The sequence below is a fragment of the Melanotaenia boesemani genome, chromosome 6 (assembly GCF_017639745.1).
Source record: "Melanotaenia boesemani isolate fMelBoe1 chromosome 6, fMelBoe1.pri, whole genome shotgun sequence".
Taxonomy (NCBI): Eukaryota; Metazoa; Chordata; class Actinopteri; order Atheriniformes; family Melanotaeniidae; genus Melanotaenia; species Melanotaenia boesemani.
The window spans coordinates 9,825,176-9,897,264 of NC_055687.1; the positions used below are offsets into that span (position 1 = coordinate 9,825,176).

The 72,089-nt window shown below is 37.7% G+C and overlaps 4 protein-coding genes across 6 annotated transcripts; 2 read left to right on the forward strand and 2 right to left on the reverse strand.

Annotated features, from left to right (window-relative positions):
* Positions 1-6,112: 6,112 nt before the first annotated feature.
* Positions 6,113-12,109, forward strand: tnfaip8l2b (tumor necrosis factor, alpha-induced protein 8-like 2b). Its single transcript, XM_041987664.1, has 3 exons — positions 6,113-6,531; positions 10,483-10,806; positions 11,342-12,109. The coding sequence occupies exons 2-3, from the start codon at positions 10,489-10,491 to the stop codon at positions 11,582-11,584; spliced, it is 561 nt and encodes a 186-aa protein (XP_041843598.1). The 5' UTR covers positions 6,113-6,531; positions 10,483-10,488; the 3' UTR covers positions 11,585-12,109.
* Positions 12,110-12,182: 73 nt separating this feature from the next.
* Positions 12,183-16,017, reverse strand: lysmd1 (LysM, putative peptidoglycan-binding, domain containing 1). Its single transcript, XM_041987662.1, has 3 exons — positions 15,213-16,017; positions 14,331-14,647; positions 12,183-13,055 (listed from the first exon to the last, which is right to left on the reverse strand). Exons 1-3 carry the CDS (start codon positions 15,390-15,392, stop codon positions 12,872-12,874), a joined length of 681 nt encoding a protein of 226 aa, XP_041843596.1. The 5' UTR covers positions 15,393-16,017; the 3' UTR covers positions 12,183-12,871.
* Positions 16,018-16,128: 111 nt separating this feature from the next.
* scnm1 (sodium channel modifier 1) lies at positions 16,129-20,091 on the forward strand. 2 transcript variants are annotated; one of them, XM_041987660.1, is made up of 8 exons: positions 16,129-16,310; positions 16,485-16,555; positions 16,649-16,737; positions 17,107-17,201; positions 17,535-17,635; positions 17,727-17,863; positions 17,970-18,084; positions 18,207-20,091. In XM_041987660.1, exons 1-8 carry the CDS (start codon positions 16,260-16,262, stop codon positions 18,319-18,321), a joined length of 774 nt encoding a protein of 257 aa, XP_041843594.1. In that variant the 5' UTR covers positions 16,129-16,259; the 3' UTR covers positions 18,322-20,091. The 2 variants fall into 2 exon arrangements, with proteins under 2 accessions (XP_041843594.1, XP_041843595.1); XM_041987661.1 differs by having other exon boundaries at positions 18,000-18,084; positions 18,207-20,090.
* Positions 20,092-20,996: 905 nt separating this feature from the next.
* tmod4 (tropomodulin 4 (muscle)) lies at positions 20,997-37,218 on the reverse strand. 2 transcript variants are annotated; one of them, XM_041987658.1, is made up of 10 exons: positions 37,025-37,218; positions 30,358-30,529; positions 29,462-29,618; positions 28,630-28,749; positions 22,746-22,838; positions 22,505-22,635; positions 22,216-22,323; positions 21,676-21,819; positions 21,429-21,573; positions 20,997-21,272 (listed from the first exon to the last, which is right to left on the reverse strand). In XM_041987658.1, exons 2-10 carry the CDS (start codon positions 30,457-30,459, stop codon positions 21,250-21,252), a joined length of 1,023 nt encoding a protein of 340 aa, XP_041843592.1. In that variant the 5' UTR covers positions 30,460-30,529; positions 37,025-37,218; the 3' UTR covers positions 20,997-21,249. The 2 variants fall into 2 exon arrangements, with proteins under 2 accessions (XP_041843592.1, XP_041843593.1); XM_041987659.1 differs by lacking the exon at positions 37,025-37,218 and adding an exon at positions 30,627-30,651.
* Positions 37,219-72,089: the final 34,871 nt, after the last annotated feature.

The window sequence follows — 72,089 nt, forward strand, 5'->3', positions numbered from 1 at the left end:
ACCATGACTACAGGAACAGACCTGAGGTCCACACTACCATCACCGGGCTGCAGTGCAGGACCCCACAACCACCCAGACAATGGCCATCCCCATGGCAGACCAAGCAGACAAAGCTCCCTGTGTTGGGGATCCCCATGAGGACAAAACTGAAGTTAAAAATGTTAAAAGTGGTCTAGTAGTAGTAGTCCAGTGCAGCTACTCAATTTACTCCTTCAATGGCCAAAGTCCTGCAGGTATTCAATGTTTCCCTGTTCACCTGAGTCAAATTAATTTGTGCAGAACTTCATGGGTTGTTACCTTTTGATTTGAGTGCGGTGTGTTGGAGCAGGGAAACATTGAAAACCTGCAGCACTGCAGCCCTCATAGGACCAAAATGAGTAGCCCTGGTCTAGTATGTAGGTGCTGTTTTAAACAGTCTGTGTTTGTGAACATATCTTTGCCACGCCAACCAGCATTTCCAAATGGTGACCAGTATTCATGAACACAGCTGCAAGCTGCATTTATACATGCTGTTTTGAGTTGGATCCATGCAATCGAAGGGGTGATATCAAATCACTTGATAATATTTATCAACATAGCTACAAACACTGTTTATCAGTTAAAGTGAAAAATGTGGTTATGAATGCAGCAGCATTCATAAGCACAACTGGCACATGAAAACATTCAACAGAAGGAAAACAAGCCAAACTATGAGTTTATATGGCTACATAACTGCTTCAACTTCACATTCATATTTTTTTTTTCTTCTTCTTCTTCTTCCTTGAAACCAAACCAGACACTTTACTGGATGTGTCTATTTTAAAACATGATGGCCACAACATCTTTGGTGGAAATCAGCCTTGAAAACCTGAGAGGGCCTAGTTGGTTGTGTCCAACAGAAAAGCAGTAGCAGAGTGTTTGTTGCAATGAGTTGCATAAACACAACCCTTTACGCAATAGCATGAGAAACAACGTCAGACAACAGTATGCCAAGCTGCCTGCCAGTCTTCCCATTTCTAGCTTTGTGTGCACCACTAAAACTGCAAATGTGCAGATTTCACAACACTCTCTCTTCATTTGTCAGCCGTTTAAAAAGAAATTATAATGTCCTTTTTCTTATACTATCCGTGCATTATTTAAAAACTCATAGCATTCATGCAGTTGTGCTATACGTATACAGGAGTCATATTTTAAAAAGGGCACTGACACTGCCCTGTTACAGATAGAATCTAGAAACTGACAACATGAGAGGCTGTATTTTACCCCAGGAGAACTAGATGTCTGCACATTCAGTAGACACTTGGCAAGCAAAACACTCCTCAAAAGACGTCTGCTTCTGTCTGGAGCTACATTTATATCCTATTTTGCTTGTTTATGTAAAACTATATTTGCACCCACTAAAGTTTATCTTTTAAACAGATAGTCGTAGTTTCATAAAAGACGGAACAGCAGTTCTTGGTTTCATCCTTTTTAACTATTAAAAAGAGCTGCCATATTTTACACAGGTGAGGTATAATAACTATTTGTATTCTTTTTTTTTTTTTAGTTTAATTGGCGAGAAAACTCTACAGAATGTGGTGAGCTGTCTTTCAACAGTTTATACTTTTACATATCAGCTGACCTGCACTCAGAAACAGTAACTGGACGATTTTCCAGCACTGCATTTATCTAAAGCAGAGCAAGTAGAAACTATGACTCTTTCATTTAATTTACTGGTGTAAGAATTATTTTCAACTTAATAGGATGAGGACTAGTTTTCTGAAATTACTTAGCCATAAAAAGTAGCACAATTGAAAAATACAGAACTACAAAGAGGATGTAAACAACTCTGCTCTCATTTGAAGACACTGACATGGTGAACAGCTCATGGGAGGTGATACACCGACCACAAGTATCACAGGCTGTATTATTCTTTTCAGGTTTTTCCTGAACTTGCTGTATGCTAATAGGTTTCTGTGTATGTGAAATCTCTGCAGATTTGCAGCAGAAAGTCACACCAGAAAGTTCCTGAAATGCCAGAATGCTTTATTTGTTGTCAACACTTCCTTTAACATCAGCATGAAAAACATTTGAACAATGCCTGCCTAGAGGCCAGTTAAGCATACTTCAAACAATGAGAGACCATCACAATTTTAAAGCAATCAGCCCTTCAGGTAGAGTGCTTTAAAGAAAGAGGAGGGGTTCAAATGAAGAACTTTAGGGCCAAACAGGACCAGACGTGAATGGACATGTTGGAGTGCTACAAAACTTCTTTTTCCCAAGGCAAGACACTTAAAATGCAAATGTCTTTTATCACTAACGAGGGCTCTACATGAACACTTTCTCCAGAGCAACTTAAGTCTGTGATTTGAAAAATAAAAAGTTTGATTGGGCAAGTGATAATAAACGTGATACTTGCGTTGATTTCTGCAAATTAATAACTGCATTTTGTTGTCAGTGGCTTTTTCAGTTACAGGCTGCTGTTTTCGTGTAGTAACAAACTTCCTGTGTCTGCAACGAAATCATCATCATCATCATCATCATCATCATCATCATCATCTTTATTTGTCAGACTCAAGGTCCATAAAAAAAAAACTTCAAAACAAACACAACAACAACAACAGTTATAAAAGACACTTATACCAGTGTTTCCACAGAGAAGAAATGAATACTAAGTTTTGATTTGGGATTAAGATATTTTTTCCACCGTTTCTAACTTTGGCCCATTTTAGTCAAAGAAGAACTGGAACACACACATTAAAGATATCCCTACAGAAATGATCTGAAAAGTTTCCACATGTTATTTGACTTAAAAGGAATTCCCCCAAAAAGACAGACGTATGTCTAAAAATGATTCTGGTGCTTATCACATGAATGAGGATTGCAGAATTGACATTGTGGTAGCATGCCAGGTTTAAAAAAAGATAAAAGGGGATCACCACGCTCAGCTTAAACCTTTATAAAAATGGATGCTGCTCCTAAATCAGTCAGCACTCAGTGATATTAGTCACTAATTTAATATTGCACAGTTTCTTTTCACTTCTTGCCATTAAATCATAGGTTGCTTCAAGACTTATGAGTGCTGATAGGTATATTTAATAGCATGGCAGCATTAGTATAATGTTACAACTGTTTAAATGGTCTCACTTCAAGAAGTTTCAGTTGGGAGACCATGATCATATCAAGCTATGCTAATCTAACAAACACTGTGTGAATAAAAATACACATTAATCGTATTATTACATCGTCCTGGACTTTCCACCTGGTCGACACACTGCTGCTTAATGATTCATGCCTTTTTCTCCACAGTTGCTCTAATTGTTATGAGTAATAAACAAGATTTGGCAAAACTGGTTTCATCTGCAGAGTTGGGACAGATGAGGATGATTGCATGTAAAAAGATGACACACTCTGGGCGGAGTTTAGAAGTAAATGATGCAGGGGCATAAAGGGATGTAGCATGGGTGGGACTCATAAATGGAACTACGTGCTGTAACATGGAAACAGGGACATTAATGCTCATATGCATTATTAGAAATGCCATATATTATATATATGTATGTAAATATACATATACATATATAATATATATATATATATATATATATATATACACACACAACATATTAAACAATGCTTTTGTGAGATTGTTTCCCATTTTATTTAGTAAGCTGAAGTACAGGGCAAGTAACAAACATACAGCATCAGTGACTTGCCTAAATGGAAAGAAAGATTAAAAGAGCTAAAAACTTTGTCATGACCTGCTATTGTTCCTTACATTCCCAACGGGAAAACAAATAAATAAGTAGTAGGAGATGATAGTGGAAAGGTTAAAAGGTTTCCGTTGTTGCAGACCGATCATATTTGAATATTTGGTACCCTCTACTCCAGGATCTGTTCATCTCAATATGTGCTCACCGACACGGAAAGTGAGGCACTGAAAGCCCTATCCTCCATCTGATTCAAGATCTAAATCTCTAGGCACAATTCTCTGACCTCAGAAGTTGATTATTCCTGTCTTAGTCATCCTGTGACTGCACACTGCCATTATGTGACTGAGGTTGGATGCTGGAAGGTTTCTGTGATCTTTTAATGAAGGATAAGTGACATTATTTAAGATCCTCGCATTATCTCTTAACCAAAATAGGCAAGTGTGTAAGCTGTGTACTGCGGTAAGTGAGACAGGTAAGAGCTCATTTTGCGGAGTGTGCATGCCTTCACACTTGCTCTCACACACTTGCACAAACACATGTGCTCACGTGTGTTCGCTCGCATGCACACACATTCAGCGGAGTTTTCTTTGCTGATGTTTCCTTGTGAGATGTCATTATACGATAAAGAGGAAGTCGTCAGGAAACCGCTTAAGCACTACTTCCTGTCTGTTGCCAAGGAGACCACCTCGTTCTGCAGTTGCAAGTTTTACCACGACTTTACTAGAGTTAATTTCTTGCAGATGGGCTGAGTGGGAGGCAAAACAAAAAGGCAGGTGTGTTTTGGTATCCATCACAGTGTGGTGGGTCGATTCCTGTCCCTGCACTCCTGTCCAGCTGGGACTCAGTTTGCCCTTCAACCTAAACATCTGACAGCAATTAACTTTTGTGAGTGCTTAGCGGACATGTCTTTTTGTGAATGGCCTGAGCCTCAGCCAACAGTTGTTCAAGCACAGCTGGTTGTCATTCAGACAAAAAATACAGAAAAACACAGATCCGGAAGCAGAGGACACTTCCTGATTCAAACTGAATTGTTGAATTCACAGCTTGAGAGTGGTAGACATGTTTGCTGTAGTTCCTAAGAGTAGCTGCTTTGTTGTTAAAAACACCAGACTCCATATTGGTCACTCTGGATCCTGTTCTGTATTATCCTTATGTATATTTACATTTCTCTAATTTAGATAACACCTGAAACCAAAGCCTCATTCATAAGAGCAACACTGAACTTTAGAACTTTAGATTTTATTACTTTATGATGTGACAATAACAATGAAACACACCTCTGAGGGAGATTAATCTATTGTGCCATGAAAATTATTAATGGCTAACAAATTACATGAAATGGTGATGAAACAGGTGTCAGCCTGCAGATTAATCCAGTTCACATTATTTGTCTACTGAGCTTCAAAATGATGCAAAACAAACAGGAAAAGTGTGTACAGTAAGTTTAGTAAGTTAGAGTTAACACAACTATAAATAGAAAGATCTTCTTTTTGAGTAGCTTTGATTAAAAAAAATGCAGACTAGATAATGATCTTATCTTAAATATGGACAAGACAAAGGTCCTCATAAAATAAACTGTTTTATCCATCCTGGAAGAGGAGGTGGTAACTCTACATGGTTACATGCACAGGTTAAAACTATGGTTACAGCTTAACCTGGCATTTTAAGCCGAACATCGTGCCTCAGTACACTGCGCATTCAAGGAAAATCAGGTCAATAACAGAAGTACTGTACATGCAATGAACTGACACTGTTGATGAGAAATGTTTAGGCATTCTGTTTCCTTTTTACTTGCTTTGTGGTAGTTCATTACACATGTAAAAATAACCGAATTTACTCCATGGACTGTGGTTTGACAAATATGAAATGACAATATAATATGACAAGTACACGCTCATGCTTTACCTTAACTTTGGTTATATTGGTGTTTTAATCAAGCTTTGAGAGCATCACAATTGGTCCAGCAAGTATGGTTTAGGCATATCTGCTATATGTCTGTGGTGGAGAGCCTGATCTGCATTGAAGCAATATGTTGAGACATTAACATGTGAACAAAGAGGCTGGTTCAGTCAGAACCTTCCTCATCTCCACTGAAGAAATAGTAGTACAAGAGGTCAAAATTTTAAGCAGCAAAAACATATTCTTATTATAGAATAAATAAAGTTTTATTCTATTAAATCATATAGGTTGTGTTAAACTTGCATTAAACAGGTTGTGCTGTCGAAGTACAGTATGACACACTTCTGGCTAGTCATTGTTTTGATTTTTGCCTTGAATAGGAGATGCAAAGGGAGGGACATGGTGCTCAACAACACTGACAGGAGCCGCATTCCTGCATAGGTGAGCACAAAAAAAGGGGTTAAGCCGCTCCCCTTTCAGCTGGCGGTATCACTGGATCATTGGTAAATTCTTTCTGGGCTGTTCACTTGTCAGAACAAGCAGAGGCACAACGTCAGCAATACAGAGAAAAGCGGGGAGACAAACCGTTTCAGAAAGTACCACAGTGTGGTGAGGGCAAGAGAGAAATACAGGACTTTAAGAATCTGAATTTGAATTTCAAACAGAAACACAAGATAGGGTGGAGAGAGAAAGAGAGGGAGAAAGAGAGACATGCACACACGCTGAGGGGTGTGTCATAACAATTTAGTTCCTCAAGGAAGTAAAACTCAACGTTATCTTAAGACAGGGTGGTGAGAACTGACAGAGGCGCTGCAGGAGGGCTGCTTTTATGGGTTTTCCTTTTGTTCTTGGTGAAAATGAAGGGATCTTGTTAAATTAAATAGCCTGTGTTGTCAACCTGAAGACAGACAGAGAGAGAGAGACACACACGAGGAGGGAGGGGGACTCAGCAAACACTCAGGTAAGACACTTCTGCTACATTCATGTGCTGTGCTAGTAAAAAAAAAATAATGGACAAGGTGCAATTTGTTGTTCTATATTTTCAGTTTGTACAAATTAATCATTGTTGGCGCCAAGCAGAGACAGTATGAGTCGAGGGATGATTGGAAACTGAATGACTTCTCTCCACTTCCCCATCTTACACACGAGATGAGACTTACGAACACTCATGGTCATGCTGCAACAAGTACAGTGACAGGCACAGATGTAGAGCTCACATTTTTGTTTGCACAGGCTGGGAGTTGCTCAAGTCAACTTTCGAAGCAGTGGACTTTCCCTTCTTCACTGGCCCGATATGATTTGTAGCAGACTAAGACAATGCCAAAGATAGTTGCAAAGTTACTCACTTTGTGGTATAGAAACAAGGGACACATACTAATTTTGAGTCTCTGCTAATGAATCCTCACCAGCAGGCAAACTGCTGTATTTCACTTCCCTTTTCAGCCAGATGTGTGACAGGCTGGAACGACTTGCTCTAAGGGTTGAGCAATGTTGAAAAAGAAACTGCAATATGTGCTTTTAAAGGATTTCAAAATGCTTCCCTGTCTGCTAATTTATGAGGATAGTTTCTAGTCAAACCATGTATATTTAAAGGTTGTGATCATTACTCCAAGACCCAAAGTCATGACAATTCAATTTTTTACAAAACTTAAATGGATAATTCAAAATGCATGCGAAGTACAATAACTTCAGAGTGAGTTGCACAAGAGTTAAAATAAAAAGAAAGAAATCTCATACTAGTACAGCCCTTCTGCTAAACAATTCAACGGAAGTGATGTTTCATCCTGGTTACATACTCATCTTTCACAAATGGTTGCTGAGTAACAGCAAAGACCTGCAAATATCTTTATCGTTATTGCTTAATCTTCTCTTGCTGAGGTTTATTTATTTATTTATAGTTTGTTTTGTGTGTGTGTGTTTTTATTATGGCAATGCTAATCCTAGCTCAGTAATGAACCTTCCAAAGATAATCTGCTTCTTTCTATCTGACTGAACAGCATGGACTGTGTGCTTTTCCTAAAATATTCTCATTGTTCAGTCAATTCAAAGGCTGTGAGCAACTAAAAGTGACTGCTATTGCAGTCTCACAAGCTTCAGTCCAAGCCACCCAACCACAGGCCAACCTAACAAGGCCCTGCTGCACTGTTGACAACAGTACAAAACACATTTTATTGGCTCAATCAAAAGGTTCTCTGATCCGGGTGAGAAGAGCTGCCTTCATAAACACAAACTGCTGGAATGACATAAGCACATTATGAACACAAAACATGTTTTTCTTTTATTTACAAATACCTGCATGTAAAAACAACCATAAACAATGGTTAAATATTTGCGTCCTCATGTACACACGTTCATACATGCAGGCGAGCACTGTTAACTCAATGGTGGAGAGATCTGAGGAATCCTAAATATTTACTCCTACTGCTGATGGCTCCACCAGCCAGGACTCTCTCTTTGACTGTACATTAACCCAGCCTTCAAAGATTCCTCACTGACCAGCTGTTACAGTAACCCTCTCTGTGTGTGATGCTTCTAGCTTTGCTTTATGTTGTTTTCCCTGCAGCACTAAACACAGTTGCTCATCAATTCCGGCAGGCATTTGGGAGGGAAACAAACACTTGAACAAGTAATGCATTCACTCCCTGGTGGATGTCAACAGCAAACTGACAAATGCTCAGAGGCCCTCTTCCATCCAATTGTACCGACAAATTGCAGCTCAACATTGAGCAACTAAACGATGTCCATTACAGAAAAGAGTTTAATGGCAATTGGCTGCTGTAACATAGAAATGTTTCAATATTCACTAAACAGCCTCGACCCCCTCGTCCCTACAGAGCTGCTTTAAAAATAAAAATAGAAAAAAAAAAGTGTTGGTACAGAAAAGGAGAGCAATGCTACGTCTCCTGCTGGGGGAATTTCACTGTGTGGAATACTGGCTGATGACTGCACTCTGTCCTCAAATCCCTATAGTCTTTTAGCAAATAAACGAGACTGATGCATGAATATGAAATAGCTATCACACTGCTCCACTTCCATTATCACTGTTAGGGGAAATTAATCTAATGAACGTTCTTTAATTCCCTACAGGGAACCCGAAGCTTTTTGTAACAAATGTCAGCTGTAAGGAAAGTGACACTTGTTCAAAATATATGGCTGTGCATGTAAAATGGAATCTACTGAGACTTTCTATAATAGTGACCGTTTTCTTATAATGAATGTTACGACAGGCAAGTGGAGAGTCATAAGGAGTGAGGTCCATCTGTGTGTAATTATCATTTAAATAAATTTTTAATATAACTGTCTCACTTCCTCATGTATCACTGAAAGGTTCAGTCATCTGCACACACTGCTGACTAGCAATGACAACATCATCTCTTAAATAACACCATCTCATATGCACAAACAGAAACAAGAGAAATACGTTACAACAGAGCATGGACGATAAGATTTTGATACAAAGCATCATAATAACTAAAGCTGATGAGAAGCTAATGTTTGACTTAAAAGAAAGACTCAAGCACCGTAACTAAGGTAGCTACTGGGTATAGGGTGCTCACATTTTTGCCCTTGCCCTGATGCAATGTGGTAACAGCACGCATGGGCCTGCCTCAGCTATGCAGCTTACATGCTACCCGTAAATACGTGTCTGCACAGGTCAGAAGTGGGATTCAGTAGAGAACTTTGCACTCAGAGATGTTCAGACGGTCTTCAAAACTTCAAGCCTGTAAATTTCTACACACGTGAGAATAAAAGACCAAATGGCACAGGAAGAGGGCGAGGAGACAGCTATCTCAGTGGCACGGATGTTTGCTAAAGATACTGCTGTATTTCTTTGTTGATTCTGTCTCACGAATCACACACTCTTTGGATTAAGGTGAAGTAGAAGCTAAGCATTATGACTTAGATTTAAGCTGTTGCATCTCAGGAACAGGAGATATACCTAAGACTTATCTGTTTAGCATAAGTACCCTACAAAGACTTACTTTCTTCAACTAAAAGGCATAATGCTCTAATTCTTCACATCTTCATACGCACATGACACAGTAATTTCTTGTTTAGTCTTTTAAGCTTCTCCAATAAATATATCAGATTATGAAAATATTGTTTTCTTTTCCGAGTGCCTTATTTCAAATTTGGTTTCTTCCATGTTAGAGATTATGGGTCAATTATATGTCATTTAAGAGATTAATTCAAAAGGTATCGACAATTGCAGCTAAAGAGCTGATTTTGCAGTTCTCTCATACTTCAGTGTGTTTTCTGATAACCTCCCAGAGGGCTCTCTTTGATAAATGCTAGGTGTGGTTAAATCTCAGTGGAGAAATTAAAAACCTCTGTTGACTCTTCTCTGTGGTGCTTTTCCCGTTTGGCATCATGTGTGCATGTCAGATACAAAAACAAACACTGTAAGTAACATGATTCATAATGAGCTTCAGGTTTTTAAAGAAAACACCACGTGCTCAGTGCACATTTATCACTGTAAGGATATCAGTTTATGGTTATTTTTAAATATAGGTTATGAGTATCAAATAGATAAATATATAACCCTGAATTGTTTATCATGGTGATACTGAGATGGACTTGTATGTAAGAAGTGCCAGGCAGGAACTGGGGGGACCATTTGTAAGTTACAAGATCATGACTACAAAAATTTGGATAAGAGAGCTAAACAAGCACAAGTTAGAAATCACACCTCCAAATGTTTGACTGGAACTGCTGGTTTTCCAGCAGTAACAGTGTGGATAATCACAACCAAGTCTGGGGAAATGAAGTTGTTCTTCTTTTCAGACCAGTCTTTAAGACTCTGCCGTTTATGTATTTATGTGAATGTTTAATGTTAAACAATGATATGGTTGTATAATTAGCAAGACTGTCATTAAAACAAAAAAAATACTTTTTATATTTTATAAACCAGGCAACCATGGATGCATTCAGCTCCAAGGACATGGCCTTGAGGGCACAGAAGAAGATCCTCAGCACCATGGCCACTAAAAGCTCTGTGCAAATGTTCATTGACGACACCACCAGTGAGATTCTGGATGAACTGTACCGGGTCTCCAAAGAGTACACAGGGAATAAAAGCGAGGCTCAGAAAGTCATCAAGGACCTAGTCAAGATTGCAGTCAAGATTGGTGTGCTGTTCAGGAACAACCGCTTCAACACAGAGGAACTGGGAATGGCCCAAGACTTCAAGAAAAAGCTCCATCAAGGGGCCATGACGGCCATCAGCTTCTATGAGGTATGTTATCACAAATGAATAACTTAATGTGCATAGTGTATGTAGGCTTTAGAAATCCATGCAGTCATGCATCCATTGTCTATAACCGGTTATTCCAGTGCAGGGTCATGGGCAGATGGAGCCTGTCCCTGCTACTATTAGGCAAGAGGTGGGGTACTCCCTGTACAGATCTCCTGTCTATCACAGGGTTGCTTTAGAAATCCAGATGTTAAAAAAATAAATAAATAAGGGTTGCATAAGAATTTTATTTATTCTAAACTAAAAGGTTTTATGTAAAGTAGGTCCTTCAGTGCTACATCTTCTCTTTAACAAAAAAATGAATTAGATAAATAAAAACAAGGAATTCAGTAATGAACGCAAAACAGTTTTAACAACTTTTTTTTTTAGCCATTTGCAAAAATGCTGATAAAGAACTGTAAGAATAAAGAATGTTTGGATTTGTTATTACGTGAACAGGCAGTCACAAATTGCATACTAATAATGACATAAGGTTATCCCCCTTTTCTAACATAAATATACCTTCTCACTGACACAGGTGGACTTTACCTTCGACAAGGCGGTGATGGCAGAGCTCTTGTCCAGCTGCAGGGACCTGCTGCTAAAGCTGGTCAACACCCACCTCACCCCAAAATCTCACGGCCGCATCAACCATGTCTTTAACCATTACTCCGACCCTCAGCTGCTGACCCAATTGTACGACCCCAGCAGCCCCTTCAGACCCAATCTCACCAAGATCTGTAAAGGACTCAACAAACTGGTGGAAGACGGGACAATATGACAGAAAGTCAGTCTACGCAGCAAACACTGGGAGATCCACCAGGAGCCTCACCTGAGACTCCAAACTGTTGGAAAATTTTTGTCTTACTTCTGCCGAGGACTGGCTGCGTGAGACAAGTGACTTGAGAACAAATCTGCTGCCCCAGTTTAGAAAGAACGTGGGAAGAGAATAAAGTTGGTGCGGTCATTCCTTAAATTTACAGTGTGCAAAGGAGACACATTTAGATGTGTTTGTCTATTCAGACAAAGATATTTCAAATCAAACTTGAACATCAACAGATTTGTATTTTATCAGCTGTTTTACAAGCATATGAAATATTGTCCATTGTTTAATATTTGAAACCTTTACATGTTTTAAGATAAACTACTGATAGTGTGCATTGAGGTTGAGGCGCAGAGAATATAGAGGGGAAAGGCCACTGCAAAACAGCACTGCCATCTGGTGGTCAGGAGGTAATACTTCAGCTGAAGTGCATTATTTTCACTGAGTTGTGAAATTGATTATACAATAAAGGAAACAAACATACTCCTGTTTTCTCACCATTGCTTTGCACTGTTCAAACACATTGTTATATCAACAAAATAATTATCCTCTACAGCTGAAACGATTAGCTTGACTGTTTATCATATGATTCAGCCAGATACAGCCATTAAATATTATTGGGTAAGGGGGAAAAAATCAGGTCTTTCACTATATATCAGAAAAATTATTTAATGTAGCATTTACAACTTTTCTTTTTTGTTAGCAATAAATTAGAGAAATTTCCTAAAACCTTTGAATTTTAAAACTATGCAAAATTTATGTGAAATAACAGACATATCATTCACTTAAACTCTATAAACTCCAAAAAATCTGACAAAATATTCTACAAATAACCCCATATCTCTGGTCAATTTTTCAGCAGTGATAAAGAAAAAACTTTATGAGCAGTTTTGTTGCATTATCTTTACAGTGAATACAATTTATGTTTTTAAATTTTCTGATCAAAAGATCGAGTCAGAAAAGTTAAGGATAAGATGGAAACCATGTGTTGAGGTGACTATGGTACCCTCCATGTGTTTATTAATCTACTGAATGTGGCCTTAAATGAACAGAGCTACGACGACGTGAAACAATCATTTAAAAATGTTTCTGTATTTATTGGCTGTGATACAGCAGCAGCACAACAACCTGGTTTCTTTTTTCATTTTTTTTTATCTATAATACTTTTGTTCTGGAGTCAAATCCCTGCAATATGGCTTTCTGTGAAAATTTGATTAATCAGAGTGAGACAAAGAAAACCAGACATCACAGTTCAAAGATCTCATCCTCTTTGTCTCTCAGTTTCTTGGTGAGTTTGGTGACAGTGAGGGGTACTGCCACATGTGTTCCCTGCTCATGAATTGTGGAGGATGAAATAACACTCTGCGACCTTGTGATTGGTCGCCAATCTGATGTTCTGCTGGAGCAAGCGGCTTCTAGGGCTGCAACCCTGTCAAGAAAAGAAAAATCTGTATTCAGCTTGGGTTACATTCACAAATATACCAAAGTCTGTGTGTAATGCTCAAAGCTCAGACTAAAGAAAACATAAGAAAGAAGAAAGATAAGAAAGATTTTAATAGCAACAGTAAGAATTTAGGAGAGAAATTTGTATTAAAAAAGATGCCAAGATAAAAGAATTGTGCCACTGCATTTCACTAGAACCATTTTAATGGACTTTAATGTGGATTCAGTCACTGGAACTCTGCTAAAGGGGTGGAAACACAATCTGCAAGTCATTTGACATTTTGACAGATGTCCAGCTGGGTTCAAATTTTAATTTCTATTATTTAGGCATTTCTTTGATGGTACATTTAACTCCTCATGATTTAGCCATCTTTAGCTATTGCATTATTAAGTTAGCTAGCCTCCACAAAATTTCAAAACTTTGGAGTTGCCTTAGTTTCCTCTATAGTAAGTCACGTCATGTGGCTGGCATTAACTACTATGTAAAAAAAAAGGACTAATGCAGTGGATCAGGATGGAAAGCAAGGAACGCTTAAGTAATTTCTCTGTAGGATTAATATAGTTTTATCTTATCTTATCTGCCAGAATCTGCACAAATTATGGTGTAAACAAATTACAGCTCGAAAGCCAAGAGTGATTAGAGGGATCTGTGAAAGAAGAAGTTCCTGTGGCTGAGAAAAGGAGACGTTAAAACGTCCAGTAAGATCTGTAGAAAAGCTAACACAAGTAAAGGATTTGTATGAGGGGCAATTTAGAAATGATCACTGAATAACTACAAGCATATAGCTGAGGTCTCATTGAAGATTTAGTGATGGTCAACCAGAGCATGCCAATTAAAAAAAGGAAAAAAGAAGTTACTTTTACAAACCACCACTGAAATGATAAACAGGGAGAAAGTCTAGGGAAATCTGCAAACTCACACAGCATAACAGAGCCTTCAGGTCAACTCACTGTCAGTTTTTGTCACTTTTAGGGTCATACCAAAAGTCGGCAGCAAAGCATCATATGATCGTAACAATTACTTCTTATTCCTCACTGCATGGACCAACCTGATAATACAGCATTTGTGAAAGTCAATACACATTTACAAATACAATGTTAAATTTGAACCTGAAAAAAAAATGGAATCTGGGTGAAATAAAATGTCTTTATGAAAGTGTTTCACTAAAGCAAGCTGAGGGGGGAAAGAGAAAACTATAAGACTAGTCATGGAACAGACATGGAAACAACCATGTCTGAACAATCAGTCATGCAGCAGTACCTTTGCTCACCATCCTGGCATCCTCTGACTGCAGCCTGCTTGGACTGGCTTATCAAGTCATCCAACCTCTTCAAAAAGTCCACAGGAGTAAGGTCTGATGCCCTCTCTCTTCCATCCTGCTGTGCTTTCTCAGAGGAGCTTCTTGTGTGCCCGTTGTGAGCAGAGGCATTGTCAGCACTGCCCTCCTTACTGTCCTCAGACAAATCCACTGCATTGCTGCTGTCATCCAAGTCTGACAGCACAGGAATGGACAAGGACTTCTTCAGGTATATTGAGTCATTGGTGTACAGCCTGTTTGCTCTTTTGATCTGCTCCATCTGAAAAAGATTTGAGCTTTTTTTGTCAGATATACAGCTAATATGATGGATAATCAACACTTGTTTATTTAATTTTAAAATGCTAGTCATACATTTTACTTCACAAAATCAAAAGATAAACATGATCCCAATTAAACAGTTCTTTCATACACTGACATTTAGGACTTTTGCCTTTCCCAAGTTTGCAGAAAGAACTGGATAAACAATTTAATTAAAAGGCTATCCTGCAGGTCAGCAGTTTAAGCATATTTGTGCATTTCAAATTTTATTCCACTGTACCAATTAGTTTATACAATCATGTTGCTACACTAAAAACAATAAATAGAATACTGAATGATCAGCCAATTAAACAATTATATACAAAAAAAAATTTTTTTTGAACAGTTCATATACTTTGCCATCACTACAGTAAGCTATTAGAATAGAGATTACTCTAATAATGTAAAGCTTTTAAGGGATATTGTTCCACGTCCTGATTTATTTCTGAGATTACGCTGACATTTTAAAAGAACAAAAAGCAACAACAACAACAAACGTTTGGTAAAACTGAATTAATTATACTTACGGACACTCCATACTTAAGGGCCAGACCTTGTATTGTCTCTCCGGGCTGAATTGTGTGTTCAATACGTCTCTGGCGAACTGGGGAGAGCGGAGATCGGAACAAACTGCCATAAGACCTCGTTCGGCTTCCGCGTAAGAGACCACCTCCTATGGATGGTAAAGGCGCTCGTTCCCCTGACATATTCAGCTTGGTAGACGCACCAACAGTAGAACATTGCTACCAGTAAACTTTACTCTCGCTAACATCATGATAAAAGGATGTTTCTTTTAGCTTTCGTGTACGTTCAAGTGTCAAACTAGCTGTTTAGTTAGCCAGCTGGTTGACTTATCGACTTAATCCATGTTGACGCTCGTTCTTTCTCGTCTACTAGTATCAACCTGTTACCATATGTCCCCGAAAGAGATAACGATTCGGTCCCCGCAATAGTCTTCCTTAAAATCTGACTTAACTACATGTTGAACTTATATTGCCTGTCAAAAAGAATATCTGAGAAGTTACCGAGAACTTTTGTCATTGATATTTTTAAGTCTCATGCAATGTTGCCATGGCTGCCGTATTCAGCGACGGCCCTCCCGATTCGTCACGAATGCTGCGTTTACTGTAATTTGAATAACCGGTACGATTTGAAACTTCTACATACGATGTTACCGAGAGAGTAAAAATTACACATTTTCACACATGATATGTGTTAAAATATGCCCCGGAGCTTAAGTATTAAAGCGTATTGGGCATCTGTACAATATACAAACGCATCATTCAAACATACAAATATATCATTCAGTCGTACTTACTCACGGATAAAAACACACGTGTAAATAAAAGTAAAATAGAATAGTTAGAAATATGTAAGATTAAGCAAACTCCTGCACGCACTAACAACGTTTATAGTTTGAAAGCCGAACTTTTTTCCGTTTGTTCAACTAGAAGCCTGTAGTTCTGATTTAGGCCGTGGTGGCTAAATGCACCATTGTTGTCAAGAATTACCCTTACCATATCGTGAAGCTTCTATTCCTGACACCTGTTTTAAAATTATCAGCCATATTGACCATGTCTTTTAAAAGGGAAGGAAACGACAAAAGCCAGCTTAATATTCTGAAGGTAATAGTTAATTTACATGCCATTTTTTGTTTCACAGGAAGTACTTAGCTTTGTTTACAGTTTTGTTGTAGTTAGCTCCTGCTAGCTAGCTAGCTAGCTAGCTAACAGCAAGATGTCATACAAATTTATAAACACTCCACTGCTGCTATTCAACTTTATTGAATTGTGTTTCAGAAGCGGCGTGTGGCAGACCTTTTGTCTCATTTTATTCCAGAAGACGAGGCTGCGCTTATGAAAAATGGAAGGTGAAAATAATTTATATCCACATTAGAAAAGTAAACAATTATTACTTTAGGTTTTTAACATGAAATGACTGATCAGTATTGTGTGGTTTCTAGGTACACTTGCCTTGTATGTTCCTACCGTCCTGTTTTTGATACAGTAGATATGCTGACAGTCCACAGACAAGGGAAGAAGCACCTGGAAGGTGAGATTAATTAAGAAAGCATTCCCTCTTACTTTTAATATTTGGTTACTTTATTACGGCGAGGGAGCGTTAACAAAGTTAAGTGGAGGGAAAATATCTGTATTCTTATACGTGATGCAATTTCAGGTACTACATATGGTTTTTAAAATTTTGCTGTATTAATTAATAAACTTGTTAAATTACTAATTAAATTAATTCATTGCTAATGCATTTATACATAGCGAATACATAATATATGTATTACACATATGTAATAAATATGTACAGTCTCATAGTGCCATTTATTTTTAATTATACACAGTGTCTTGTTTTTTTTTTTTTTTTTTTTTTTTTTTTAATCTTCATTATTTATTTACTGATTTTATTCAGGATTAAAAGCATTCTATGGCAAAAAAGCAAAGCTGAAGAATGAAATCGCAAAAAGACAACATGACAACTACATCCAGGCAGAAGACAGATGTCAGGTTAGTAATTTGACCATATAATAATATCTAAATGTTCGGAAACCCAGAGTATCTGAGACCATTCAGCAGACAGAGGGTGAATGAATCATCCCAGGGAGACAGAATGAGCTGAACAAACTGTCTTTGACTGAGATTTTAAATCCATGTCGTTGTCTTGTGAACCGCATTATGTGGCGCCTCTCTGAATACCATATGACCCTGACAAGTTACATCCTGCCAATTTGTTTTCCATTGCATGTGGAAAAGCAGAATACTTAGCAGAGTTGACATTTGAGAGAGCTTCAGTAGCATTTAATATACAAGTGTGCATTAAGTATCTTGTTGTGATTTTAGGATGCCTCCAGTTCAGCTCCTTTATTGGCACAAACACGGAAGATAACCCATCATGCTCTACTGAAGAAGGTACCATATAACAGCTGTCACAGAAAAGCCAGGTGGGATTATTTATTGCTTAAATTAAATTTTATCTTTATCATCTTATAAAAAAAAGGACTATTTAAACAGAGATCTGTTATTCTTTTTAAGTGCAAAATCTGAGAGAGCAGGAGCAAGCACCAGCTCACATCCTGCCGGGAACACATCCAACAAAACGCCATCTGGTTGTCTGAAAACTGAAGTTTCAAACAAGGCTTCCACCAGCAGTTCCAGCGGCTGTAATACAGGTAAAGTTTGTCACAGGAAAACACCTGTTTTCAGATTTTATGTAATGGAAAATCCAGGTGTAGCTATGTTTTAAGTTTTAGTTTGGTTTGTTTTCTGTTATTGAAGAAGAGCCATTTTCATCCAAAAACATGATAGAATCTGAGACTACAGCCACACAAGCGTCCGAACCCTTAACAAGTCAAAGGAGGAAGGAGCTGGAGCACTACCTTAAACTCAAAAGGTTAGAAACACTGGTGCAAAGTATTATTTGCATCCTAGCGATAAGATTTAGTGTTCATGGTTCATTCCATATTGATGAACCAATCTCGTGGTGTTTCTGCATTTCTTCTGTTTATTTCTTAGTGACGGATGGTTGCGAGACCGGAACGGCCAGTGGGTTAAAGACGAGAATGTGGAGTTTGATTCAGATGAGGAGGAGCCTGCTTTACTCCCCCCTTCCCAACATACAAGTGACTGAGAGGGCTAAAAATGTGAAAAATCAGATAAACATGTACCACAGTGGTACGTTTTAAAGCTAGAAACTTCTAGAACTCCATATGTAAGGCTTTTATGTAACATATCTAAACAATCCATGAACTGTACATTTGATGAAATGATTTTCCTTTTCTGTTTCCTTCTCTCCCTTATTGTAATACATTGTGACTGAGCAGAGATTGGTATGGTTTCCACCAGTGTTTCAGGTACAACGGGTCACCAGACTTGATTTACGGCACTCTATATATGCAATACTTGCATTTCCACCAGGCATCAGACAACCAGCTCAGTTCTTTACTCTGCTAAACAGACACATTATTCTGATTTTAAATCCATGCACACCAAACACCAAATATTTTTAATTAAATCATCCTACATAGACTTTCAATTCTTGTAGTGTTGTACACCTTTTTTTTTTTGTAGAAATAAGCTTCTTGAGGGATGGGACAGAACAACTGTGCAGCCTAAATGCTGTGCAGCCAAGAAAATGGTCTGGAAAATTGCTATTTATTTAATAATATCAGCAAAGTTATTAACAAAAGATTTCAAACATTTAATTTTTTTTGTTTTAAGTAAATACTCATTATCAAACTCTACTAAGCATTTATAACTTTGGTTGTTAGAAAAATAAGCCGGGTTGCTGCTGGAAGTTTCTATTAATCACCTACCATGTGTTTTTTCACACTACATGATTTAAGTTGACATTAACCCTACCACCTGTAATTGCACTGCTTATAATGTTGGTTCTATTAATACCACCAATGTTTGAATGTAAGCACAGAACCATAAAACAATCTTAGTATTAATTTCCAGAAAGACTGTATACCTGTGGGATTTTCTTGCCATTAACAGGAGGAAAGATTGACTATATCTCATTTACAGTGTAATAAAAGCTGTTTGTGCTCACATAAGTGCATGTAGGTGACACCATGCTGAGTGGTAGGAAACTGTACAGTGGAGGTAACCATTCCTCAAACAACTGGCATGTCAAATATTCAGTCATTCATTCAAGAGCCAGATTGTTGAACAGTTGGGTATTTAATTTGCTTTTTGGATCCCTCAAAATACATAACTGACAACCATTATGGCAGAAACTGGGACTGGGTTTAAAATCTGTACAAAGTTTGTACGGTGTCTGCTTGCCTTTAAAGATGTGGAAATAATCCCCAAAAGACATTCTTATGTTTTCATGTGAAGCTGCTTTTTTGTGTAGATGTGGCAACACTTTGGCAAATAATTTCTATTTTGAATCAAATTAGTCCCCCAGCATGCTCTTTTACTATCTCAACAGGAAAAAAATTAACTACAGAGGTTGGTCTTTACTTAAATTCTGCTTCCATGTGTCTTATTACGTACTCTGCAACATCAGCCTTTTTTTCTACATGGAATCCTAAGAAATAAACATTTTTTATTTAAATGTTTTTTGCTACTTATTAGCAGATGATCAACCTTTGCTGCCTATTTTTACTCCTTTCATTTAATATCTAGGACAGCTCAGTAAGCTTTCCTATAAACTGGTGTGGAGTTAAATTAACTGTTAGATTTTGTTAATTGTGTTTGTTCAGAACTCGTTCCTGCAGTTGGCAAAAGAAAATAAATAAATGGGACAGAGCAGAAGGACTTGACAGATTGGTTGCCTGTGACACCATGGAAATGTGCAGAAAGTTAATATTTTATATCTTAAAAATCTTTCCCATTCATTGATACTAGTAAACACTACATAAACACTTAAATTTGAATAAAATCCCTTGTGATGTGATATTCATTTTACATTTTCCACTCCAGAATGACAAGAAGGGGAAATCAGTTACAGTCCAGTCTTCAGTGTTATCGTCCAAAAATAAATGCATCTACATTTTACTGCGAATGATCAGAGGCAAAAGGAAACCCTGGTAACAATGTGTAGTGCCGCAAACATCCTTTTAATCATTTCTAAAAGCCAAATGACAGCAACACTCATAGCTTAAAAAGCAAGAACCACGAGACAACAAAAAGCCCTGTTGCCATATTAAAATGTAGGAAATAAACAGTGGGAGAAACCCAAGCATGACTGTCAGAATCCTCAGAGGTTAGCAGCTGTTTCTGCTCATAAATGCATGAGTGCTCAACCCTCCTAAAGTTTTTTCTTATATTTGGAACAAGGTAATTCAAGCTCATTGGGCTAAGTTTTCCGTCAGGGTTGGAGTGAGGAGAGTTGGGGTGTAAAAATAAATCAGGTGCTTGGGGGAAGTCAGTGGATCAGGGGCGGCTTTAAAGGATTAAAGTGCTGTGATTCTTCACATGAAGGGTTTATCCTTAAAATGCCGTCCTATTCAGAAGCAATCATCATTTAATGTTTACCATGAAATATGGACAGTACATCCCATAAGAAATCCTGTCTCACATCAGTTGTTTTTAATTGAGGTTAACTCAACATGATTAAATGTTTGACCTGCATCAACTTAAACCAGTCATGAAGGTTTAAAAGCAATAAAACTGAACTTGCCAAACAATTAGAATATTTAAATATATATATTTATTGAAAGTATTTACAGTTTTTTTCCTTCCCACATGTAACTTAGCACCACATTGAAAAAGTTGGCATGAATGAAAAGAATTTTTTCATGATGATGTGGGTGATGAACAACCTGAAAAGCACAAAAAAAAGACACTTCACAGTTTGCTTGTTGCCTATACATGCCTTTATGATAAATTTAGGAGTCTACATAAAGCTTGCTGCAGTAAATGAAATGAAATGGATGAACATGGATGTTAGATTGAGTTTCCTCCATGTAAAAAGACCCAGATTATTTTGGGAGGATTTGTTCAGCGCTGGGGCAGCACATAGAGAGGAAGCTGGCACAGAGCTGTCATTTGCCATCTTTGCACACTGATGGGCTGAAAGGGTTGTTGTTAAGCGTGGGTGTCGTTTTCATCTTAATCTTTGTTGGCGAACTGTATGAGAGAAATCAGATTGTGACATTTAGCATATTTGCACACCAACTGCTTTCATGGCATCCACTTTTTCCATAATTGGGATTTAAAAAGATCATTTCCAGACAAGTCAAGTGATACACTGAACTTTCTGTGCAAAGAGTAAATATTTCTTACTCATGTCGTTGTTTCGTGTGATAGCCATGGCAGCTCTAGCTCGGGGACCCTGCTGGGTGAAGTGATAGCCAAACTTGAGGATGCTGGAGTTGTTCTCCAACACGGAGGCAATCTCCATCTCAACCGAGTCTCCCAACTTCTGTCTCTGTACCGGAGAACAGAAGCATGAACCTCTAAAATGGATCTATGACTTTGTCCAACTCAAATTGCAGGGCTGTACATATTAATTCAAATCACAAGAACAGACCTGGTTGTCAATCTTGAGTTCCACCAGAGTGGCGTTATTAGCCATGGCTTTCATGATGGCCATCATGCCATCTGAAGTGATGAAGTTGGACTCAATATTAAGACTCTGCAAGCTGGTGTTCTCCTGTAGCATCTCAGCACAAGCCTGGTAATACATGCACAAATGGCAAGGCATGAAGAGCATAATTAGATATCCATCTACTTTATCTTTGTTGTCAAGTCGAGTAGAGAACCTGTGAATATCCTGTGACACAGTTAGATGTTTCTGGAGCTTTTAAGAATCTTTCTGTGCGGGTTAAAGCCTTCATTTGGTATGTTTTCTGTCAAACATCGCATACAAGTGAGGAGGTGGAAAGATACATTACAATAGATTAACTGCATTTACTCTATTTCCACTTCATTTTGTAACATTAATGATTCAGATATACAGAGGATGTAAAAATTGCACAACCACAGAAAATATAAGACATTTGTAAGCACCAGAGAAATGCCATTAAATACAATTCCTGCTGAATGGTATTTGAATAGTTGGTGTACTCACGTAGGCCACAGGATCGTTGCTCCGGGTCGCAGCAATGCTAAGAAACTCCACGTGAGAGTTTCCCTTCATTGCCTCAAAGATCTCTTTTAGTGTTGGGATGGGAATGTCCTGCAGGAATCATAAAAGCATGTCCCTTTTGAGAAGTTTGATTCTCAAGTTCAAGAAAGCTCACAGCTTCGCAGGTTTGAGTTGATTCATTTTTTTTTGCACATATGTTGTGTATCAGTGTTAATGCTGACAGGATAAAGTAATACATTCTGGTCATGTTATATCCTCCTTTTAGACTCACCTTGATGTTGTTGAGGTTAACCTCAGTCAGGCTGCTATCGTTGTTGTGGATTCTCTCCAGGGTTTCCTCCACATTGGTGGGGTTTGGCGGTTCTTCAGGGAAGATCTTGAATGGATCTGGTTTAACAACACCTGTGTGGGGTATGATAAAACAGCTGAGACTGGCACAATAAACTGTATTACTGTCATTGTCCTTAAATATCAGTGGCAGGTCATTGCTAACAAAAAGTGGAGTGACATACTGTTAATGCCCTCTGTGTTGGCGATGGTGCCCGTGGTGCCCAGAGCATCGTAGTACTGTTTGTTGCTCATCAGCGTGTACATTCCAAGGATAGCTGCAAGTACAGGAAGACAGTCACTATGAATACATGCCATGGTGGCCATTTAGATAAAAATATCTGTGACATTTGAATAAGATCATATATCGCAGCTTGCATTCTTGTCCAGTTTGTTTTTCACCCCCCAGGACAAATTGTTGTACACTGCTTTGTTGGCAAACAGCAGTCTTCTGATTTGGATCCAGTTCTGGGTCCAAAGCAAAACCGAGGCCTGACTAGATTTTCCATCATCTCTTCTTTGTGCATGTGTTTGACAAAAGAGAGATTGTGTTGTCTGAGCTCAGTGGGGGCTCTGGCTGCTGGTCGGGCCATCCAGTAAGTAAAAATACTATGCACACATGTTTCTGGAGCATAAAGTGGAACATCTACAGCAACTCAAGTCAAAATCTTAAAAATCAAATTGTAGGACTTTTCCTATTTGGTTTCAGTTTATTTATAGTTTTGCAGGTTTTATCTCCATTTTAATCTAACTACATTTTTTCTGCTGTTTTGTGCTGGGCAACTGGTATACACTGGGTTTATCATGTCCCCTTTTTAGATGTGTAGCTATAATCTTGATTTTAAATTAAAACATTTAGATGTTTTTATTTCACAGTCTACTATAATCTAAGAAAAAATATTAATTAATATAAATATAGCTTTTTTTATAAGCAGTTTTTCCTAGAAAATAAAACTGTATTAGAAAGAAGCGAGGCTGTGTAAAAGCCTTTTTGTTAATCAGACTGCATTTACTTTTAATCTTACTTTAAGCAAAGTAATTTGTAAACATAAAGTATAATTAAATCAATACAGCCATGTTTATTTCATCCTCTAATAGTATAAAGAAAAATGGTTTTAAAAAAATGTCAAGGGACACAATAGGCAAAAATGTACTTTTCAAAGCTAAATTAATTCAAACACATTTTTATGCTGACATGTTTATATTTATAGCAATATTTCCTGAGCGAATCACATATTTTATATGGATTAAAAATAAATGCAAAAATAGCTGTCATTCAAATGGGGTTTTTTTCTATAACTATGCCTTAGATTTTTATTATAGTTATTATTCAGGCTCGTTGTACAACACAAGCCTTTTTATTGTGTATTCAGTATGACATAAAAATGAACATGTTCCTCATGTCCTTCACTAAAACGCTTTTCTCGTTTCTTTTGTTGTTACTTTGTTTGACCAGTAGGGGGCAGACTTGCAGGCTCATTGCTTGCTCTTGTAACCTACCAGCACCAAACTGTGTCACAAGCCAACTGCTGTGACAGCAGCCATCTCTCCTCCTCCCACCTCCCCACCCACCAGCCTCCTGACCCGGTGAGGGAAACCACGAGGAAAGAGAGGCCAGGGGGACAGCTGCCTGCAAAGGGAGCGGGGGGTATGGGTGTTACTGGTCATTAACACCCAGTTTGGCCCAGAGAATAACTCGGGGTAGTTTACAGCACAAGGTGGACAGCTGAACTGAAAAGCTCAATTCAACAACATGTTAATTAATATCTTGGATAAATCTTGAACATCAAAATTCCAGCTTGAGTTGTTGGACACTCTCTGAGCTCAGGCCACCCAATCGATTTATCCCCTTTTATTTTGCTTGCCAAGAAACTCAAACAAAGTCTGACAGAGGCTAACTGCAGTTTAATCCTCATCTGGATCCTGTCCAGGACTGAAACCATGGTCGCTGTGTCAGACTGATGGAGCCAGACAAACACGCTCTCCCGCGCTATCTTTCCGGATGACTGCCGGCCTGTTTGGCCTGTCAGAGGAGTGTGGGTTGCTTGTTGAGAAGATCACTTCCAATTAAATTTAACATGTGATTGACATTTCAGTTTTACCAACTTTTAATTTTCTTTTCTTAATGTCTGGAAGTGTTTATGAAATTTAACATTTCCAGGTACCCAAAAAGGCTTTTTAATTAAGATTCCATCATAAGAACCCTATACAGCAGTGCTTCCCAACCTATTTTCCTCAGGGACCCCCTTCACGCAAATACTAAAAAGCCATGGACCCGCTGCCTCACCCCGGGCTGAAACCATGCTTGGTTTTATGCTTTCAAAAGTGAGATTCTCACCATAAATAATGTATTCAGACTGAGTCCTGTCCTCCCATAAAGCCAAAGTTAAATTACCAACATATAGCCTTACTTTTTTCTTAAAATAGGGACAAAGTGTGAACATTAGTTACAATGGCTCTAAATGTTCAAAGCCAGAGGTTGGGAACAACTGCAGTACAGTACATTACCTTGCTTAACCCCTCCCCCAAACAGTGCCCATCCAATCACTGATTAGCAACCTTACATAGGTGAGCGAGGTCTGGAAGGATTTTGATTTCTAAACTTGCTTCCATTGTCTTTGGTAAGAACAGTGCTTTCCATTAATGTTGCATTGGATTGTGAGCTTAGAAGTTGTTTAAAATAAATAAAATAATACAGAATAAAATCTTCAAGTGTATTTTCACCTTCATGTTTGATAAAGAATCATTTTTACACCACAGTCCACATCACACAGCTCATCATAAGCTATAGTTGAATAATTCAGACCTTTAAGAAACAAGAAGAACTGGCTTTATCTGTGAGCACAGCAACTTCCCACTTGTGTGTTTTAAACAGATACAGTATCTTTAACCCCACCATCCCCACATCCACTCCACCCTTCCTGTGATGGCTGGGCACTCGGCTTGTTTATTTTTGTGTGGCTGAGCATGGGGAATTGGACCCCCATTGCATGTCTGGCTGTGTTGGTTAGTTTGGGACTACTCTGCTGTCCCAGTGTTGAAGAAAACAATATAAAGGCAACAGTAGACAATAGGTCTGTATGATAGAACTATGTGGGTCAGAGCCACTGTGATGAAAACACACACTATAATGCGTATGTAATTGTAGGTTAATTAGCACCTACTGGTGGGAAACTACATGAGGACAAAGAGATGACGTCACAGGAAAAAAACAGACCTTTGTTTCCAAAAAAAGTTTGGGCATGTCATAGGAGGAAAGTAGCAGGCCCATTTAAGTCTAAATATTAGATTTTATTTAGGTACATAATGAGTTCATTTTGACCTCTGTTGCCTATTAAATTCATACAAATAAATAAATACCTCCTAGTCAATAACTTTTTCTAAACGTGTGTTATACATCATCTTATGCATTTTGGGGATTCTGGAATAAAATTGAAAAAAAAAAAACCCATCTTTTTTATACCTAGAACCACCATCAGGTAACTTTGACCTACATTACTCCTAATGCAATAATGGTAAACAGACTGCATTTATATAATCAAATACCTTTATGTAGCCAGTCAGACACACAGCACAAAACACTTAAGCCTAATATTCCCCCCCTTCTTACACACACAGCACTGAAAGAATAACAAAAGGTATTGTTAGGTAACTAAGATGTAAAACATGCCAAAGTTCACTCTATACATGCGCAGGGAGGAACCAGTCAATTTACGTCTTGGTTGCCTAGCAACACATACTGTTGTGTGTGTGTGGGGGGGTGGGGGGGGGGGGGGGGGGGGGGGGGGGGGGTGTACATGACTAAATCAAATTGAATTCCCAGTCATTGTGATGAGGTCAGAATCAGTATCTACTTCACAGGCTTGTTCAGCTAGCTTATTACTGAGTTTATTAGTCAGTCAGTCGGTTGGGAGAAAATGGGTCAAAGGAAATGTTTTATGACTCTCAGTTAGGCTTTGGCAATGCTGCAGGATATAAGCAATGGTGAGTTGAATGGAGAAGAAATATCAGGACTCAATGATGTGTCTGGGTCCAGTGAATCCAACTCTGATTAATCTTCGGCAAAATTCATGGCAGTTCTAGTGATTTGTTACCGGCCTTGCCCATCCATCCATTAGAGATGGACTGGTGTGGGTTGGAGGGTCATATATTGTTATATGTGTGTCAACATAACTTGCAGCAAACCTCATAAAACCAGTGATGAAACAACTTGTTCAAACATTAATAAAGATATGCGGCTGCTGTCATTATTATTAGCAGCTGGCCTGTTCTCACTTCCAGTTTGTTGCTTGCTGATGCTCAATCAGGTGCTGGCTGTGCTGGTTTATATCACATTAGTGACCCCAAAAGCATCTCAACAGTCATAGGATGTGTTTACAGCTTGATCTTCACCAAGCAGCTACCTTTAAAGCCAAATCTGAGCAGAGCAGATTATTTTAATTGCATAGCTTAAACCAAATACTTCTAATGCCTGACTTTCCCAAGTGGTTTTACTGTCTAACTTTGACCAAGTAGCCTACATTTAATGTTTAGTAGGTATTGTAATAGTACAGAAAAAAAGGAAGTGTAGATAAAAATGAAAGTCAAAAACAGTTGTCTACAGGTTGGATTCAACAAGTGGCAAGTAGTATTCAATTTGGCAACTTGGGATGTCATCCCATTCATAGGAAATAAGAATATTTAAGCCTGAAACATTTTAGTATGAATCCTGCCTAACAGCCATGTGCAGCTATGAGCAGCTCCCTGTGCTTCAAAATATGATGCAATGGACCCTTGATCGACTGCTAAAATAGCTGCTTTCAGGAGAATGTGTGAAAAATTTGGTCAGGACTTTTTTCTGTAGATGCTATCTACACATATACTTCACAGCAGGAACTTTTCTGCTGGAGATGGACTATTGTAATATAAAACATGAGGGGCTGAGAGGAAGTGTTTGTCTAAAGCTACCAAATCACTTGAGAAATCATGTAACATGTACATTTGTTAATATTTACAAAACACTGATCTCAGCTGGTAACTGTAAATTGTGAGATGATAGAGGGTTCCTAGGCTGTATGTAACATGATATTGTTACACAAAAATAGAAAAACGTATTTTGTAGCATGAAGACCAAAAATTGTACTTCATTTTTAACTGTAACCATGTACTTTAAGAACAAACCCTAGCCATTTTCAGGTGAGAGCAGAATTGTAGAAAAGTTAGGCGATGTGATTGGGAGATAAATTAGAAAAGAACAATAATTATAGAATGATCATGTTGTGCGAGAGAAGCCTCAAACAGGCGACCTTTGCAGGGATCACCAGCTCCACTCCAGTCCTCGAGGGCTGATGTCCTGCAGGTATTGGATGTTTCCCTACTGCACCTGATTCAAATGAAATAGGTCTCCAACAGCTTGTTGTCAAGTTCTGCACAAGTCTGTTAATGACCCATTCATTTGAATCAAGTGTATTGCTGAAGGGACACATCCAATGCCTGCAAGATACCGGCCCTCGAAGACCGGAGTTGGTGATCCCTGGGAAATATTACTATAGCTCCCCAAAGTCCGTGGTGATCCCTTTAAAGTGCTTGTGGCTATGTAAGCACCAGCAACACATGGACGTACTGAGATCAGGTTAGCATATGAGGCAGGATGTGATGTAAAAAGTACAGCATTTTCTTTACAGTGCATTAAAGATGGAAGATGATTGTCTTTTGTATTGTTGTCAGTATGTTAGCATCCAAAAACATTAAGGGATGAATGGAAAATAATAGGTCAGCAGAAAAGTGACTTGCAAGAACTGTTCCGGAAAAATAGCAGCTACATTTGCACACTTGCTCATTCATTGATCTTCCATGTATTTTACAAAGGTGCTAGATACAAACTCTCCATAAGAGTTCCAAAGGGAACTTAACTGAACTAAATAATGCTTTTTAATCCGTTATTGATGACATTTGTGTTCTCTCATGCCACCACTCTGGAATATTTCCCTAGAATATTTCAGGGCTGCAATGCATGTCCAAAAACAGTGTATATACTGAGTTGGAAGTGGGAGTCCATTATAGTATCAGTTATATTAGTGCTGGTCTAACCTGCAATGTCACACATCTCTGCATCGGTGGCGTTTTTCAGAGCCTCCTCCAGCTCCGGCTCCAGGATCACCTGCTCATGCTGGGGGATCTCTTTTGCTTTCTTAGGCACAAAAGCCTTCCCTGGAGACAGAAAGAAGAAACTCATGGATACAGACACAGAAAGGGAGAAAGGAACAATCAGCATGGGGACAGAGGAGAGTATAAAGAGAAATTGTAGCAGGAAAGAGGGCTTAAAAAGAATTAGATGGAAGAACTGGCAGAAAAAGTTTGAGCATTTGATCAGTATATTAAATTAAATTTAAATATGTCCGCTTTGTTTTGGTAAAAGCTTTCTTTCACTCAAGTTTCCTAAACCACAAGTAAACCAGTGCTTTTCACAAATTTATGGGGTTTTCCATTGAAACCTACATTATGCTACTTAGTGCGTTTCTCATTAATCTGCACTATTTCAAATGAAGATTCTAAATAATTAATTTTATACAGATCATAAATGCCATTGTGACATAAGCTTCAATTTACTGGATTTGTAGAACAGGAGCTAAAGTACAAATATTCTCAGTTAAATAATTTTGGTTTAAAAATTGGAATTGGCCTAAAAAAATCAGTGAGCTGCAAATACCCCACACAGACCTGCAACTACGAGCCTTGAACTCCTGTGCAGCGATGTGTCACAGAGAGCAACGCTTACAGTTGTTTAAAGATCAGAAAGGAGTCTGTGGAGATTTCAGATGTATATGAAGCTTAGGTGAATTCTGTCCTAACGTTAGGTACATAAATCCAGCATTGACGGTAATCTTATATGGGAGCATGCTTCTCTGAAATTTATCCCCACCTTTCTTTTCTCCAGTGAAGGGCACCAGGTCATCCCTGTCCTCATGCTCCAGGGCCGACTTCTCCAGGTGCTGCATCAGAGCATCCCGGTCAAATGGCCCTGTCGGGCTCTTCTTCGTCTGGTCTCGCTGCCGGAAACCAGCTGGCAGCATAGCATTCTGGGAAAACACAAAGTCATTAAAGAATGGACCGGTCTCTCAGGTGGAGTGAGGGAATAAAAAGTGTCTGAATCCTTATAGCTTTAAGCATATAAATTATTAAGTAAATCATTCAAATAGCCAGAGTATTTTTAAACTAGGCAGCATTTTAAAAATGACTTTTCCTAGTAAGTGAAATGAATGTTAATCTGTTTAAGTTTTGAGATAATTTGCAGACTGTTTCTTTGTGTGTTTATTTATTTTAACATGCTATGATGTAGAGTGAACGATTCATCTAAAATAATCCATCACCACTGAATTCTGAACACAGGATTGTTATGTGCAAAATAACAGTGGAACTTTTTTAGAATTTTGAATAATTTTAGTGAAACAATTCACTGATACTAATTCCCTTGCACACTTTAGGCTCTTGGAAGCCCATGATTCATGGAGGATACAATCTTTCCATCTTTAAACTAAACCAAAGTGGAGGTAAGAGGTAAAAATGACACGATACTCTGCATTCTACAGCTTTCCTACTTCCCAGTAATACTGTTCTGCTTTCTGTATCAGTTCATTTACTAAACATGTTTCATTGTGGGGAAAAAGATAAAAGAATTGATAGGTTTTCCTGAAATTTAGTATAACCTGAAGTGCACTGATCACCTGAGGTAACAAGTTCAAGGTATTGTCTGTGCAAAAAGAGATCAAGATATGTCCATTTGACAGGTTTTAAGCCAGATCAAATGAGCCTCCATACCTCAGGGTCCATCTCTTGCAGCTCATACTCCAGCTGATCCAGCTCCTGTGCACTGAGGCCCTTGAGGATAGCATCCTCGTCGATGTCCCTCGGGTCTGACATGGCTTCGGCTCACATACGCACACACACACTCACTCTTACACACTGCCGCACACCCCTGGAGAAGTAGGCACTGTCAAGACAGAGAAGATGGAGATTAGATTTTTAAATGTCCCTTAAGACAGACTTTAATCTTCAGCTTTTCTAACTTTTTTGAGTAAATGGCAAACATCTTAGTCCTTATTTATCTGGGAACCTCCTGGATGCCTGTTAAGGACCCGTGGGGGTCCCCTGCTCTACATCTTGTCAACCGCTGTCCTTGGCAAACAGTGTCAGGATCATCACTGAGCTTATCAGCTGCCCTTACCACAGCATTAAACAATGTGATGCTGATAATAATAGATGCATTTCCAAAAACAAAACTCCATTACTGAGGAGGGGAGATTCTGTTCAAACGTGCTGCTGATGTAATCTTAATTTTCACTTTAAGACACATGAGAAATGATGAACCCCACACTGATACACACTGACTGAAAGATGACGAAGCTGAGCGAGAAGCAAAATGAAAGATTTTAAAGAGAGAGCAAGCAAGAGAGCAAGGTCTTTGTAACTTTAAACCCTTTGCTCAGCACATGGCAACTAAGAATAGCAGAATGCAAAGAGGAGTGGAAAGACCCATCCCTTATTTATCATTGACTGACACCTGCTTATACAGTCGAGGATCCTCCCAAAACATATCTGCAAACACTGATGCAGATCAAGCCACTGATGCATTACTGCAAACACAGAGTAGAATCCAGTGTAAGAAAGAGCACTGAGTTCACACTCCATAGAAAGACCCTTAAACTGGGAAATACCACAGTGATAACATAGATATATTTCTGGGTTAGAGTATGAGTAATGCAGCTCTCAGGTTTGAGGGCTTGTGTTTTAATTTTTTACCCCAACTTGGATAGAGAAGAAAAAACACAGTAGTTCAGGTCACAGACTGCTTTTATTCAGTCAGTCTGGCTCAGAGATTGATTAAAGAGATATTTAACTACAAAGACCATTAATAATGAGTGCTTTTATCTGAAAAAGGACAATGCAACTTTTGTCCTACCTCATTGTACTGTTTTAATCCAAACAACGTACCAAAAAGATGAGTAATGTAGTTTCTTGTAAATGAATCTGACCACAGCAGCTTATGAGCCAAAGCCAAGCAGAACAAGGATCACAACATTTAGTATTTAAACTGACTGACAGTAAGATTTAAGACCATTTTAAAGATTAGATATTTCATTTTTCAGACTCATTTTATTTTACTTTTGTTAGGTGTTAGGTGTCATTAAAGCTACTGAAGCAGAAATAGAATCTGTGAGCATGTCACATCCTTCCTTCCTCCTTCCTCGCTTTCATCATTCCTGGCAAAATTATTGATGATCCACCAGCATGGGTGGGGAATACTGATGCACAGTTATTTAAGTTCTCTTGAGAGATGCCTTACTGGGTCCAGATCAGCACTTTCCTGAAGCCACTCCTGCGTTCTCTTAGCTGCATACTGGGGGTTAGTCCTTTGTTGACATGTAAATGTTCAGCCCAGCATGAGTCTGAGCCAAATATAGCTTTTTTTTTTTCTTCTCAGGATTTTTCCTAATTATTCTGCACTTTTCTTTTTCCTGCCCTGACTAATCTAAATCTTGCTGTGATTGCAATTATTCACTGTATGATAAGAGAAAATCCATTTCATTAATCCCCTTATCAGATTACTGATATGGGGATTTATTTCTCTTGTACAGCATCATATTAGCTTTTGTGCTGACATTAAAACCTAAAAATAATAAAATAATTAATTTAAAATTAATTTGTCTGCAGTTCTCAAATGAAGCCACTGAATATGGACAATACAGAGAAGATTGATTATGTGGAACCGATATTGAACAGGTAGAATTTACTCTGTGATGTCCCTGTCGTTCTAGATGGTGACTTGTAGAAATCCCAGGAATTTTTAACTTTATATAAAGTTATCATCAACTTCTTAGAGATGGACCAGTGAAACTGAATTACTGGCTTTATACGTGCAGTACAAGTTTGATTCCCTTCATAAGTAAGAAATAAGACTCGAATATAGATCCCTTGGGGGTAACTTACTATTTTTAACATTAAGTTGTATTTTATTTTGTAAAGCACTGTGGGAGGATGAGTTATTAGAAATGTGCTATGTAAATAAAATGTCTTTGACCTTGATAATGTAGTGTATGCACATTCTGTATTGTATATTAGATTTGATTTACAGAAACCAAAACTTAATAAAGGTTAAAACAAGCTGGAATCCCCTAGAGAGACAGCTCGTGTTTGATTGGATGGTTTTGAGTGTTGATGGTGTCAAATGATCAAGCTCCTGTACAAAGTCAAGGACTTACACAGAGCAGCATGAAATCCTGTCAAACCACAGCAGAATGATCAGGTTTCCTTAACAATGGATCAGAAGCTTGAAAATGAGCTTTTCTGGTCAAACATATTCCAGGACAACTTTTTACACACACACATACTGTATACATCCAAATACAACAATATTATGTTCCATTCTTTTACTTTTTATACTTGAAGTCACCAAAAACATAATAATTTATTAAAGTTGACACACAAAACTAAAAAAAAGAGACAAAAATCTACCTGAACGCTTTTTGTTAAGATGTCAGGTCCCAACAACCACATACAAGCACACACTCAGAATACACACCTCTTGTGATGGTCTGTAATATTTTTCTTTCTTATCTACTGTCAAGATTTTCTTTATAAATCTATAACGCATTTGATGGAGTTTTAATCACAGTAACATGACTTAAATATCAGTTTCAGGCCTCCAAAGAGGATCATCTAACAGCTCCCAGAGATGCATGGCTTGGTAGAGAAACAGAGTCGTCTTCTTTTCACATCACTGCTGTGTGGCTCTAATGCGTAAAGCCAATGACACAAACTCCGGATCAAGCAGCTGAGGAGGAAGATGGAGGAGATTTAAAGGATGAGAGGAAGGCGGCTGCAGCTCAAAGGGGCCAGGTGGGAGATAACTCTGCTGTGATCTGATCTTTATGTAAAGAAACACAATAAAAATACACTTTACTATTATTTGTTCACTTTGTTTATATTTTTTTTACTCTCATAGTATGAAGTCTGTAAAGGTCCTGAAAATAGTATCTCATATGTGCTAGGGTTTCAGGTTTTTTTCACTAAAATTTATCACTGTCAAGTTTAAAGTTTGTGGGGCAGAAAATACACATAAAGAATAGAATATATTTAATGACTTACTTAAGAAAATACTAAGAAAATGTGCTGTAGGGAGTCCAGTAAAGTAACAGCATAAACCTAACAAGAAAATGTCAAAATCCAACTGAGAAGTAAGCAATAAAAGAAAAAGAGACTGTAAGAACATTTGAACTTATTAATTACAAAATATTTTCATTTTATAAATCTTTATTGCTTGGGCCATAAAAGATAATCTACTGGTAGATTGAGACCGTTAAGCTCAGATCAGTAGCTTCAGACATATTAATAAATATCAGCCGGTTTTAGCCAGTTAAAGTGGAGATATTTTTATACTGACTAAATCTAATTAAAAAAACGTAACAGATAAAACCTGATACTGTTTTTATCTTTCTAGATGTGATTTATTTCATTCTGATTAATGTGAACAATGAAAATCTTCATTTAATACCAAAATTCTGTCAAAAATGTAAGAAACTATGGGGTGAAACTTTGACTTTGATCATTATTTTCTGCTTTATCACAATCTAGACAGCAGCCTGTCACATAAGAAATAAAACTGACCTGGGGGGTCTGTTTAAATAAGGCTCATATGATTTGCCTGCAGTCAAGCTTTTAAGCCTCTCTTATGGTTAAACTGAATGACTGGCTGTTCTCTGACACTTGATCTACGAGTTAAAGCTCAGGCAACTGCACAAGTTAGTTTGGGAAATAAAAAGAACAGGCTACATTACTGTATATTCCTCTTTGACTTGGCAGTTGCCATGGATTGTATCTTTTCTTTACTAGTGTCAAAAGACAAATACTAAGCAGGTGATAGAAAATAAATGATGTGTTGTGACACTGAACACGGTGCATTCTGGGAACCCTTCAAATGCAGTGGAAACAGACTGTGTTTTTATGGAAGTTTGCCTATCCCCAGCCAGCCCTGAAGGCTTTCTACATAACAAAACAAGCTGGGAGTGGAGCAGCACTGTGGCTGACACCTGCCTCTGCCAGCTGGCTGCGGACCGGATCTTTTTCCAGTCAAACTCTCAACCATCTCCTGCACCTGCAGCTGCTTTTATTAGGGAAACCTTGACCTCAGCTGAGCGTGACTATAACTGTCCTGCAAACTTCTATCAAGGTTTGATTAATGACAGAACTCTACGTTAACTATATTTATATCCACATTTGATGTGACGGCCTCTAAGTCATCAGAGGAAAATAAAAAATCTGTGCAAATTCAGACCAGTGAGACTCTACCTAACAAGTCAGAGAAGAATATAACACCACTCTATCAACAGTGGTAAATCTTTTAGCAATTTCCTTAGATAAATGCAATAAAATCTGCCACCATGAGACAGAACCAAGAAGAAATCAACAAGGAAATCATCAATTTAAGCATAAGCTCATTTTTAATTATGCTGTACTAACCAGTAAATTTAAGGTTAATTTAGGTACTTGTTACAGGTTATTCTATAACGTTCAGTGTTTAGCAGTGAAAGTTGTTGAGGAAACTTAAACATGTTAAAAGTAAGATAAAACCACTGGTCAGCTTCCCTATTAATTATTCCTTGTCTACAAGATCATTTTGAAGTTAGCCAGACTACGTTATCTGGGTCTTTGCTAATGAAAATACAATGCTCAATAAAAAGATTTGATGCATTTCGAGCCTCGTAAATCATTTTACAACGTTATCCAAAGTTATGACACCAAATCTAAAGTTAAGGGTTGAGATGTGTGGCACCTCACTGTGCGTCTGTCACAAGCAGACTGTGCAACTTGAAGACAGAGCCAATCAGAAGAACTGAAATTACATCTAAAATTGTGATGTGATGGTCACCCCAATCATTTTGCACCCTTTGTATCTAATTAATCTATCAGCCTGCAATATAATGATGAGCACCACCCTAAAATAATCCATTTAGGTTTAACAAAATAACATGAAGCCATCATTGTCCATGCTGGTAAATCAAAGTAGGACCCCCAGCTGGCCCGATGATAACACTCATGTTGGACCCTCCATCTCCAGCCATCTAAAAGCATGTGCACAACTCTGGTCTCGGTGGTTCAGATATCTTAACATTTCTCGGCTTGTGCTTCAGTCCGATTTATTAAATGGCTGTGGGGTCATGTAAAGAACAAACGCAGTAGAGCTCCTTTCCTGTGGCAAAGATATTCAAAAGTCTTAGTACAAAAAACAAGACTTATTTTAGAGATTTATTCAGTAAAACCGTGAAGGGTCTTCTATTGCATTTAATGGATGGAGTTCCAGTAACTGTCAAATGTATTACATTGAGTCTAAAAACAATGAGGAGAAACTTTGTGTTTTATGAGTAAAAGGCTATTAAATAGTTCAGATTTCATAGTGTGAAAGGTTTTACACTCATAAATGCTCTAACTCTGCTTCTGTGTCCAGTTGCCTTTATAGGGGCATTAATAAACTTTCAAGTCACTTTTCTCAGGTTCACTGCACTCTGTGTTCTGGTTGTATAGCTCTAATTTCCTGTAACAGTAGCAGAGCAAGAGGTTTTTTGAAACAGCCAGCCAAGTCCTTCTTCTATCCCAGACAGATCTGAAGGTTTTTCACCCTCCAAGGGTCATCTTCTCCACATCTTACCGCCCAAGTGTAACATTCCAAATCAGCCCTCAGCTTAATTTTAGCTTCACAAGTCAGCTACTTTCAGTGGTGTGAATCCTCCCCGGATTGAGTTGCTACTTGAGGCCGTGTCGAAGCACTATTTTGAGTCCCCTGAGAACAACTTGGCTGAATGGAAATGGATGTTGTAGTCTTTACATTATAAAAGTAATAAAACTGAAATAAAAGCACTTAACCTCAATAGCTTTTGTTATCCAAATAACAGTGTAAACAAGATGAAGGTGACATTAGACTCAAAACGAAAATCTGATCCAGAGACAGATATACAGATGTCAGGCTCTTGGATCTTAACTGGAGATGAACAGGCAAAGGACAGACAACCCTCTATCCTGGTTTCCCAAGTCTACAGCTTCCAAAGACAAATCTCAAAATCCTCTGTGACAAATTAACTACACAGTGATGGGCAGCTATTGGATGGCTTAACCCCTCCACATACCATACTGACTGATTCATCTGGGCGACATTATCCTAGTTTTCAGCTCTGTTAAAATTTCTACTGGGAACAAACAGCTTCAAATTTAACCCAACTCAGCATCAGATCATGAAACTTCTGCAGGAACTCCAAAGACTTTTGGACAGAGCTGCACCCATTTCCATCATTCATTCAACTTAGTCCTTTTTTGTTAACAAATGCAGAATCCCCAAACAAGAGAGACAGAAAAAAGGATTAAAATGCAGATCTGAGTTTCTCCTAAAACAGACAGAATGGGCAGCAGAGACACAAGGAAGCACCCTCACACCTACCTTCACAGAAGCGAAGTACTGAAGCCCTTTGGTAGGGCAGAGGCTGCAGTTAGACCAAGTAGATTTTTTTCTCCCCCCACCTCCCTCTCTCTCTTGTGTGTCAAACTTCAGGGCTGCTGTGCTGAGACAGGCATACTAACGTTACTTTGAGAAGTCAGCATTTTATTACTTTGGCTGCGTGACAGAGTAGGGGGGTGAGAGGGATGGGGGACAGAAAGTGGGGCATGCTCATCCCCCTTTCAATTAAAATTGAGCAGTTAGACAAAAAGAGGTAGAATGACATCTAGTGGTTTAAACTAAGATGTGCACTGAAAATAAGATTATCATGGGTCTTTGGTATAGAACAGGGATCCTCAAAGTCTGGACTCCGGTCCAGAATCGGACTGCGAGGCACGTCAGTCCAGACTCAGCCCAGCTTATGTTTTGAATTACAAAATGCTATTATCCTAAGTCTTTTTCTAAATAATTCTACCATAAATAAATAAATTGTTAATTAATAAAGTGTCCCTGGATATTATTGACGGTGATCTCGTGATAACAACTCTTTATGTTCACCAAGTGTTGCCGTCTCGCCCATAAAGCTGTGTGTCTTGATCGTCTGTGATACCTAGATTGAATGGTGACAGCCAACCTGCCCTCTGTCTGTGAAACAGGCAGGAGGACATGAGCAGGGGGCTTGTGATGTTAGAGCCCATCAGAAGCAGAGCAGGGTGGGCATTTGTTACAACTCCGCTAGCAAAAAACGAAAACCAGAGCTCCAAAAGCTTCTGATAGACGCATCAGTTTGGGTGAGAAAAGATGTCCCTGTCAAAGTTTATCAAGAAAAGAAAACTGGACCAAGAAAACAGGCAATTTAAAGAGGAATAATAACAACAAATATATTACAAATAACTTCATTTTTAGTTATTTGTTTATTTGTAATATTTTTGTTGTTATTATTATTGCCATAGTTTTGTATGTTGTTTATACATGAAAGAAAATACAGTGAAAAAGTTTGATCAATAAACGTGTTTTTGCAAATTGTTCCGGACCTCTGGCCTTCAGTGGAGAATAGATGTGGACCTTTAAAAATAATTTTGAGAACCCCTGGCAGTGATGTGCGGTCAGGAGAGGCAGGTGAGGCAGTGCCTCACTTCTCATGATAAAAAAAAAGAAGAAAAGTACATAAAATTAATATTATTTTCCACTGATCTGTGTTAAAAATGCATTTTCAGTATGACTCTACACGTTTTTGACATTTTATTGAGTAAAAATTTCCCAATCAGATACAGGTCAGAAACCCTAGGTGAGGCAGTGGCGAGCTATGCCTCTACTCTGACTGTGCGATCCAATACAAACTGGGTTGCATGACGCTTTCCCGTTTCTGTTCCTCAGCATATCGCCAATATGAACTTTACAGAAATATTTGTTATACACCATGACTCTCCACAGTCTGTGTAATGTCTTTAATGTATGTGTGAGAGAATTATTCCTGCTGATCGTACAATGAAGTGCAAAGAAAAGTCAGCAGGTGAGGCAGGCAGTACTCTGCCTCACCTCAAGGGGGCACACTCACATGTAAATGAAACAGGAATACTGATGGGATATGAAGCATTACCAGTAGTTGCATGCTGTTGGACGGATAGTGAAATAAGATGCTCTTTTCAGTTCTTACAATTGTAAATCTGACTCCAGAGGAGTCAGTGCCTAACCAGCCATGAACCCCACCACACGTCCCTGATCCTCTAAATACCAAGGAAATGAGCTTCAACACTTCCTTTATTGGTTCTTTGATACTAACTGGAATTAATTGGGATACACACTTAGAAAAACCGCTCGATATCGTGTAAGAATAGAAATAAACAGCTGTCACTTAAAAAGAAGTTTCTCTAAAAACTTCTCTACAAATCTAAAAGCCACAGTAACTCATGTTTTTGTTTGTTATTTATTTATTTTTTTGTTTGTTTTGTTTTTTGCTTCTTTTTTTTTTTTTTTTTTTTTTTTTTGCATTTCTTATTTCTCATTTTTATGGCGGAATTTACCCAACAGAAATTCTCCATCTTTAATGGAATACCCCTAGAAAAGGACCTTGGACTAATTTTGTTTGATTCCCTGAAGCAGGCTGTTAAATAAAAACATGTGTTTACAAGTTATAACAAAAAAAAGGCCATTAGGACAATGCTGTGGGGAAAAATATCAAACTGAAATTTGAAAAGAATCATTTTAAAAGAATTATATTGGAATATTGTTGACATTCACATACCGTTACTGTCAGTAAATGTTTGTCAGGAGGCTCATGATAAAAAATTCTCCCCACACAGGGAATGATTGACATGTAATTCCCCTGCTTTCTTTCCCATAACAACTATTTAGAAAGACTGTAAATAGAGAAACTTGTAATTTCCCTGCTTTCGTTTTATTTATACCGTTATTACTGGTTTTCCCATCATGAAGTGCTCTAATCCACAAAATGTTGGAATCCTTGTCTATATTCTGTAAAATTTTTACTTTAGGATTACCAATTTTAGTTTCGTTGTACTTGTACAATGATTCAATGATTCAACAATTCAGCTACTTTAGTCATTTTAAGCCTTCTTTTATCACCACTAGATGGCAACAAACACTATTTAACAGTAGTTTATTTCCTACATGTGTCATACTTTAGTCTTGCATATATATCAGAAATGTTGTATCTTCTCAGGAATCCTCAGAAAGAGAAACCAAAACAACAGAGAGGGTTATGATTGGCATTTATTCTTCTCTGTTTACAGCGGAAATAGTAGTACTGATTTTGAGATTAACAGTTTTTCTCATGCGCAATGTGCATACTTTTGGATTTTTGGTCAGTGTACTGTATTTTCCCTTAGAACATCCAGAATGAAAAATCTATCTCTGAAACATCTCCATCAACAAACCTTTGGAGATTTTTTGGCTTGTGCTGGACTTTTTTTATTTTTTTTGGCATTATTCCCCAAACAGAAATAGTTCCTGTAAAAACTGGAGATGTTTGGGGAATATTCACAGTACTTTTTCTATGGTATGCCAAGAGAAGTTAATAAAAAAAGGACAGAATCATGAACAACATATTTATGCACTTCAGAGGCAAAATCATGGTATAAGCCAAACCTTCGTGATAGCAGTGAGCATAAAAATATGCTTTGCATAAGTTATGTTTCCCCTATTTGATGAAACCATAATACAGCATAATCATCGTCTGCTTCTTTCAACATTCCACTGAGTTACATAATTAGTGTTCATACCAGTGGGAACATCCACCATAATTTGCTAAGTTTTAATTACATCAAATACTTTGTTTTCATACCACAAGTGTTATCAAGATAATGTGATGAAAAATGTTCCTCTCCCTTTAAGGTCAGGTTCCTCTTACTCTCAGTTTAAGTTTAACACACAAAAAAAAAATCCTGAATTTTGTGTGTGTGTCCTCTCTGTGTGGGATGTGTTTACGGTCAATGATGCCATCGGAAACTACGCAAAAGAGAGAAGTGAAAATGCGTAAGACTGTCTACCAGCAGTTCTGCAACTACAAACTACTGAATTTAACCAGCTTTTCATGAAATTATGGTCACATAGTAATTTAGAAAGGCAGGTGGCTATTCACAACAGAGTGATCAAACAAGTGTCTTCAGACATTATCTTACTGAAGTAATACATGCTTTTAAAAAGGATTATTCTATTTTGTTTTAGTGTATTTAACATTTTCAGAACTATTTTACTATATTTTACATAAGGCTAATTTTCAGTTTCCGGTTGTTATGTTAAGCTAATTAGCTTACAGATATTTGTTTAATCAGTTTTCATGAATTAATTCTCAACAAGAACGCAGTACTTCTCAAAATGTCAAACTCATCTTAAATAAATCGATTATAACACATTTAAGAGTTTTCTTTTATAGTTAAGTTACAAATATCTTTCTGTAATATTTCGCAAGTGCTGGGCTTTTAATGTAGAACAACATGAACCGTAAAAAGAGGGGACGTCCCCGTTTCTCACGGGAAGAAAACGGGCCGGATCCTTATATCCACACAATAACCTTTCTCCTTTTCCTCTGCGTCTTACCACCACATATTTCCACTGAGGTAGTCGTTCCTCTTTCAAACCTCAAACGGTTCTGCTTTAAAATAACTCGTTGGTTCTGACGGGTAAAGTCGAGAAAAAACCGGAAGTTTCAAGTTGCAGCAGAAGTCAGGTGTGTTTTTTTATTTAACCGCTAGAGGGAACGTGACACTGATTCACTGCAGAGAGCGCAGCTGCTCCTCGCGCCCTGCTCTCCCCCGTGCCCGCTACGTGCACAGCGTGACAGGAGTCACAGCACATGTTGATTTCAAGTTCTGCACAAACTTCATGTTCTGCACGTATCGCTCCTCAGCAACAATGATATGTCTAAATGAATTAAGGAGTAACTAAATTAGTTTAGTGTTTATAATTGGTTTGAATTTTGCAAAATATACGAAACTTTATTTTGAATTTATACAAATGTTTGCATAATTTGTTTTTTTCCACCTTCACCCTATTTTTTTTCTTTTTATTTTCATTATGTGTCACACTTAAAGTTGCACATTTGCTTTGTGAATTAGGCTTTTTCACTGTATTTTCTCACATGTATAAATAACATAAAAATGATAATAACAACAAAAACATTACAAATAAAAAACTTAAATACATTTTTAATATAAATTAAATTAACCACATTCAGGAGAAAATTGAGAATGAAAAATATGACAGGAAAAACAATCAACATAAACATCAGCACCTGACTTTCTTTTTATCTTCTTAACTTCAAGTGACATGAAGTCTGAAAGGTTTAAATATACCAAGCTGAATCAGGAAGCTTGAATTCCCGCCTACTCTGATTTGATTGGCTCCACAAATGCATGCATAATGATGTTCCTGCTAGCTTATATAACTGCCTTTTGCATGTCCTCCTGCCTGCTTCACAGACAGAGGGCAGGTTGGCTGTCACCATACAGTCTAGGTGTCACAGACGGTCGAGACACGCGGCTTAACAAGCGAGACGGCAAAACCTGGTGAACATAAAAAGTTATTATCACTAGATAACCGTGAATAATATCCAGGGACACTTTATTTCACATTATAAACAATTTATTTATGGAAGATTCATTTTGAAAAAGACTTAGGATAATACTGTTTTGTAATTCAAAACATAAGTTGGACTGGGTCTGGATCTATTCGTCATACAGCAGTATTAACTTCAGGCGTGGCAAGGCAACATCTCATTGCCATTTCAAACTATCATAAGAATATACATCTGCACAGTCATCTGTGAGAGGAAGTGGTCTACCAGAAAATGCCATAAAAATTGGTTTGTTTAAATGACTGTAGTTGCTCTCATATTTAATCAGTGCAAACTGCTGATGATGTGTCGCACACTCATCTATATGACACTGTAAAGCAATCAGATTTAAATTTAAATGTGGTAAAGGTTAAAACTTCATTGTAGTACAGGTTAGGTGAGGATAAGATACTGTGGTGTGACTTGCAGACAGAGCACACACCTACTAGGCCAAAGGTGGGTTATGATTTGTTCAGTGGCACTAGAAAGTGGCCAAGGGGAGATTTGGTGTTAGGTACATTCCACTCAAATGCTACAGGAATTCCCACGCTGTTTTACTTTAGCTAATTTTCATTTTGAAAATGAATTGGTATGATGGGAAAATACCTCAGATTCCTGGGGATTTGAGTCTGGGTTCGACTTTATAGTGTTTAACTAAACGATTGAGCATGTTTAAATTTTCAAAAAGATTATTTAGAAATGTGCAGCTGTAATTTTACTCATCGGGATAGAAATAGCACATAGATTGGATGATCGTGGTCACTTTGGCTCATCACTCATCTTGAAGTTAGTGAAATACTTGCACCCAGAAATGAGTCAGAACTTATTAAAAAAAATCTACTCAAACAAGAAAACCAAATCAGTTTTTTTAATAATTCATTAGAACATTATGTAAGCACCAACTAAACCACCAAAAATTTCTTAGCGAGAAAGAGAATAGAAACAGAAATACTTCTAATAATTAAAGGTCATTTTGTTCCCATTTATGCCTCCGCATTGTTTCACATTTGCCACGTCAGTTTTCCATTTGCATTGTGACTACTATACAGGAGTATGCCATATCAAGTTTAAGTACTTCCACTGAAGAGAAAACGGATGACCAACAAAAACGTGACTGTGAAATTGAATAAGACAGCTGATCCTGCATGATTAGAGTGTAGTTTGATTCCCTCCACCACCTGCAGCGTATAGATAATTTTTAATAGGGTGTTTTTTGCTAACACTGCCCGTTGCTATCATCAAGCACTTCATGAGATTGGCTGACAACCCTGGTCACACCTAGGTGGATGCATTCTAATCTACAAAGCCTTTGTATGTATCTTATCTTAACATTTATGATATGAGGTAAAACTGGATTTTAGTTTACATCCCCGGAACTTCTTTATAAGTACATCCTGAGTGATAAAAAAAAATGACCTGTTCACTCTGACTGGAGCTTTAGTGCAAAGGTGTAAAACCTGAAGGACATTAATTCCTTGATTGGTTTGGGTTCTCTATAATAATCAGCCAGATGCTTGCTCTTGACCCTGTTACCAACGGAAACTTACAAACAAGGAACAACATTCTAATGTCTGTCCTGAAACAAGCCTTTGTGTCAGCTCAAGAACTAAATCTGTTTAAAGAATGATGTATAACAGGTAGAACAGGAAATGGAATGCAAAGTAGATTTTAGAGATAAAAAAGTGCATCTCCAAGCGATGTTTAAATGTTTATAATGTGTTCCATGATTATGGAATGAAAAAGTACCCGTCTTGACCTTTTCCATTGGGATGGTAGTGCTAGATCTTGTTCCAAAGAGAAGCATAGTGGCCTGTGTGACTGAGTTTACATTTCTGTTTGAGTATTTTGCATAAAATAAAAAAAAAAGAAACTCAACCTGAAATGAATGAAGCTTTTAGAATTGTCTAAAGAAGATGCTTTGTGTGGTTCAACCTGCTCTAAAGCCAAAGATAACCGGATAAGACCCTGTGCTCCCTGCAGCACATCAGTGTTTTCAGTAGTTATTCCAGGTGGTTGTATTCCCTGGTTGCTCATTTTGACTAAAATTGTGGATTTGCTTAATCACTTAGTTTTGTTTGAGATTACATAATCTTTAACCTGACAGCTTACTCAGAACTAATCTATGTACAGTACATCAGAAGGTGTGGTGGCATGTAGGGTAAGGCCATATTCCATCATTAATACATAAAGGACAAGGTCCTACTAATACAATCAGAATGCTGTGTTATGTGCAAATATAGAGGACAAGAGAGAGGAGAATTAGAATAAAGTTTATTCTCTAAGCACTGTCTGACACCTTTACCATTATAGCCTCTGTTTTATGACTTCATCTATTAATTTTTTTTGTCAAAAGGCTACTTAAAACAAAAAGAAAGTGCAATTACCATACACATTAAATCTTGAATTTAGTGAAGTCTTTTTTATTATAACACTAATAAAAATTCATGTTATCCGCTGTTTTCAGCCTCCATTAGAAAACACTCAGAATGCATCCTCTGCAAAGGCTGTCACAACTGATCCCACCAAAATCTAATGTGTTTTAATTTTCTTCACGCTCCAAGTCTCCAGAAGGATTTTGCATAATCTTACCAATAAACAGACAAACAGTGATGGCTACATACTTCCGTCTTGGCTCTTTGCTCTTGGCATAGTGGAGGAATAATGAAACTGTTCCCTCCGTTTTTTATTCCCACCTTTGTTTAGTTGTTTTAATTGTTCCACACATGTGTTTTATCCCTGCTCATCATCGGTTCTTCCTGTTTGCTCCTGTTGGGATTTTGTACCCAGTTTTGCCATCTGTGCAAAACAAACTAAATCACCTTGGCTTTATGTGTGGACCTGTTTAGATATCAGTCTTGGCAGCAACTATTGTTGGATTTGTTTTTTAGTAGGCTTGTTTTTGGTTTTTAATCTGCCTGCATGTAATTAATGACATAGTAAACAAAGAAAAATTAACTAATAAAAAAAAAAAAAAACAACATAAAAATAAATACAAGGACTGCTAAGCTGTAACGTTGTGGTCAGTTTTTGGAAAGTATTGACCACAGCAGAAAAGTTAACAAGAACATCCAGACATTCTCTGATAAGATTCTTACAGTTCTCAACCACCTACATTTTAGTCTCTGTGGTGTGTTGAAACTGGAATGTGAAAGCATGAAAGAACATACTGTTCAGGTATGTCTTCAAGTTTCAATGTGTCATCTCCTTCATTACATACTTTTCATTGTTATGGGACTCAACATGTTACTGTGGTGAAATAGTTTTGTTTTGTTTTCCTTTTTTCTCACAACACAATAAATCTGATGTGACAAAAAAAAGAAAAGAAAACCAGACAATATTTATGTATGTATGTATTTATGGCAATATTGTAAATCAAGTGGTACATATACAAGTCAGAAACTATTGGCTGGTTAATGGAAACAGTGCTTGCTTTTGTGAATAACTTTGTGTTGAGTGGTAGTAGAAACATCAGGATACTTTCAGGTTATCCACTGAATAAATGTGTCACCATAGTACCGTCATCACTGGAGGAATAGCCACTGTTTACCTGGACAAGGCTAAGTAAATGAGTGGCTAATGCTAGCTGGTAACTGGTCTGAACATCACTGGCTGATGTTGCCTGCTTGCTCACATGGTCCTGTCCAGGTGGTTTTTAGCTAGTGACTGCTCACTAAGGAGGACCTTGTCATGGCAGCACCTGCTGGTTCAGCCTGGGAACCAGGAAAACTAAAAGACTTTGCAACAGCTAAACATTAGTTTCATTGCAATTAATCTATTATTTTACTCTCACTGAACAGTCCAAATTCTATAAAATTGCATTTGAGTTAAGGTAATAAATACTGTATTAATTTTATCTGCAATATCACTCGATGGTCTCTTCAATCTGAATGTGCCAGGAATGAAAATGTCTGGGAAATGGATTTGGTTGTGTTTTTATCCCATAATACAGCCTATTCCTGTACAGAAGCTTCTCAGACTAAGAAATTGATGTCAAGATGACTACAGCACATGTTACAGCTTTGACTCACATGATGATGACTGAGGCTTTTTAAAGATCTCCAACTTATTTGAATCTATCGGACCATTGTTCTTTTATGAAAATTACTTCTCAAAAAGAGCTAAATGTCACAACTCAACAGGACAGACAACCACCAAAGTAAAGAAAAACACCAGGAAAGAGAGAAATGAAAACTGAAGCAGTTTTTGCAAACAGTGTGCCAAAAACATTTTTAAAATGGCATTGTTAAAAGCATCACTTTCAGCTAAAACAGAACTTCAAATTATTTAGTCAGAAAATTAACCTGAAACATAACTAAATATCAGATTTAGTTAGATAAACCTCAAAACCAAGTCCTCATAAGCCTATCTCAATTATTCCAAAAAATAGTGACATCTGACACGTTCACTTCTTATTTGCAGTCTTGCACATATAAGCATCCCATAAAATAATTCAACATCTAGTAGATAGGACAAAACCTGTTTGTAAACATAATCTCAGGATGCTATCTATCTATCTATCTATCTATCTATCTATCTATCTATCTATCTATCTATCTATCTATCTATCTATCTATCTATCTATCTATCTATCTGAACTCTAAACAACTATGGCAATGCAAAATGCACATGGAAGTATGAGGACGTTTGAAATAGACATCCCTATTTAAGTACATAAGGGAGCATAAATGGGCCTTAACCCTAAACATTTAACATCTAAACCTTATCATGCATATTAATTCTAATGCAAACTGTGTGTTTTTCTAGCTCCTAACCATGATCACAGATGGAAAGACACAGAAAAGTAAGCAATGGCAGAAGCAAAGAAACTGAGCTTGTGAACCAACTTTTTCATTGAAGGCTGAGTTGCAGCGATCAGTGATGTGACATAATAAATGTGATAAAACATCTACAGTCACACAAAGTGTTTTACTGCAGTAGAGAACTACGGTAGCAAAATATAAGTGCTGGACAGCTTTTAATGTTCTATTATTAAGCACCCATGTATGTTTCTTTGGTTTGTTGCACGTGTTGCACGCGTTTCTTTGTTCGTTCTTCTTGTAATATGAAGATATTTCCTTGAGTGTGTATATAAAGGAGGTTTGTTTGAAACAATAGACAAAGGAAAAGCACATGCTCAATACAGATTTTTTTAAATGAAGTCAGAAGACGTTTCCTGGTGACTCTTTAAAACAAGTCTGCATCAAAAAAATGTCATGATTAACTCCCTCAGGGCAGTGTAAATAAAAAAACGAAACAAACAATCAAACAAAAAAAACAATATGAAAACCAGTCTAGAATGGACACTCAAGCCAATAACATGATGATTTAAGTTGCTGTGGCAGTAGGGCCTGATATAGTTGAATGGGTGAAAAGCTGAATGGAGCCAGATGGGGGAGGAATCCACGGCGTTCACGGTCACATGGCGGATCACGTTTCCCTTTGTCTCTGAACCCTGTGGCCTACTTTGTGGAAAGAGGGGATCCGATTTCCCCTGTCTTTGATGTCTCCTCCTCCCATGCGTCCACGCCTTTTTTCTTTTCAGGCACCCACACACACCCTCCCAACCAGACACACATACACTATCACACATTTGCCTTCTGCTGACGGGAAACCCGACACAAGACATCATCTGGTTGCGGTTTCTGACCATGAACCTGAATACCCCATAGAATGAGCGCATGTGGAAAACATGAAACATACTGCTTCTCCATTTTTGGCAATGCTGCATTCAAGGTCATCTTTTCTTTGTCTGGAAATTTTGTACATATATTATCTCTTTTTTTAGAAAAATGAAAGCACAGTTACTGATTAAAATGTTAACAAGGAGCATCATAAAAGAGGTTTTAGTATACTCATTTCATAGTCTAATATTATAGGAAAAACAGATTCATATATACTGTAACTTTCAAAAACCAAATCATTTTTCACATTGTGCTCCAATAGCCTGTACCTCCAGGTCATTTCACTCAGACAGAAAAAGGGTTCAGCTCCCGAGTGAAATGTGTACTGTAGTCGCAACCATTATCAGAGCTGGTGGAATTTTCAAACCTTTAAAACTTCTTTTAAACATTATAACATTGGATCATTCTTTATGAGCAAAAATGAGATCATTCATACAGTTCTTTTAGCACGTCAGCTAGCCATAGGTGCATATTTTGCACCTGTGTTATTTGGTGAAGTCATACAATAAAGAAAGAAGGGCTGTGACTAAAGGCTGTTACATACTCTGCAAGAAGCCAGAATGTTTTTTTTGTTCTTGAGGCCACAAGAACATAATGACGTCATTTTGCTCTCGCAGACGTTGGAACAGTTCTCGATACTTTCTTCTTGTGGTGCTTCAAGAAGTATTGTGTGATTAGTCGGACATTTGAGGTGGGTGTTGTTAACGCAGAAAAGAATGAAGCGGAAAGTTGTGGCTTCCACATTTCCCCCAATGCGAGGTTGAGACAGTAAATAAATGTAAGCTCCACGTGGGATTTAAAGACACGGACACCGCCACAACTCCACCCTACCATGGACAAAGTTTCTCCTTAAATATGAAATAACCTGGTCAGCTATCCCTGCCCCGTTGCAGACAAAGCTTCTCATGGGGTATGAATTGATCAGACGCATTACAAACTTTTTTCGTGTTCTTGCAGCCTTGAGAACAAAAACAAACTTCTTGCTTCTCGCGGAGTATGTAATAAGCTTAAGACTTTCCAGGAAGTTTAGGAGCAGCATCCTCTGGGTGAGGGAATTTTTTATGGATGAAAACTTTGAGCTTTCCAGTTCTGCGGAAAAAAAAAAAAAAAAAAAAAAAGAAAAAAGTTATGAAATATAAAAAAGGAAGGGGAAAACCTTAACAAACCAAATGCAGCCTCTCAGCAATGTGTGTTTCATTAGGTTGATCTCAAATTCCTCTACTCTCAGGAAACTGTTATAGAAACAGTCCATGCGGGCCTTTGTCTGAGATCATGGAAAGTACCGCCACTACCCATTAGTTTGTCTGCAGGATACTGGACCTATAAGGAAATGAATCAAACCGTTAATATGAAGTTTAATAAATCATCTAAAACCTTCTGTCTACATAAAACGCAATGGTTTAACAATCACAGATAGGTCAGGTTAAAAGGTGAGTGTATATTTCAGGATCGATAACTGATCCTGGCACTCACTGTAATTATCAATTTGTTTGGGCTTTTGAGACTTCTCTTGATTAATCTTAACTATAAGATGACCAAACAAAAAGTAATCCCACTTCTGTCACTACTCAGTAAAACCTTCCAAGTCTAACATATGTATTTGATTTTCTTTAAGTCTCTAAACTAATTGTAAATTAAATATTCATACGCAACAACTTTGACTGTGAGATCTATCTTGGGCAAAATTTCTCAAGGCCAGAAAGTGAAACTCTGAACAAGCCATCACTGTTTAGCTGGCTGCAGGCTGCAGTTTTGCAAAGCATAATATTTACATTCAGTATGTGACCTAAATTTCCATATGGCCCATCTATTGGTGGAGGGGGGGTAATCCATCTTAACGATCACTGGGTATCTCCATCTAATTTATGCTGCAAAACAACATGTGGTATGTAAAGCATTCCTTTGATTCATTGTTGTGGGGGGGCTTCTTCTTTCAGGGTGGGCGGGGCCCCCACCCTACCAGGGTACGCTAGCCAGACTGCTCGGGTCAAGAGGGCCCCTTCCCGCACACAGCCTTTTCGCTATTGAGACAGCGTCCTTCCTGCAGCCTGGCTGATGTCAGGGCTGAGGAATGTGGAAAACAGAGCACACTGGGGGGCCTTGTTCTCCCACTCTGAATAGTCCTTGGGCAGGGATCCAAGCCACATGCCACACACGCAGCCAGAAAGGGAGCAAGGGGGCCGGGTGCAGGGGACTGAGGAGAGCGCACAGAGAAAACATTAAGGCAACATGAGTACACTAGTAATACAGATGCAGTGTGATGGCTGGGTTGAGGAGATATGGCTTGTAACCTGCAGAAGTTAACATCTTTGCATTCAGTGGAGCTTATCACCTTAAAATCAATGCATATTAAAAGTTGGGCCATGGACAATTACTTTTTCTGTTTTATTTTTATCTTCCTGTTTTTAAATCAAGTTAAACAATATATTTGAATTGAAGAGTTACAGAATTAAAATAAATAAAAACTGCTTTATTGAGAAAGAAAAGATGGTTTTTGTATGTATTTTTTATATTAAATTTGTGTTGTGTTGTCATTATCATTATATTATATACTAACTTGATAATTATGAAAATATATTAAAAAAATATGAACTTTCTCAACTTTTAATTTAATAATTTACATAATAACTCGACACACTTTATCAATGGTGAATTTATGGTTTAAAACGTAACTTGGCCATAGTAAGCTAAATGCTCACATACAGTATGGTAAAGTATCTTTTTTCATAAATACTATCACTGGGTTTGATCATATGCTAAGAAACATTTGTAATAAGCATGAGAAACATTTAGCAAATTGGGTGAATGAATTACTGATCTGTCATGTAAAAAGGTTTATAAAATGATGGTCTGTCCAGTGTTAGGTCTCATCACTGTGATATGCTATGCTGGTGAAACTAATATGTTCTATGCCTTTTTTCCCCCAAGGAACTAATCCTTCTATGCCTTTAGATGACTTAGATGTAATTTAACACCTTCACATTTTTAAATATTCAAATGAAAGCTGCCTCAGCCTCATGCCTCTGCTCCTAGTCTGCAGCCTCCTTTAGCTCCTCTCCTGCAGTCTTCCTCACAGAGAGAATGCCAAGCTTGGTTTCATTTCACTTTTTGTATGATGACAATAAAAATGAATTTATTAATAATTTCATTCAAATGCAATCAAACCTAAACCTTTGCTAAAACAGGGGGAGACATAACATTAATCAGCACTGTTAAAGTTTGTAATTTTTTCAGGTAAGGCAAGGCAAGGTAGTTTATTTATATAGCACATTTCATGTACAGGACAATTCAAAGTGCTTTACATAAAACAAAGATATTACAGATATTTAGAATAGTGAAAGGCATCAACACATAATCAACACATAGGTAAGGGAGGAAAACCAAGTCCACAAGTCCATGAATTGCTGATCAGGTACTCCCTGAATCTACTTTGGAGTCTTTTTTCTTTTTTTTTAATAGTAGGCTGGTGCTTACTGGAAAGATTTTTGTTTTTGCTTTTTTATAGTCAGACTGACTAATCTTCACCTCACACAAGTGTCAGGGGAAAAACACACCCATGGCAGATCTGATCAGAGTAGACAATGAACCACACAACAGATGAGAAATAAAGTTGCTCATGCAAACTTAAATTAAAGAGAGTAAAGAAAGCAGCAAAACTGCAACACAGACTCACATTGAAATGAAAATAAATGAGCCCACATAGATATATGATTGCAAGTCTTTGTCTCAACTACATATGCATTTAAAATGCGTAGCTTAATAACCCTTGCTCCTGGTCACCAGGGACTGGTTTATTTCTTTAAAGCCCTGCTACTGAACTTTGGTAGATTTTCACTGTGTGGCACCCCTTAATAAAGGCTATTTTGCCGTCTGTCTTGTATTTTGTCTCTTCTCTGAGCTCTGTGCTGCCAGTAAAAGTCAGTCTGATGTTGACTCTTGTCTTATCTCTTGTTGTCACTTTCTCTCTGTATTTTCTTGCTTCTTTTGATAATATCCCATTGCTTTTCTTTGCCGAATCAGCCATTGTGTTGATATCATTTGTTGGCATGTGAAAGGCTGTAAAGCAAAACTCAGCTGTAAAGATGCTCCGGGCTGGAAAAATAAGTTATAAAGTGTGGTTTCTCAGCTTTGGAAATCTGCAGGGTAACAGTGGTTCCAGAAATTTACATAATAAATGTCACTGTGCCATTAAAAAGAGTCAAAAGCAAAAAGTTTTAGGGTTGGAAAGTGTTGCTTTAAATTGTAAACGTGTAAAACTATCTGGTTTTCTCTGTTGACTTCTTATTTCATTCATAAAGGGGCTTCAAAATTCATAAAGAACACCACATGGAGATTTAAAACACTCCTAAAAGATTTCTTGTAAGTGGTCTTCAACACCCCTTTTTATTGTTGTTGTTTTGTTCATGAAACTTCATAATGAACATTGCAGTGTGTTACCCCCAGGGTGTGGTGGTCATCATAGGTGGGACTGTTAGAGAAGAACTGTATGATCATTGCTAGCAATGGCACCGAATGACAGCAGTAATGTATTGGATTTTTTCAAAGATGTATTGGAATGGATTCTAAACATCCATCTGTCCATCGCCCATGCCCATTTTTTCCAATGCAGGGTCCCGGTGGTTGGTGGTGGTGGGGGGCTGGAGCCTATCCCAGTTGCTAGGCGAGAGGCAGGGTACATGGAGTATCAGGAGAAAACTCAGTTATACACAGAGAGAAGATGCCAACTCTGCAAAGAAAATTCCCAGCTGAGGTCCAAACCAGGAACCTTCTATAACCATATAATCATATAACCATAAATCACATGAAAAGTCCCAATAACCCAGGTAAAAGCTGGGTTGATAATAAATCTATAAGCCCTGGCAGAGTGATCACATTATTTGTCGGCAAACTGAAAAGAAGGACAGTGGATACGATAAACAATGTTTAAGCCAGATTAAACAATACAGGCAGACTCAGAACGAAAGAGAAAGAGAGGATGAAAGCGAAAGAATGGCTGAAGGACCAACAATGAGGTGGTTCAGTCTGAGCTCTTTGGCATAGCAATTAGGGGCTTGAGGGAAAATGAAATGTTCTTGATCCAAATTTTAGTGATGCAAATTCCCAAACATGCTCCATAAAGCCCTGGAGGAAAGAAGCTGAATGAAAACAAGTCAGACCTTTTAGAAGTCTTAAAAGAATTTAATTTTTCCTTAAGATAAAAAGAATATGATCACAAACAAAGATCAAGACACTACACAGACAAGATGTGCAAGAAAAGACTTTAGTACACCCACTTTAGATTATCCAGCCAGTACATACATAACCTAGAAAACCTCTACTGTTGGAACCCATGCATACAAATGATATTCACTCGCATGACTTTTACAAAGGGAGGGTAATTTCTTTAACACCCAACAACCAAAATCATCTAAATAAATACAAGATGACTCATGTATAACAACAATTTATTGCCAGTGTCTGTTTTCTATTTGTTGCCCTATCAAACCGACTCAGATCTTAATCACAGTCTTGGAGACAAATTCCACTCTGATGAGACACAAAAACCACAACTTTTCTGATGTGCTGACCTTAAGATTATAGCATTGTTTAGTACATAGAGATCGTCTCTTAGTCTCTTAGCAAGGCTGGAGCAGGAAATTGACTAATGTCCCAACAGAGACTTCAGAGGACTTCTAAGACTGATGTCTTGTGTGTGACATGTGTCATGTTGTAAAGACATTTTATTGGGTCTGTACAATTAGAAGTTTTATCTCTCAGCAAAAGAATCCTAATTTTAATCTAATGTATTATGGATGCTGTCCATGTGTATGCATTAGTTTTATTCTGGCTTCTTTGGTTATGAATCTAAATTGACTTTAGTGTGAGCATGCATGGTTGTTTGTCTCCTCTTTGGCCCTGTTTTGGACTAGTGTGGGTGTCCTGGTTTAGACTCCAGCTACCATCTGGAACTGGATAACACAAAATTAAACAGAAATTAAATGTATAAAATTAAATGAATGAAGTATATTTAATATTTTAATGTCAAACTATAACTGTGGTCCACCATTCAAAAGACCACATGTCCAAAATTTAATGCACAACATTTTCTTCAAGAAGTGAAAAAACAGTTATATTACAGTGAAAATAAATGACAGGGATCAAAGGAATAATACATCTGTAATGATACACTGTATAAAATTATAAATCTAACACAAAGAGATTGAAAATATAAGTTTTGTTTATGCTGCACTTCTGGTACAAACTGTGTAAATAGAGGCCTGTAGACAGCAAACACTGATGGTGAAGGTCTGAGTTGAGTAAGAACTTACTATATAAGACATAGTGAGCACCTGTATATCTGTAATGATGCTTTTTAACTGACACATAAAGATGCGCTGCAGCACGTCTTTAGATCTTCTTGTCCTGTTCTTGATGACGCAAGTCATCAGCTGATTTTAGAGTCTTGTCTGATCCCTTCAATTTCATGTACCTCCCATGTTATTGTAAGGCCCAGTGTCTGAAGGGATGACATCTCTTCAGACACTCTTACGTAAGGCTCACACAAGTCCAGGCATGTACAAAATATTTCAGCTTGGTGTGGGAAACTGTTGGGACTGTATTTCAGGACAAGATGTTCTCATTCTCTGACGTAGCATTTATGTGTCATATCAGATAGCAGCAAAACAACCGGTATTCTGCACGTTTTTACCCAGGACTTAAGATTTAAATCACCACACAATAAGAAAACTTTGGTGATGCCTTGGGTTTCCCTCCAGTTACACTACTAAGTTTTACTTTTTCAATCCAGACTTGTGAAAGGATGGGTGGGTCTGATGAGAACCAAATGTTCAATGCAATGTGATACTATGACACATTGTTACTCATTAAATTCCTACACCCTAAAGCCTACCCATCTATATTATTTCATGTGGGTGTATAATTTATAAAAAAATACCATCATGTTCATTTAGGAAGATGTAAAAATAACAACCAAAAGCATGAACCAGGTTAGGAATCTGGTTCCTTATGTAATAATCCAAATAAGAAGAACAAAAGTTTTGCAACCATCGTCATAACACAGTGTATTATCAAGCAGGACGACTGGAACTGTATAGCAACAAACCAAAACAAAGCAATGAAGAGCTGCATTCACACACATTCATTTGTTGCAGTCAGAGAAAAATATTTTAAAACTTAAAAAAATCACATTTTCTTTACCAAAACGTATCAACCCGTGTGACTCAGCACTAAGCAACATGTATAGATATATTGTGGGTTTTTTGTTGTTTAAAACCACTTGGCAAGAAGAAAGAACACAAAGCACTGGATATCTGTCGTTCTCATCCTTTGTTTCTGTGTGGCATTCTTATTTTTATAGTTCAAGGAAGGTGTTGAACTTCTGACGTCACATTATTACATAGATGGCGCATTCATGGCTATCTGGCTGCTACAACCACCAAATGAGTACCGGTTGCTGTGGAAACGCAAATGAAATCAGGGTTTACAGAACCAAACTGCACCAAATAGTCCCATCCCAAGCCAGACCCAGTGGTGGAAACAGGGCTATAGGCTCTGGAACAGACAGTAACAACTGATGGATGAAAAGAAATTTCAGCTTGACATTTATTCTCTGTAGTCCAGTGAAAAGTAGTAAAACTGTCCATCTCCTGCATCCATTATAGTGTGTGCAACATCAAGTCCAGTCAGATGTTTATGTGCAAGACTAGCCTTGAGCTGACTGTTAAGAATAGTATGGGGTTAAGTTAGTTCAGATCTGGCTCCACTTTTCAGATCTGGATGCTTGAACATGTCAAGGCATTTTCCCCACCTTGTGACTCTTTAATTGCAATACATAAATTTACTCACAGTATACATAATTAATTAAGCAAGCAAAAGAAGCATGGCCATTCAACTGGAAGTATGATTCAGAATCATCTACTTCTTTGTGCATCTAAGATTTGATCATTTCTCCCAACCCTATAGTTATGTTGATAGAGTTGATAGATAGATATGATAGATAGATAGATAGATGATGTTGATAGATAGTTATGTTCATTAAAACAGTCTTTATGTCAAGCGTAATTGCTTCAGTTTCTCTAACATTACCATACTCTTTGCAGGTTTTCCTTTTATCCTTTGTGTTGCTTTTATATAATACATTGCTTTAGAAAGATTTAACTTTGTCCTTTATGTCCGTCTCAAGGTTCATCATGCCATTTAATCATCAGCTGGTGTTGTCATCTGACTCTTAAAAGAGATGCCATCATAGGCAAAAGAGCCCTATAGGTTTGTACAACTGTCTTCATTTAGATAACAAAGTAGGTCAGTGAATGCTGTTTAAAAGGCTTATATCCTCACAGACATTCTGGTTCCACCTAAATGATGCAATCCTTTCTTATACACAGCTTACAGTCTGAGAAGAGTACTGTTAAAAAATGCATGTAAACAGCACTTAGGGCTATGTAGAGTATGTTGGCTTTGTGATTGGTTGATGCAACAGGAGAGCTTTGCAATGGTTAGGAAAAACAGTTCTTTTTTTTCCACTGAAATCCAACAGAAATCCCTTCCATAATCCAGCAGACACCCCAGAGACATTCAACAACTGTAGGGGGGGCAACACACCCACCCACATGCTTTTGGTTGCATTGAAAGCATTTGTGGCTGAAGGGGAACAAAAACGAAAGAAAGCATTTGGACAATACATGTGATTTCAAAATCATAGCTTAAGGATGTAGAGGGGGATTTAAAAGAGGTGAATGTTTTAAGACGAGTACAACAACATGGGGATGGCGTTAAAGTCAGAATACAGCCAAAATTTGTATTTGTAAAGACAACAAAGAGCTGGAGAGTTTTATCCTTGAATGAGACATCAACCCACACAGATGTGGAAGTTAAGGTGCTATATGTGACCTAAATGTTTGATCCCCTCCTGACAGGAATATATTATTACTCCTAAATGATCACTAACAGTTTCCTCAATAACAAGACCAAAAAAAAAGGCATCATAAAAATGTTATAGTGAGGCAAAAAGTGTGTTTATTGCAAAATGCAAAGTCTTTATGGAATAAAGTTAAGTTTTGGGAGCTAGATACTAATATTTAATACAATACATTCAAACACACAAAAAAAATTCCATGTAGGGATGCATACTGATGGCAATGTCTCCTCATATTGACACTGAAAAGCTTATAGTTTGTCTTTGCTATCAGATAAACTCAGAGGGAAGTTCACTGAAATTATAGCCGTGTAAAACAGCCGTATCATAAATCCTTTCTTTGAGATTATATTTCTCAATTTTAATAAATAAAATAAATGTAAAATAAATCCTTCAAATTTTAACATGATCTGTTTCTTTCTTTTTGAATCCATACATACTGTATTTTATTAGTATTTGATGACATCTCATAATAAGCTATGAGGTGTTTGTGAAAAATGTTTGTTCCTGTTGATGTACAAACCCACATTCCAATGAAGTTGGGACATTGTGTGAAATGTAAATAAATGTAATGTAAATCCTTCTCAGCCTTTAATCACTTGAAAGCAAACACCATAAATTCCCTGCCAGTGTACTGTGGAAACACTCTTAAACTGTTGAAATATGTGCTCAGACAATGAATCACTATGGTGACCGTCACCCCCATCCTTCCTTGTGAATCTCTGAAACTTTTGAGGATGCTCCTTTTATACCCAATTGTGGCACTCACCTGTTTCCAATTGACCTGTTCACCTGTGCCATAGTCCATACAGGTGTTTTTTGTGTTTTCTTTTAGGATTATTTAACTTTACCAGTCCTTTGTTCCCGCTGTCCCAACTGTTTTTAAAAGTGTTGCAAGCATCAAATTCAAAATGAGTGAATATTTGCAAAAAACAATGAAAAACAATAAAGTAATTATTGTGTTCTGTTTTTAAAACTATGCTTGACAAAATTTTCCAACTCCATTGAAATTGGTTTTAATAGCTTTTATAACTTATTTAGCACAGTACTAGACTCCACGGGCATTTTAGATCTGCACTGATCTTCTATTAGAAGATGCAGGAGATGACAGTGTTAAAATAATGGCAAAACACACATGTTTGCAGAGTTTTTTAATGCCAATGAACCTTCAAAGGTGACAATTTCATTCCAGTTGAAAAGTCATTGGTCCTTCTACTGCATCACATGCAAAAGACAAAAAAGAAGAGATCAAACACTTTTCTCCTGCAAATACTTTAAATCCATCAAGTTAGTTTGAACCATAGACTGTATATAAAAGATGGACAGAGCCTCCGTGACCTCATCCGTAGGTTTCTGGATAGCAAAAGTGAAGCTTCCCATCATCGCCATCTTGGCAGCGTCACACCTACCATCGCTCCTGGAAATCGGCAAAGTGGAGGAGCTGAGAAGGGGACTGTGAAGGTGGGGGTGGAAGACTGATGTCTATCAAACTCCGAGCTGCCTGTAGCTAAGAGCTAACTGAGTTAACTCGGATCTAATGTGAGCTAACCGGCTAATGAAGGTAGGTGGGCTAAAACTAAGGCGCACTGTTAGGCGGCTAAAAACCACGTTTGTGCTATACTCTCCCTTCTTGTCCCGGATATTAGATACATGTCAATCAAAAGGACATGCCCCTAATTATGCCGAATTTCAAGATTAAATAACATCCAAACGGATGAGTTAGAAAACAATTCACCCCCATCACAGTTGCCATGAAGGTAAACTTGAGCTATTAATACTAAAATGGATCTTTGTACCATGCTTTAAACATGTTTATTTCTGCTGTGAAATTGGTCTTTTTAACATGGGAATCTATGGGGATTTGCTCTGTTTTGGAGCCAGCCCCTAGCGGATGAGTGGTGAACTGCTAGTTTTTGCACTTCGCATAGACTTCACATTTCACCATCAGAAGTTGCCTCTTGGTTCAAACACATGTTGAACTTCCCACTTTACTTGTGGGACTCTGTGTTATCATTTTATGTGTGCAGTGAGTTGTGTTAATGAGAAACCAGAATGCAAACAAATGATTCATCAACCAATCAAGCACGTGACCACATTGATAGGACTTAAAATGTGCTGTTGTTTAATTTTTTATATTGATCTTATACAGTCATGCCAGTCAGTTATCAGCCTGCATGTGCATGTCAACATCTGTGTATAAAGCACCAGCCTTCATCATAAACACTGGTTGGCATTTAAACACACTTTTGTTTAATCAGTTTCTGGGGGTGTGCACATACACACATGTCTGTAAATCAACACTGATCACTGTTTCACTGTTTAATGTGCTCTTGTCTTTATAACTTTTCAAACTAACTTGTTTTGCAGCCAAATTGCATTTGGCGTGGCCATGTGTAAATGTTCCTTGGACTTGGTGGGTGTTGGCAGCAGACTGAACTCCAAGGATTAACAACAAACACATGCAGATGTTGCATTTAATAAAAATAAACACATCAGGTGGAAATCTTTTAGTGCATATGATCATTAAACAGTGCAGAAGATGTAGTGTGTGACAGGTGGTGTGTGTATCCTTTACAAAGCATCAGTTCTGCAGCAGTAGAAAACAAGGCCACATATGCAGAAGAAACCAAAGGTTGATGTGTGCAATGTGTTGTTAGCACTTTAATATAAACTCAGCTTTTTATAATTATGTTACCTTCCATTTGCTTTACTCTCTCTTTATTAAAAAAAATACTTTATTCCAGTGACTTCTTTCATGTTTAGCAGGAAACAAAGAGTGGCTAACAGTAATCAACACATCAATTATCAATACGTGCTGGTTAAGAGACAGACGTAAGTGAACATGGGGTCAGTGGTGTTGTGCCAACATGGATGAGGTCACTGGAATAAAGGAATCCTAGGAAAATGACTCCTCATGCAGGCTTACAAATATTATACAACTTTTTGTTTAGTATTCAAACAGCTGCTATGTGTGCAGTCACAGCTGACATTGTGGTCACCAAATCCACCGATATCACCATGCACAAAGGTAAATGTATCATGTAGTATGAGCTTGATATTAGTGACTTGCACAAATAGCTACTGCCATCAGTTATTTGCCATATCAGAAGCATGCCTCCATTTTTGACTGTCATGATCTTGGTTTTTTAGTTTATTAGTTTTTTTTGTTATGTAGATTTTCTGTCAGGCTTCCTGTTTTATTTTTGCGGTTCCTCCTTTGTTACTTCAGTTTTACTTACTGTCATTAGTGCACCTAGTTTGATTTACGTGATTCACTTCACCTGTTCCTTATTAATCCCCAAGTGTATTTATACACTCACAAGTTTCTTTTATCAGATCCTTGTGCGTTTTTTTCCCCCCTCTGTCATGTCGTTCCTGTCATTCTTTGTTCCTGCGTTCCATCTGCCTCCTGTCTCTGAGTCCTGCATTTAGGTCCTCACCTCCGCCACACCCCGACATTGACAATTCAGTTCAATTGTTGCTCCAATTTACAGCAATGTAATCTTCAGGTCAATTCACTGTGATTCAATTAAGACAAATCCACTTTAGTCTAATTTATAGTAACTGTGTTCATGCAAGCAACTGTTTGAACCAAATCATGTTTTCAGTCTTAAGTATGCATGGGGCAGTGGTAGACAGGGGCAATATTATTACTGTTCATCCCTTTGTTTTTGTTCATCGTGAAATTTGGCACAAATATCAGCTACCAGCATTAACTTTGGCACCCACTCAAGGATTTGCTGCAGATGAATTTAACGTTCATGATCCCATGACATTTGTCTAGTTTTACAGCTGCAGAAGTAACTGTGTACATGTGCTGCAATCATGTAATTTTTCAGAGATGTTCGAAAGGAATGACACATGAGAATGCAATGTACAGTTGGATGGTAAAAAGCACCTGTAATTAAAAGCAGGCTAGCATGTCAGTATCAAAATCAAATCAAACTTTTCATACAAAATCAGTGAAAAGTGCTTTACATAGTAATATATATAAAATCTTCACACACTCAAGTCTAAAACATCAAAGTTCAATAACTCACCTGATCATGCTGTCTTTCTCACCCAGTCACACTCACACCCACAGAGCACACTATACAACCCCCCAACACCTCTTTGCACAAAGATAAACATAAACACAGTCTTCTAGTTTCTGTCTCTTTTACTGAAACATCAATATAAAAACAAAACTGGAGATAAACATCTGAGGATGCACATCTGGCTTGACGCTGATGGGACTAAACAATATCTTGGGGATCTGTCCTCACCAGGAGTCTTACCAAGGACCACAGAGGGTGTCACTACAGGAACCACCACCACAGCCAGGGCTGCAGTGCAGGACCCCCAGCCACCCTGACCAAGACAATCTCTCCAGCAACGCTCTATAACTGGATAAAAACAAGTTTTTCTATAATCTTACAATAAGTTGGATACAGGTTGGTAATTATCAAGAAAGTTGCTATATAAATTATTCTTCTTCAGAAAGGGCCCATGGCTGTATTGACAATAAGAAACTAAAACAAAGGGGAAAAAAAGAAACTTCTGCTTGTTTGTGTTATTTGTTTCTTAGTCCCAAAATAACTGCTGTACTTCAGCTTTTTATGATGAACCATTACAGATTCTTCCCTGCCTCTAATGCGTGACATCTTCTGCACAGGTGTACTTGAAAGGAGCACAAATAGTCGTCTATAAAAAGGGTAAATAGATATGATGGGTCATAATTCACACCAGTGGTCTTTAAATTGTTCTGTAATCCCACTTACTCATGATGTGAGCCTTTTATTTAGAAAGCATGCTGTCATCCAGCTCCTCTGAATCATGATCCTCTCTCAGCTGTTGGACTCTGCTGCAGAGACAGTTTTAAAGAGTTTTATAGTAAACATCCAAATCTGTCAACATGTGATGGTTACTGGATCTACCCAGAGACGAAATGCTTCCAAAACTGGACATCGTCACACTGGAGTATTGTACTTTGCAATACTTCATGGTGTTTCTGGTTTATACAGTTCTATAGATTTTCTTTTGTTTTCTTTTCTTTCTTTTGCATAATTTCTTTCTACTTGGTGACTTTTATTCAGAAACTGCTTTGAATTCATACTGCTGATGACTCACCTCACAGTGCTGGAGATTTTGGACCATAGCTTTATAAAAATGGGAAATCTGGAGATATACAGCAAAGACATTTTAATATTTTAAGAGAATTCATTGCAGAAAATTCAGGAAACTGCACGTAAGGTACCACTTGCTGACAAGCATAGCAACAAAAATGGAGACAAAACGCAGGATTACTTCGAAGCACTTTATAAATACAAGCCTTCTCTGCTCTGTCTACCTTTTTATTTAGTTTATATTGACTTAGGGGGAGGAAAACACCTTTTCTAATAACAAGCAGGCTTTCTGTGACACAGCTGCAGCAGTCTCAGTTGCGTTCAGTCAAATCTATCAGTAAAGCGAGAAATGAATAGGCCAACAATTTTTCTTGGTTGCAGTTTTCCGTTTAGGGTTTCTGTAACTGACGCCAACATTTAGGTACTTTCCTCTCCAGCTAAAAAAAATAAATAGAAAAAAAGAAAAAGAAAATAATGTGGGCCACCAACCAGCCAGCCGCTCCACCCCAACAGTTTTTGAAGCATTTAAGTTGAAACATTTTAACAGTCCAATAGCTTCAAACACATTGTGCCAGGTTCTTAAAGCCACTTATATTAACTTAAAATTTAACCCTTGACTGTTTTTTTTTTATTTTATTTTTTTTACTCTTTTAACTGTATGTCATCTAATTACTTTTCTTCATTTTAATAATATTTTTTAAGATAGCTGGCACTCTTGGAATCACTCTTTCAAATGTACTGAAGAGATCGCATCAGTCTAGATGTGTTTTTTAAGCTTGAATAGAAGGTCTAACTGGGTCCCCTGGGGTGTCTTGTGTGGCTTAAATTCAGAACATTGGGGGTGCCATACTGAGGTGCTCATGAGTCATCCACTGTTTACCCCCAGAGTCTCTATATTCAAAACAAGTTAAGCAAATTGTCAGGCGTGGCCCTCAGATAGGGGTGTCCCTTGTCACTAGTTTCGTTTCTTTTAAACCCTCAGAAATTCAGAACAACTGATGAGGCATCTTTGTTTGCTCCACTTAACAGTGACATTCAGCATCCACTGAGTGGTCATCAGCTGAGCATGACTTTTACAAACTATCAAATATTTAAAAGTAGAAGTAATTGTGGTTTAGTTTGACTTATGAAAATGAATCCTTTTAGATTGTGAAGCATATTGTCACCTTCTTTATTTATTCACTTATGCCCATCAAAGGTCATTGACCTGTAGTGTCATACATGTATAAAACTAATTACGCTCTTAAACAGAGTGACATGTGATGTTGGGGTGGAACGTAACATAGTAAAATGTTTATGTCTCAATATAAAGGTTTGTTGACACATCCTGACTTTATTGGTTAAATTGTGAAGTTACACCCATAAGACCAGCCTGAAGTCACAACAGACAATACAGTCTTTTCCAAAAGGGGACATCAAGAGTTGCATGAAGCTACGCCAGCGATGACGCAAGCGTAAAACCCACATGCTGTTGCTGACGGAGATATAAAGCTGAAGAAAAAGTTGTGTCTCTAAAGTCTTATTCCATTTAATAAATAAAAAGTCAAATGCAGCAGTTAGATGTAAGTGTTTAGATATACATCTTGGGTAAAAGAAGGATTTAAATATTTAAATGTTAAAGTGAGCTTCATTGCTAAAAATGTAGTGTATTACAGAGAGTTTGCTAATGAGGGAACATTACATTTCTTTTGACTGCTTTAAAATAATTAATGTGTTTTGCATTTGATTAATTTGACGCAGTGGGAATGGGATGTTCCAGCTATCCTAATATAGCTTTGACAGCGTAAAGAGAGAAAACACAAGAAAATTGACCTATTTCTTTATCAAATTATCTGTGGCATTATTCCTGTTATTTGAAAAAGCAACGGAATTAATTAAGTAATGCTGAGAGACAATGCGTATCATATGCACCAAAGTTCCCAGCCCTTTATATGAAACCCAAACAAAACAAAGTTTTATAAAAATCCTTTACAATAACTTTTGCAATTCAAATCCAAATGATAATTTTTGACAATTTTAAACTAACAGTGGAGTAAATAACACTGCAAGTCAGTGTCATCTGCAGAATTATTAACACCTTAACCATCATTTTTAAGGTGTAATTTCAGTTAAAGCCATGATACACCACTTCCAAGCTGCTTCATTTCTGTCATCGCCTATGTTGTCTCAGAGGAAATTCTATTATGTAAACCTAAGCAAGCAGGAGTGTCACTGAAAGTAAACAGAGTAAAAATAAAAAGGAACTGAGGAAAAAAAACGTCATAAACTGGTGTGCAATTCATGATAACTGATGAATCTGACGCATCTTGTGACTTTCCACTACCTCCCCTTCAACCTCCATATAGACAAACCACTGTTCATGTTACCCAGCAACTTAAACCAAACACATTACAATTATGTCAAATGGAATTTAAAGTGTTTAAGTTGAGTGTTTTGAATGCACATGTTCTGTTGAAGTGCCCCTCCACTAAAAATCAAGTTTTTTTCATGTGTTATTTAACATACCATGAGAAAAAACCGCCATGAATTTGATGGCAGGACATATATGCTGAAAGTAAACAGTATATAGCTGGTCAGGTATGTTCTGTTATGGAAGGAACCAATCCAGGCTACTTGTACTGCAACTTTGCATATTCTAACAATAATCAATGAAATAACAAGCTAGTACAAGCTTTGAGAAGAAATTAGCTGGGGATTATAACTAGCTAGGTCAATTTGAGCAACCAAACACGTGAACTGCAGGAACTTGGCACAGCCAAGAGATCCGGTGCAGTCTGGAAATGTGGGAGGAACCAGAACAGCATATTCATAAATCTCTGTTTACAGTGTATATAAAAAAGGTGTAACAACATACCCATTCCAGTGTTTTTCTCTTCATTAAATGGTAAAAAATGTAGAAATGTACATTTTTTTTAGAAACATAAATGATGTTTTAGAGGACTGAAAACTGCTGGTGTGGGATTTTACCTACTCAGCACCAAAATTGCAAAGCTCACTAGTGCAGACACAAAAGGGTATTTATCTGCTGAGGGAAGCAAATATATTTTCCCACAGGACAGCTGAGCAAAACACAAGTACTGGACAGGTGCCCAGAAACTCTCAATGAATGTCTCACTATAACTGCTGAATATGTAAATAGGCAGTGAGCAAGTTTGCCATGGAGTCAAAAGCTAAAATGTCTAGTTCCATAACATATTTGTGATTCTGTTTTATCGGCACATTCTGATAGATACTCTGTTCAAAAACTCATATTGCATACAATACATGCACTTTCTTTGAAATGGAGTAACATTTTTACTACAGCCTGTGATGATTCAAGCAGAAACCATTTTTTTTTTTCACTACAAAAGATGAATTTAATGTAAAAACAGCCTCTGCTGCTGGCTGATGCGGGTTCTCTGCTTGTGAGAAAGGTGTGCTCTCTTAAAAATGTTTTCACTTCACAGTCAGGTGACATTGTTTATCTCCAAGTGATGACTTGCTTATTTACAGTCAATTACCAGGTAAATGCGTGGGAATCTATTCACTGAAATTCAGGTAACCAGCAGTTAGTCACTTCAGTTAACACCGAAACACAATGTACAAGAGCAAAACTGGAAAGACCATTTCCTGGTTCTTGAGGAAAGCATGTTGGAACCTGACTTTTAAAAATCGCTATTGACAGTAAACTGGTTGGTTGGTTGCTTGTTTGGTTTTCAGTTGCATTGTTCAGATCAGAACTTCAAAGTCTACCTTGCCATTCAAAGCACAGACAAAGGCCAGGGCTGCTAAAGCTTTAATGAAGCACAGATGGGGAAAAAAAAAAAAAAAAAACTTCCAACTGTTCATGTTTGAGTATACAGGACCCAAATAGCCTGGGAACAAACACAATCTAGCCTTCTATTATAACCTTGGAATCCAGTTTCAGTACACACCCCCTCAGCTGAAGCGAACACAATGTCCCAAAGACTTATTTCTCCTCCGTGACTGTCTTGACTGACGCCTACTTCATTCCCATTCTTATCATTCCAACCAACACCACAACAAACAAGTGGCTCCATTCTTAAAATTTTATGTGATGGTTTTGCAGCTGACTAAGTGACTGAAAACGTGAACCTATAACAAGGAAATACAAAAAGCTAATTTAAAAAAAGGCAATTTTTTTTAGAATGTAAAGATGAAACAGGCAGGAATGAAAGGGTAAGCACTTCTGGCACAGGTTAACAGGTATATGACTTCCCCAAAAGACAAGCCTGCTCTTGTAAGTTGGCTTTCAAATGCACTGCAGAGCATATTTGCTTTGGAAGGAAGCGGAGAGAGTCAGCTGATAGATGAGCTTGGGGGGGGACAGAAGAGTAAACAGATACTTTAGAGGAGAGGCTGGCAGAGGATTGGCATGCCATACATGACACCCTGTTCTGAGGAGTTTGTACATTAAACACAGGACAAATGCAAAAGCAGGAACCTGCTGCCATCTTTTATGTGGTCCAGAGTTTAAAAAAAGCACATAGTCATGGTGATTAGGCATAAATGATCAAAAATAGGAAGCAAACATCAGTTAAGCTACAACATTCATTCATTTGTTCTTGAGTTAAGTAAGAAATAAAATTCATTGAGCGTTGCTTTTCTACAGACTGACTAAGACTTAGCACAAGGTGACCACACCTCTGAAAGAGCCGAAAGGTGGAATTCATTTCCCATATAGACTGCTTTCCTCAATAGCTGGTTCTGTCGCTAGCTTATTTTACATGCAGGCAGCAGAGAGAAAATCCCTGGACAAAGTTTAGTGACATCAAAACCAAATTAATCCAACTGGATAACTTGATCACACAACAGAACTAATACATTTTTAATGATTATAAGCAGGTTACAGTTCACATGGAGTCCTGACTCATGCAAAGTCAGTTAGAAAGTCAGGAAGTCACAAGCCTGCCTTTAGAGTTATATACAAAACACCATCTATCAACAAGGAATTATTGTGGCTTCGTGGAGGACAGAGGTTAGATTTAAACTTGGTTTAGGTCAAAGAGACTGCAGTGAATTCAAAGTTTTCATGGTGGCAGAAACCAAAAACAAACTTTTCAAACTACATATGTAGCGAAATCTACCTCTCCACTGTTTGCTTAAATTAAATGACAATGTACGTGTAAGGTTCACATACAGTCAATGTGTGAAGCAGTCTGCATGCATTGCATAAACCCCTTCCTGCTCCATGCTGGATAACTTCATACTGCATGTTTTAACACTCAATTCTGATTTTTTTTTTTTTTTTTTTTGCTGATATCAAATTTTTTTCATGTTCACATTATGATTTAATGTGACTGCCAGCAGACTGCAGTATGAACTGTCTTTGGCCCAATGACCTTCATGCGTAGATAGGACATGACATCTCGAGACACGCTGTGTTTACAGAGGTAAACATGGATGCTAAACTTGTTTGTATGTGTGTGTCAGTTTCAAAGTTGTGTAATTAGAGGCCACAAAAGTATGACATAACATTGTTCTGTCCATTCTATATGATCTTACCATGTCCCGCCTCATTCTCTGCAGAATTGTGGTTTCTGCCTCATTTCAATGACGTTAAGGTCGGCTGAAATGCAACATGACCGAAATGCAACATAATCAGATATGTAACCGATTTAGTACCACACTTGAAAATTGCCTGGATGGGATTTAAAAAGTCAAATTTGTGCTAAGCAGACTCATAAAAACATCAAAAATGGGTTCAGATTTGGGACGGGACTCGATTAAAAAAATAATCTAATTAATTATAGGCTTTGTTGAAAACTGTGTTAATTTTTCTCAGAATTTTCCATATTTACTGCATAATAAAGATTGCTGCAGACATGTATTGTCATACGTAGGTTTGTACTGATAACAGCATTTGGTAGATGCAATTTCTGCTAATTTAAAGGCAGAAGTACCTATATTTGGATGGAACGTGAGAGCAACAATTGATCTTTGAAGTCCAATATCTTATTTAAAATGGAAATATATTTAGTTTGATGACATGTCCAAATGGTGTATTTTATATCACAGGAATCTGCAGAGCACCAAAAAAGGCTAATCCAGATAGACTGTGTTGTCTACGTTGAAGAATTGGATTAACCAGCACTAACTAATCCTGAATTCTTGCTGGGTGGGGTTGTATTTGTTGGTTGGAGTTGCATTTGGCCAGCACATTCTAGGTGGAGTAGCAAGTTGGTTTGCTTTCTTCTTGCTGTTAAAATGGAAGGTGTGAACACTGTCTTTAGAAATGTAATAAAATTAAACATGATTATGAAAGCTTTGATGTACCACCAAAAGATGTTAAATTACAATAGAAGTGGGCTCATTTAACTTGAATACATATAGTGTCTGCAGGGCTGATAGACCCTCATTGAGAAAGTCTTGCTACTGTGGCTGCCAGTTCCTCGCTTTCACTGACTGGCTGAACCAGTAGAGACCACTCTAGCAATCTAATAGCCAAACAGTAATGAAATAGGTTGCTGCTAGGGGAACAAAAATGTTTTTATCTGCTGACATTTGTGAAGTTTGTTTAGAGGACTCCAGTCAAATGTGTAATAAATATTTTTTTAATTGGGGGGGAGGGGGGTATTATAAAACCTAAAGTTAACCTTTCACAGTAACTTTTCGAAACCAAAGGGGATGTTCTCTGTGCTAAAAAACATTGATTTAGGTGCAAATCATTTCATTACAGCTGCTCTTATCTCCAAAGGCAAAGACTGAAACGTGTGTGGGAGTGTAGCGCTGTAGAGCTGTAATGTGAAACCAAAGGGCTTTTTTTGAGCGTGGGCGAGTTAAAGAATGCAAAGACAGAAACCAAACTCTGAACACAGACATGTATTTCCCCCTATCCACCGACTCCGGAGTCGGGACTTTTAATTACAGCAGATTTGTGTGTGGGATGAAGAACTTGGCCAGTATTTCACACAAAACATTTAAGGTGTCAGCCTTTTATCCAGGCGAAGTAGAGAATTTTTTCTTAGGAGACTGATATAGCTGCTAGAAAAACATGCTGGTTTAAATGACTTATGAAAACATGAAACTGCTGATAGACAAGGTATGTTCAGACAAGTATAGATCCTCCTTAAACGGCTGTTTACAAGTTAGAAGCCTTAGGTGTATGGCATACCAGCTTTAGAAATTTAACTGGTGTTAGCATACCATCACAAAAATTCAAATCAGTCTGGGATGTGTTAGTTCATTTTAAATTTAATCAGTTTTTATCAGTGGGTGTAAACCAAAAGGCATCTGGATGGATTTAGAAAGACCTATAGCCAATCAGACCAGGAAATGTTAGATCTGCTCAGTCAAGACAACATGTAGGCTTTGCTTCTTGAGTTCTTTAACTACAAAAATCAAATAACTCCCAAAGGTCCTAAATAGAAGTGCATTAATAAACAGAAGGCAAGGCAAGGTAAATGTATTTGTATAGCATATTTCATGTACAACACAATTCAAACAGAAAGCATATTTAAAAAGAGGGCTGCAAAAACTGAAGGTTATGCACAAACACACTACACTGTTTCTACTGCGGAGCCTCCTCAGGGTCCACTAAAGAGTTCTCTACATTCCTTTCCACTAAGCTCTTGTTTTTCTGGGCTGAGAGGGGAATTCTGGACATGAGTGCAGCCTCAAAGGGCTTCAGATCACTGAATTAAAGCAGCCCTGCTCATGTGCACTTCAAGCAGCCTGCATGTGACCACCTGAGCTTATTAAGGACCAGATCCAGAGCACAGAGATCTTTGTGCTCTGACTGCTCCACCACCTCCAAGACCAGCAAACTTTCAGACTGGATGTCCGGCTTACTGGAGGGGAAGAAAAGAACTGCAACAAAAGCCAGATTCTGCAGTATTGGATCAAAAGAGTCAATCAGATCAATCAACATAAACATTTAATTAACCATTCAGTAAGGTCACTCAGTAAGGTTGTCAGTAACTATTATACAAACATGACCATTACGTTTTGGATACAAAATCATTCTCATCTGTAGGTTTATAGTAAGGAGATATTGCTTTAAATGGAAAATGGAAAATACAAGATATCTGAGACACAAGGGCAGCAGTTCTCAGGTGTTTCTCCTTGACGTTGGGCAGTTACTGACCTGAGAAAACTTATCTCTATTATTAATCATTGCACGTTGCACCATGTCTTCACGTGGGTCTTTTCCCAGCATCAGTTCTTCCTTGTCTCACGCCTATCATGTTGCATTGCCAGAACATGATACAGTTTCAGTTACATATAACCTGGATGTTTTAGCTGCAGGCTCGTGAGAGATTCAATGACCCGATGGATTCTAACAACAAACACAGAAGGACACTTGGAAAGTATTTTCCTTTTGCCTATATTTTGTGAAAACAAATAAGAGTTTAGCTCAGAAGAGGTTATTCTTTGTTAAATTCCACATACAGCCCTCTCAAATTACTAGTATGACCACAGACATATCTGATTACTAAGAAATTCATTTGCTGGATGCAGTGTTTGTTTTTTTATTACACGATGCAATGGAAAAAAAAAAAAAAAAAACTTTCTCTAAAGTCAGGACATTGCTCATTTGGTTTCTCATGAACACTCATCAGATGCATTCAGCTGTTCTTGGCTCAAATTCTGTTTGCATATGAACAGGAATAAACACAGTAAAAAAAACATCTTTTTCATATGGGCTCTTCCGAGGAGTGGTTTTAATTCAAAGAGCATGAAACAGGGTGCACAGCACAATAAAGAGCAAACCCACCCAGAACAGTCGTATATTCTCACGGAGGTCAAATTTATCAGCTAAATCTTCCAGTCAGCATCAACTGAATGACTAAGTGCATCTCTAAGACACAACATGGACCAATCATTCACCTGAACAACACCCCCACAACCCTCCAGTGAAGTGGTTTCATTCTTTCATAAATGCACACTATGTTTACCCAGCTCATATACAGTTACGGGTGGGAGTTTTTTAGAGCTCATTTCCGCCTTTAAAGTAAATATAGTTACGGCTTCCTATATTAATGTCATGCAGGAGGTTACGTTCCATATAAGGCCACCTGCACCATATATAGGCTTAGAGAGAGACTTCGGTTAAAATATTACACCATCTGATATGCAGAAAAGTAGGTTTAAAAAAAAAAAAAATCCTGTTAAAGCAGCTTCTTTAATGACATCTGGAAAAGAAAGTAGCTTACATGTGGAGCAGCCATCTTTGTTTGAGTCAGACACAACCTGAGAAATAAGTACAAGAGAAAATTAATTGTATACAGTTCAAAATCATGATTTCCGTTTCACTGCTGCATCTCATGACTGGTATAGGAAAAACATCTGATTGTAGGGTTAAAGGAAAATAGATTCAGTTCTTCTGAGCTGGAAATCATGTATTCTCATAATTTTAAAGTCAGGTAATTAGGGATAATTCACCAGTTAGCATATAAGGAAATAAAGTCATGTGAAAAATAAAGTACACTTTTTTAATTTCTAAAGATTTATTTACCAGGATATTGCTTTTTAAATAAGGTAAATACAACATTTTATGTACTCTTATTAATTGTAATCTTATTATGTTATCTTATTAGTATGTAATCTTATTATGATTAGTTATTATTACTCTTAACTGAAATGAAAGCAGTGTGAAAAACAACATGGTTATTGCTTCTACATGAATTAAGTAGGAGATGCTAATAATATGCACTTGACTGCAGTTGATCATCATCAAGAAAGAGCACCTCTGCCGAAACAGAAGTTATGGCAATTTACTGAAAGTGTGTGTTCACAAACGGTCAAGAAGATATCAGAAATTATTTTTATAGAAGCATCTGTTGCTGCCATCAACATGGAACGTTATGAGACCATTTCCAAAAGAAGGAATTATTGAAGAAAAGACCACTTGAAGTTTAACCAAAGGTCAGACTGTGGTAATGCTAAAAGAAATGACAAAAGAAAGGAATAAGAAAGCTTCACCTCTATATCTACAGGCCTGACTTAGACTATTACATGTCAGATGTAACACCTGTCCAGTTAAAGTCAAGCTGATTGAAACTCTGTGGTGGCTCTTTAGGTGAACGGTATCCAGAAATCTCATGGAACTGAAACTAGTTGTAAAGAAGAGTGGGCGCAAATTCTTTAACAAGGATGTGAGAAAGTGATAACGTCAAACAGAAAACTATCACTTTAAGGGCTGGGATTTGCTCGCTCTGTCTGCATGTGAACACTTCAGTGTTCCGCTACGTTTGTGTGCATAGTTGCTGCAAGACAACAGCAGGGCGGCGCAGTCATGATGCTTGAGGTCACCGATAGTGGCCAACAGTTTACCAATCTGTTGCCAACTGTT

Coding starts and splice junctions, on each gene's coding strand:
- tnfaip8l2b (XM_041987664.1), top strand. CDS start 10,489: ATGGATGCATTCAGCTCCAAGGACATGGCCTTGAGGGCACAGAAGAAG. Junction 10,807..11,341: donor CGGCCATCAGCTTCTATGAG/GTATGTTATCAC, acceptor TCACTGACACAG/GTGGACTTTACCTTCGACAA.
- lysmd1 (XM_041987662.1), bottom strand. CDS start 15,392: ATGTCAGGGGAACGAGCGCCTTTACCATCCATAGGAGGTGGTCTCTTA. Junction 14,648..15,212: donor CCCTTAAGTATGGAGTGTCC/GTAAGTATAATT, acceptor AATCTTTTTCAG/ATGGAGCAGATCAAAAGAGC. Junction 13,056..14,330: donor TGCCAGGATGGTGAGCAAAG/GTACTGCTGCAT, acceptor TTTTCTTGACAG/GGTTGCAGCCCTAGAAGCCG.
- scnm1 (XM_041987660.1), top strand. CDS start 16,260: ATGTCTTTTAAAAGGGAAGGAAACGACAAAAGCCAGCTTAATATTCTG. Junction 16,311..16,484: donor GCCAGCTTAATATTCTGAAG/GTAATAGTTAAT, acceptor ATTGTGTTTCAG/AAGCGGCGTGTGGCAGACCT. Junction 17,864..17,969: donor TTCCAGCGGCTGTAATACAG/GTAAAGTTTGTC, acceptor CTGTTATTGAAG/AAGAGCCATTTTCATCCAAA.
- tmod4 (XM_041987658.1), bottom strand. CDS start 30,459: ATGTCAGACCCGAGGGACATCGACGAGGATGCTATCCTCAAGGGCCTC. Junction 22,324..22,504: donor TTAACCTCAACAACATCAAG/GTGAGTCTAAAA, acceptor TGATTCCTGCAG/GACATTCCCATCCCAACACT. Junction 21,574..21,675: donor AACTCAAGATTGACAACCAG/GTCTGTTCTTGT, acceptor TCTCCGGTACAG/AGACAGAAGTTGGGAGACTC.